This window comes from Lytechinus variegatus, chromosome 8 (assembly GCF_018143015.1).
Source record: "Lytechinus variegatus isolate NC3 chromosome 8, Lvar_3.0, whole genome shotgun sequence".
NCBI lineage: Eukaryota > Metazoa > Echinodermata > Echinoidea > Temnopleuroida > Toxopneustidae > Lytechinus > Lytechinus variegatus.
In genome coordinates this window covers 25,092,713-25,150,567 of record NC_054747.1, presented here as the reverse complement: position 1 = coordinate 25,150,567, position 57,855 = coordinate 25,092,713, and the positions used below count along the sequence as shown (strand labels likewise).

General features: G+C 35.9%; 1 protein-coding gene across 2 annotated transcripts; it reads right to left on the bottom strand.

Moving 5' to 3' along the window:
• Positions 1 to 4,304: 4,304 nt before the first annotated feature.
• LOC121420229 (limbic system-associated membrane protein-like) lies at positions 4,305 to 38,364 on the bottom strand. Of its 2 annotated transcripts, XM_041614791.1 has the most exons (13): positions 37,761 to 38,364; positions 33,500 to 33,582; positions 32,272 to 32,397; positions 30,898 to 31,104; positions 17,517 to 17,720; positions 15,773 to 15,895; positions 14,415 to 14,577; positions 11,506 to 11,538; positions 8,848 to 8,948; positions 8,305 to 8,468; positions 7,429 to 7,612; positions 6,394 to 6,447; positions 4,305 to 5,188 (listed from the first exon to the last, which is right to left on the bottom strand). In XM_041614791.1, exons 2-13 carry the CDS (start codon positions 33,570 to 33,572, stop codon positions 5,079 to 5,081), a joined length of 1,542 nt encoding a protein of 513 aa, XP_041470725.1. In that variant the 5' UTR covers positions 33,573 to 33,582; positions 37,761 to 38,364; the 3' UTR covers positions 4,305 to 5,078. The 2 variants fall into 2 exon arrangements, with proteins under 2 accessions (XP_041470725.1, XP_041470726.1); XM_041614792.1 differs by lacking the exon at positions 11,506 to 11,538 and having other exon boundaries at positions 37,761 to 38,363.
• Between the last annotated feature and the right edge of the window lie 19,491 nt (positions 38,365 to 57,855).

The window sequence follows — 57,855 nt, the reverse complement described above, 5'->3', positions numbered from 1 at the left end:
TGTATCGTGACTGTACTTCGGAGTGCTTATGTTTCTTAGTTTGAATTGGAATTACAATAATTATCATCACCCTGAAGTTCAGTCACTCTACAAGTTCTTTAGGTACTAAATTAGCAATTCAGTTTAGAGTTTGTACCATCGCCATTTTGTAGTTTTTTCGTATGTTATCATGAAAAAGAAGGATACAAAGTGGCCCGATTCGAGCTCAATATACAAAGTGGGACGTCACGGCTTATTTGACGAGAAATCGGAGTTGGGGGACAAACTTGCCGACTTTTTGACGATGACGGCTTATTTTCGTAATTCGGCACCGGCAGGAAAGCTTAAAGAATTCATGAGGTTTTGGCGAGAGTCCTGCTCAGAAGATGGAAATGGACGTTTCCAAACAAAACCCAGGGAGAAGCTTTTCTTCATCACTAAGTAGGTGATGTTTTAACCACATCGTTAAAACTAGATTCTTAAAGGGCAAATGCACCTCAACAAAAAGCTGGTTTGAATAAAAAGATGAAAAATCAAACAAGCATGACACTGACAATTTCATCAAAATCGGGTATTTATGATATTCCAAAGTTTCGCTCAAGTTCACAAACAAGAATTTTTTTTCATTAAAAAATGGCTCCCTTCAATGATCGCGTGACCCGTACTTTATCAATAGTCTTTCATCGGAATTTGATCGGAATGTGTATACACTTGAAAGTAGCTCCCTATGCTTTAACAGTGAGATATGCAGCAAAAGATAATTTGCTCACCCCCAAAACTCAGTCAGACCGACAATTTGAAACGCTTAGAAACAAAATCTAATTAGGTAATTTGACTTGGGGGAAAAACTTGCCATTTGAAATGAATCAATCACAACCTCTTTCAATTTCTGAACGAAACTGAAAGTTTGTCTTTACTTTTCCACTCCCTCTGTCTTTTCACTCCAAAAAATGAAGTGCTAATTCAGCTCTTAAAGAGCGTGTATAGTGACTGCACTTCGGAGTGCTGATTTTTCTCGTTCAAATTTGAACTAGACAAATCAGCACTCCGAAGTGCAGTCACTATACACGCTCTTTAAGAGCTGAATTAGCACTTCATTTTTTAGAGTGTTTACTGACCAATTCGTTTTAATTGTAAATGTAAATCACTGTTTTTTTAGTTGACAGAAAAAAGTACTATACAATGTCATTTTGAACTGAAGCTTTCTTGTTGCTTGATGAATTATAGTGAAGTCAATTATTTATGCAAGTCTACTTTATTTTTTTAAATGTGATTTTGTATTATTATTTATAGTTTGCATTTATATGAATGATGTCGTACAATGTATTGTACGACATTGTACAATGTACATCGCGGTAGGATGCGAAAGATAATGTATGTTTGATTTTGCCAGCGCCATAATGTGGCTGCGACGAATGCAAGGAATGCTCCCCAGGGAGTGGAAATTGTGCACTTTTCGTGCTTAATTAAAATGAATCCAATGACCGGGGTAATAATATGCTCTAAATCGCTTTGGGCCATTCTGGGAAAAGCACTTTATAAAAATTGGCTATTATTGCACTCTCAAAAATATTGGGTAAAAATGTTCCATGAGGGTAATTATGTATCCAACCAACATTGGGCATTTCTTTTAGGCATTGTTATTTATCCAATGTGATGGAAATTTTGCTCATTCTAAAGTAATTTCTGCTTTTATTTTAACCTTACTGGACAATATGCTTCCCGCATTGGGTAAAATACTGCCCAAAATTGGTTGGATACATAATTACCCTCGTGCAGGTTAAAATTTTGCCCAATATTTTTTACAGTGTGTAATTATTGATGTATTGTAATGCATTATTAAATGGAAAGCTAATTTACAGAGCTTGTATAGTGACTGCACTTCTGAGTGCTGATTTTTCTAGTTTAAATTACTATATCAGCACTTCGATGTGCAGTCACGATACAAGCTCTTTAGGTACTAAATTAGCAATTCCTTTCTAGAGTGTGTATAATCGCCTTTTGCAGTTTTGTCGTATGGTTTCACGAGATTAGTTTTTGTGTTAAAATGTTGTACATTTTTATATAGTTATTTTTTACTACGTTTATACATTTCATCATGTATTCCAGGGGCAAGATTCGTTCGTGAGAAATCGACGACCGTGCCTATTCGACTATTGGCTCATTAGCATTTATTTTGTATTATTTGTTAAGTTTCACTCACTGATTCCTGAACAAAAAATCGATTCAGATTCATACGTGAGTCTCTGCGGAAATCGTATCTGATATGCCGCAATGTAATTTGTTTGTAACATTTGCCATGCATGAACGATGCTAAGTTGTTGGTCTTAAATGAAAGATGAGATTCCATTCTCACTGTTAGTATCAAATCCATTGTAAAAACACAGTTAACAATAGTTGTGAAATCTATCTCTGAATACGGGTTACCTTTTTTGTGGTACGCACGTCATATCCAACTTCCATCTTGGGCGTTTGTGTCTGTATCTGACAATTTACCTGCAATCGAGGGGGGGGGGGATGCAAATATAATCCAAAATTTCCTTCAAATTGTTCCATTTGCAGCCAGTTGGGTAGCAGAGAGTTAGTTCCGAGGGAATGTTTAATGATCTTTTTTTATTCTTCTATATGCTTAATTAAAACAGCGAAAATTACTCTAATCCGAACGATATTAAATCATAATAGTCTGTGAATGTCTGAAGTAGTTTTCGCGGATGTGGTTGTGAGGTTACCGATGACATCAAGATACAAAGTTTCATTACGTTCTAGTACAAACAAACAAACACATAATGTACACAATCAGAAACAGTAATCTAATCATTTTCATATTGAATTCCTTTGAATTCAGAAATATATTCTTCAATGAATGACTATGACATCGATTCCCAGTTGGCACATAAAACAGTTAACGTCGGCTACGTTATGAGCCTATCCGTTAAGTATATTTATGACATAAATAGATTTTAACTGAAATATTAAAAACTTATACATTCTCGATATCAACAATCTACACTATTAAAATGACTACGTTCAATTTGATCATTCTTATACATAAAAAACATCCAATCGAATATGAAAACGAGGAAATAAAGAAAAGAGAAAGAAATGGATTATTTGAACAAAAGCAAATAAAAGAGGGAAAGAAGAGCAAAGAAGTAGAAAGAAAAAACAAATGAAAATAAAAGAAAATGGGAAGAATAAATACCAAATAAAGTAAAGCAGAGTAAAAATCAGGGGCGTGTTTCATAAAAGGCTTTGACAGTGATAAAAAATCCGCTAACATTCTGATTGACTGGGAGCAACCTGTGAGTAAAAATCACTAACGAAACTCTTCATCAATTGTTACCAAATGCTCCAAAGTTACAGGGGCCGCGGAACGGTTTTCAAAGTGCGGCGGGGGGGGGGGGGGGGCTGACCATGCACAAAATCACAATCATATGGTCATTTTTACGTTTTTGTACACGGTTTTGGAAAATAGTGGGGGGCTGAAGCCACCCCCAGCCCCCCGCTTCAGCGGCCCCTGAGTTACATGTAACTATTCCTTGACGGTAAACAAGTGTAATAGACCACAAATCCCTAGGTTACGAGGAAAAAGACAATTCAGAATATAATTACGCAATGATATTATACACCATAATATTCACATAAAGAATATAGCACGCATATTTCGTGTGAAATTTGTGTGATTCACGTCTATACAAAATTCCAGTAGATCTTTTCTATATTCACAAAATCCAGTAAGGCCTAAAATTTATTACAAAGGAACAATAAATATACACGTATTTACAATGACGTAGTTTCCATAGAATGTATTCTAAGGCAGTTGACATAATATCATATCATATATTTACACACTGCAGGTATATATTTTCTTCCAATATTGCTAGATTATTAGATCATTGTTTTTTTTTATATTTTCGGTATTGATAAAACTACTAGAAGCAGTTTAAAATGCAAAAAAGAAAAATATCTAAAAAGGCTTTATCTTGGAAAAAATGAATTAAAAATTTGTGGTGGGGGAAATTATGATATGCTATCTTTAATCAGATTTCTTACGCCTTTACGTTTGAAAAAAGTATAAAAAAGTATTAAAAAAAGTAAAAAAAAATAAAGGTAGGGGAATCATGCTACAAATGTACTACTACTGCTTCTACCACTTCTGCTACTTATGCTGCAGTTACTGCAACTACTGCTGCTGCTACCTTTACTTTTACTACTGCTAATACTACTGCTACTACTACTGCTACTACTACTACTACTACTACTACCGCTACTACTACTACTACTACTACTACTACTACATGTACTACAACTACTACTACTACTACTATTACTACTACTACTACTATTTCTACTACTATATTTCTACTTCTTTTTGGTCTACTATTACTTCTATAACTTCTTAATGCATCTGCTATTACCAGTGCTTCAACTTCAATTACGCTACTGCTTTCATCGTTTTCTTTTACGTACATGTAACCTTAGAGCGACGGCTTGTATATTTTATTCACAATCTCAAACGGTGCTTCGTACTTTTGTTTTGGATCATAGGAGCATTTGTCACTGAAAACTAGTATAAGCTATTGAAATCCTTGGATCTGACTAAAATGTTTCATGAAATGCTTTTTAGTCCACGGGCCATATGCGAATCTTCCAGTATTGTCGATGAATTTGGAGCACCACCATCCACGCGCTAATCTTTCTTGATGATTTTTTCATGCTCAATATATATATATATTTTTGTTCTCTTCCCCCATTCATGTCTTTACTATAAGATACATGGGTGCAAGTTCCAATTCTTTTCTAGGACACTATGTATTTGGAATTCGTAATTCAGTTTACATACCTACACTGTGGTCTCTGGCGTTAAAATGATTATCATTAATTAGAGCAAGGTATTACATGGTGAACTATATGCTACTCTTTACGATTTTTTCCATTTCGGGTAAAAGAACTATTTAAAATTATCCTTCCTTTATTCGTTAGTCTAAAACAGAAAAAAAGTCAGCCCCATGTGCTGAAAATTATATAATTCTCAACATAAACACCATATAGTATGTAGATCATGAAAATGAGTCTAATGAAAAAAAAAGTACAGATGATTATGACATCAAAAGACAGGACATGATTGTTGCTGTTGCCATGACAAGTATTGAAAATCTCTCAGCACTCGATGAGGAGGGTGTCCACGTCTCAATGCAGGAATCAGAATCTGAAGAAGAAATTGTATGAAGATTTCATTTCAAAAGTTATCTTTTAACAGTTTACTGATTGCTAGAAATTAACAGTTGTATGGGTGAAAAGCATATCAAGATTGTGACAATATATAAATATATATATATATATTTATCAAAGTGTATAAGCATGACACTGGGTTGCTTCATAAAACAGTTACTTTGACTTTACAGCATGCTCTCAGGGCTGGTGACCGATTTCGCACGCAGTGTTTTAAGGTAAAATAAGGTGCCTAAAAATAAATTAAAGTCATGACATTACAAGAAGTTTCAAACATTCCTGAATTCCCAAAAGATTTGCTGGGAGGACTGGTGACCGAAACAAGGGTTTCGTCCATCATCCATGATAATATAAGTTTCGGAGCTGAGGGAAAATGGCAAGTTTGACTTTTCTCCAAAGTCCAATTTCTGACAACTCTAAGAAATAAATTGCTAATTTAGTAGCTAAATAGCTTGTAGCGTGACTGCATCTCAGAGTGCTGATACATTCATTCAAATTTGAACAAGAAAAATCAGCACTCCGAAGTGCAGACACTGTACAAACTCCATAAGTGCTAAATTAGCTCTTCATTTTTTTAAGTGTAAAGACTTCCCCTGGTTGTTTTTTGTCATGAAGGGCATTCTACAAAGCATTTTCTGTATTCTTAAATGCGTCGTGGAGCGAAAACTAAGGGTGTGTTTATGCTTCCATTGCGAGGACACAATCAGCGATTTCAAACGTCGATTCAAAACGCTGATCGTAAACGTGGTTCTGGGAGTGCTGTTTATGCTTAACTTTTCAGAGCAAATCATGATCTCCAGCTGGCTTCGCATCGTAAAGCGAGGTCGAATTGGGCGCGCCTTTTTTCCTGATTGTTATTACGTGGAGATAACATGGAGCAATACGACTGTATTTGCCCGCGGATTTTCATCTTACCGGAAGCATGTACCAAATGACGTCATTTAAACACGTTTACGATCGTAGTTCTGTTTATACTTCCCCAGAAAGCCTGATTCTGGTCAAACGACGTTTACAAACGCACCTTTTTGTGAGTTTACGATCGGCGTTTTGAAACAGCGTTTAAATGAAAGTAAGCATGGACGCAACCGTGTTTTGGACTAATCACGTTTGGAAACGCTGATTCTGGCCTGAAAAGTGGAAGCATAAACACGGCCTAACTATTGTCTCTGTTTCGACACTTACCTGTGCAACTGACCGCATAGGCCGACTTAGGTGTAGCAGGGGATTTAAAGTCAACTGAAAAGTAACAGAATAAAGAACATATAAATTCAATCATGTCATTGCATATCTTAACTTATTGTTTGTTTACTTGTATGAATTGTCCGTTTGGTAATCATGGTAACAGAAATTGTATAGTGCAGGTGTTGATGTACACTACTACTACTACTACTACTACTACCACTACTACTGCTTCTACAACTACCATATATCTACTACTACATCCATGACAAGCACGACAATCACAAAATAAAACTAGTAATTGGTAAAAATGCAAATTGCGGTTCTTCTTTCTTTTCATATACACTCTAAAAACAAATCAGTCAAAAATGACTAGTTAATAGGATCAGCTGGGTGCAACTGTTATTCTAGTCCTATTGAACCGGACATGGTGGCTCAGTGGTAGAGCGCCCGCCTCATGGACGGGAGGTCGTGGGTTCGATTCCCGGCCGAGTCATACCAAAGACTGATAAAAATGGGACCTTCTGCCTTCTTGTCGGGCACTCGACATGTGAGAATTGAGAAGGGTAATAATAACTATATGTTTTGTAATAATTATGTTTTGCAGGGCTCACTGGAGGAACAGCTTATAGCTGAGACTGGCTACCCTGGGTAAATAAGAGTTATTATCATTTATATTTGACTATTTTCTAGTCATATTGTACTAGAAAAGAGCTATTTCAGTGATTGCCATATCAGTTGCTCCCAGTTGACTACTGGTCTAGTCAATTTGACTGATATGTTTTAAGAGTGTATATCTTTTAAATATCCACTTGAACAGCAAAATGAATACAGTTTATACATATCAACAATAATATATAAAATACAATTCAAATGCCTTTTGAAATAAAACAATGATACTTATGCCAATTTAGTCGAAAATATAGGATAGATCAACAGGCACGTGGAGATAACTTCGTAAGAGCTAGAAGTGAATTATGTTCCCTACTAAACAACACACGCACACACACCCACCCACACACACAGAGCGCAACTTACCCGAGGACGTTGTAAATGTGTACGATACGCAATCTCCCAGGCCATAGTCACTCTGAGGACACACGCGTCCTACGTATGAGCTATTCTCCTTCAAGTCACGGAGTATTATAAATTGTTTGCCTTGGACAGTCTCCGATAAGGCCTCGTTGGGCCATAGGACGGGAACCATTTTACCTGATCTATACTGAGGTAAAAACAAAATAATAAAAACATTTTAATGCATATGCCGAAAAAAGACAATTTTGATTTGTCACGAAACCTTTGAAATACGCTTTGATATCAAGAGTTGAAAATTCATCATGTTTATGATCATTCGCCTGTGCTAAACACCATATCTTCCAGTTCAGGGTCGTATTTCATAATCAAACAAGGTATATATAGTCCTCTGATGGTAACAATCATGGAAATCTATATTTTTATGTGGCTGCTGGGCCATGTCACCATAATAATTACAAAATTAATTGCGTACAGATGGGTGGCCTTGGGGCCGAGGACCACTATAATCTTCATGGCTAAGAAAAAGGGGGAAAATAAAGAAAAGGAAAAGCTAAAATATGTTTTAAGAATATTATGAAAACAATTGTCACAAAATTATTTGGTATTAAAAGGGTAAAAAATGTCGCTAGATTCGCTCGCTCGCAGCATTTTAGAAATTTTAAACTGCATGTCAGACTGATCCTATATTGGTTCGTTACGCTACTCGTAATTACCATAATGGCGACGGCGATGCTACCCTAACGAATTCGTTTTTTGAAACATGCCCCAGAGCGTCACAGAAGGGACGATTAATCATGAATACTCCTTTAGAAAAAGACTGTGGCAACTTAGACTTTCACGTTTAACAATAATAACCTTTTTCAAATGATATATTCTTACTTGAATGTCTTTTCTTTGATACTTGATGATATATCGAGCGACAGGGATATTGTCGATTCGGACACCATTCCGTCTCCTGGTAGAAGATTCCCATGTAAGATTGTAGGTGTGACGAAATTTACCCTGTGGATTAGTGTTGGTTATAATTGGCGCTAGAGGGCGCCCTGCAAATAAAGGATAAGAAAACACCTCTTACTTCCATGTAGGACTTTATACATCGGAACGACGCGAGATTTTTAGGCGTTTAATATGGATGTTACTGGATTCTGCCTTGCCCGCACACAATAGAAGCACTCTTCCCTTCGGAGCATACGATCAGATCTTTATAGAAGATAGGACCAACTATGAAATAAAAATCACCCCAGTTTTGCTTCTATCATTATTACACTAATAAAATACTGAAGTTCGATAAGCAATTGTATAAAAGTTCATTTCATTGTTACTAACTTTTAAGTAGGATCTGTAAATGTTGAATAGAAATCAAACGCAAGTTTTGTGCGTGTAACGCCCCATTAGTCATGTTGGTAAAAGGGATCAACTCACCGCTTACAACTATCGTGGCTGATGACGTTCCGACCTGATTTGTCACCACGCAGGTGTAATTTCCATAGTCTGTTTCTGGGTCTAGCTTCAGAATAACAAACCTATAAGGATATCAAAAATTATCATCACAATCACGCGCAGAGCAATTGTATTTTAATATGGGGGAGAGGCGCGAATTGAATGCGATGCTATTTTCTTTACTCAGATGAATAAAATAGCACAAGAAGGTTACACAACTTAGACCTCCACGTCTTATACTTTTCTTTCCCCTTTTCCCTTCTAAACGACATTTCTCCTTGTTTTTGCACTAACTGAAATTATAAAGGGGGTTCTACTGCCCCCTGTGGTACTCCCCGATGTTAATATAGAAATAGAGGGTACTTAGGAAGAGGCCTATATAAAATATATGAAATTGGACGACCGAATGGAACAGTCTTTCTTGAAGCATTTTATCAGTTATTTTCACTGACAAATTTGCCCTGGGCAAATCAGATGCAAGAATTTAAAAAGCTAATAGAAATAGTGAGCAAAGTTTATGGAAATGCTCCACTATAAGAGACATGAGCACACAATCCGTGAATGCTCGTGTTGTGCAAGAATTCGCACGAGCGAAGCGACCGAGATGATTTTGAGTTTGCTTTAGTAATATCAAATTAAAGTTAAATTGACTTTTTCCCCATCTGTCCTGCCCTAAAGGCATTAGCTTTTGGAATAAGCAGTTGTGGATCCTATAACATTTCCGATTTGGGACAACAAAACATGAGTATAACTGATATAATCAGGAGTATAGCAATAGTCTTAGCATTACATCATTTCTTTTTATTCATGTCACAATTCATTTTATCGGCTGTTATTATCGTTTGCTGCATTACCTCAAGAATCTCAAAAACATCTCCTTTGCAACTTCATAAAATAAAACATCTTGAACCTTGTAGAAGTCAAGCGTAACTTTACCATCAATCCCGTCAAGTTCATGTTCGAAATACATAACGGATGGTGACATATATGTAAATACATGTACATGTATACAATAATATTCCACTAAGAATCCGGCTCTCTCGCAAACTCACATCAGCATCTTTACACACACACATACCCACGCACATTGTAAACAATAATGTCTACATCTGTACATTAAAAGAGCTAGAATAAGAATGTGTACTGTAACGTAAGTGATATTTGCAGCAAATCAATTATAAGTAGCATCTGATAATATAATTTTGATGTTAATATGGCATTAGCTGGTACATGCTCTGTTTGGGGTTAATTTGTTTGTTGTATCACAGAAACAGTCACATATATTGTATATAAGTACGGAAGATAGATAAGCTTTGATCATAAATCATGTCAGTTGTATTATGCCTGCAAGGCAAGTTAGTCCTTTCACAAAGCGAAACAATATCTAGATACTGTACATTAAAGGTATTAATGGGTTTTCTACTTCTAGAAATGCTACTTCGAAATGTGATATGCATTCAACAGACAGATATTATGTAATTGTGACAAAGATTATAAAATGGAAAGAGGAAAAATGAGGAAAATAAATAAACAAAAAAAGTGAAAGGGGAAAAAGTGATTGGAAAGGAGGAAGACGAGGACATTAATCAGGATATAATCGAAAAAAATGTAAAGATAGTAGAAGAGAAAGATAAGAGAATTAAAGGAGAAGATGAAGAAAATGAGAAAGTAGAATAATATTAACAAGAGGGATGCCTGAGGAGAAGAAGAAAGATGGCGAAGACGAAGAATAAGTAAATTGATAAAAAAGGAGAAGAATCAGTAGACAAGAACAAATGGCAGAACAGAGAAGAAGAAAAGAAGAATGATATATTGGTTTAAAGAACTGCTACACATACACGACAGACTGGATAATTGTTACGGTAGTATATCACACGATACATAAACACAATTAGGAAACCAATTTCAATCAGAACTATTTGTTTATACTAAATATCAGATTGCAGAAAAGGTGTTAGATAAATGCCTATCATGCAAAAATGAATTTCACCCCCTCCAATAAAAAATCACGTACATACGGATTCATTAGCTTTCCACGCAATTTATAATGTGCGAAGAAAAAAAGACTTTACACCTATAAAAGATAAGATGTATAATAATCTACTGATTATAAATCATAAGTAATAAGCATCTAAATCATAAATAATAAGCATCTGTTCAGTTATTACATTCTTTGACTTACTAGTTCGAAAAATAAGAACAATGAATAAGGTTCTAAAGCCATGCTAATTCAGGTGCCTTCCGATATCTTATTTTTAAGAAAATCGTTTATGACTACATTAAATCAAATTAATTAAATTTATTAACTTAATACAATACAAATGTGATGATATCCGAAATAAACAAGAATCGTGTGTACAAATTCAATGTCTAAATCTGACAATACCTATTTTTGCCGAGATGTAATGAAAAATAAAAAAAGGGTACAATGAAAGGTTAGTGCTATTTTTATGCGAATAACACAAATTTGAATTGATATATGGATATAAATGTAGTTACAATGAAAAAAAAACATTGATTAAAAAAAGAAAATATGTAATATTAAAACAAACATTCTAACGATGCATACTACTAAGGCTAAGCAAAACTAAATATAAAAAAAAGATCTAAAGAGTGAACGACAAGCGAAATTAAACTTGCCTAGTGAAATTCGAGAAACACGTAAGGGGGATCCTGATGATATTAATACATAAAAAACAATAACAACATGAAAATACACCATTGGGGCAAATGGTCGGAATGGGAACACAAAAATCGATGATTAATATCGAGAATGTTATCTGAAATATTTCACGTTGCTGAAAGAGCTGTTCTAGTGTACGGGAAATCATCTTAAAATGGGTGATTGTGCGTGTGCGTGTATGTATATATTTGTGGGGGTGAGTAAGAATTTGTGTGTGTGTGTGTTGTGTGGGAGGGGTGATCATGCACATATCACAAATAAATGGTATTATTTTCCCGCATCTTTAATGTGTGTGTGTGTCTGGGGGGGGGGGGGGGGTGAAAAGGTTTGGGTGTGTGTGTGTGTGGGGTATGTGAAAGGTTTGTGTGGGTGTGTGTGTGTGTGTACGCCCGTGTGTACGTAGGGGAACGGGAGTGAACCATTAAAATTAAATTTTAAGTTCACCCCAAAAGTCTAATTCCATAGCCGTGCACAATTGTGTCCTTTTAGAACGTAACACGCAGAAACACATAAGTTAAAGTGTAAATCTGCTTAAACTGTTGTGATGTGCGAGAAATCATCTTCATGCTATCTTCTATTAAACTTAAAGTAAAATTTTGAAATTAAATATAGAATAAAGTAAAAGTGCAATAACGCTATCGACTCAATGATTCGAAAGAAAGGATGTTTCATATAGACCTACCAAAATAAACAACGTAAAATAATGTAATGTATTAGTGCCGTCTTTTGTTACATGTTCATCCGACCCCGTTAAGGTTTTCAATGGTAACACCTCTGTTACATGGTTTACACGTATCCCTATATCCTCCAAGGGAGGGCGCTAGGATGACCTTATATGCACAAGGTCTGTACATAAGAAAAAATGACAAGGCGCTGATCATGCCCAAACCTATATACATGCAGGTGTGCATTGACATACAGTACATGCCAGAGAAAAATTCATTGCAAACAATGGAAACTTGCGTGGATTACTTAAGAAAAAAAACCAAATATCATATTACAATATAGAATTGCGTCAAATGCATTTCACGCAAAGGGATTATAAATGGAAGACGGCCATGCTTTTTTTCAAATCAGAATCATTTTTATTCTGACGCACACTCCATGCAAGTAACTCAAATATGTGGTGCATAATGCTTGCGTTTGAAAAGTGATAGTTGATTTTGCTACACTCCCATATTGCTCAAAATAAACACTCGAGACCCTTCGCTTTAAAAGTTACTTTTATGCAAATTAACCATCTAACGGTGACTTCCATTGAAAGTGTTTATTTTTATTACCTATAAGCTGAGCAATCTTAGCATGTTAGCTGGCTAGCTGCAATTAGTTTGGGATGTTACTATAATCGTATTTTTATGCATCGAGTCCTCGGTGGGCGGGAAATTATCGGCACGTTTTTAATCAAGGAATTTGATCTATCGAGACATGAAGATGTCTCTAATTGTTTTCTAGATTGCTAATTGAATTTGCAGGCCATCACAGTATTCTTTGCCAAATTGTTCTGGTAAAATGGAATGTTAAATCATCAAAGTGAATATAAAGCAGGTGATTATTACATTAATTTACATCCCACAATGCTCCTTCCATAATGATAGTTGTTCACACATTTTAAATTCGGAGTCGCACTTCCCTTTAATAGAGAGTATGTCATGCGTATCGCATGATCAATGTGTGGATGGTTATCAACTTATTAACTAAAAATATATCAATTAGTTTATGATTTGTTTTCAAAAAGTATTTTCTTCTCTAAAATATCATTTTCATCCAATGTTCACCGGCGGTCATCTAGCAGTGATGGAAGTAGATAGAAGGAAAAATTACACGTATAAAGATGTACGATGGTTAGGTCGGAAAATCCCAAGACCGTTGGGTTCCGAGTGCGAGTCCCTGATAGTGTTTGGGTGTAATATATGGGTTTGTGTCATCACGTTGTGTTCACTCTAAAAAGAAATATTGGGTAAAAATGCTACATGAGGGTAAATATGTGTCCAACCAAATTTTGGCATTTCTTTTGGGCATTTTTATTTATCCAGTGTGATGAAAATTTGCTCATTCTAAAGTAATTGCTACTTATTTTTCTTACCTTACTGGACAATATGCTTCCCGCACTGGGTAAAGTACTGCCTCAAATTGGTTGGACACCTAATTACCCTCGTGCTGGTTTCAGGAATTTAGGTGGCCCTTTTTTCCCAAATGGTCGGGTAGACGCGATTGCCCCACCCGACGCAATAACCCGATGCGATAAAACAAGTCGAAATATATATCCACGTTCGCCACTCCTTAAATGGATACACATTACCCCGTGAATTTTTCATCATGTTCACAGTGCCAAAGTTCTTTGTTAAAAATCCCCAGGAAGTGTAGAATGTGAATTGAAGTAGGCAGGTCAGTACTCGCTGAGCACCAAAATTCGGTAGACACTGTCAATGTAGCATTCAACGTGCTACAAAGAACTCCTAAAAATACAACAACACTAAGCATGCTTAAATGAACAACATGACCAAGATGCTTACCAAAATGCTGGACGGGGGTGGGGTATTTGAAAAGGGATTTCATGCATAAACAGACACTTTTAATTGCCAAAAACATGCCAACTGATAACTGTAAAGACAACTTCATATCCGCAGCTAACAAGACTTATTCATGCATCACATCATGTGCATGGTACCACTGCACAGATGTAAAGAGGCTTTCAAGCATTTATGCATATTGAGTAAAAGAATCCCGTTTCAGCTATCACACTTACATGTTATCACCAAATTAGACCGTTTTATAATTCATATGAAATCAAAATGCAAATGGATATACAAATTAACCCCCGATATTTCCTATGAAAACTGTTTGTGATGTCAAATAAAATACGTACGTGTTAGGTGTGGGATCTGCATCGTCTTCACTTATCCTTGCGCCATCTTTGGTCCAAAAGAAATCAAATGGTTCAGGATTTGCGCTCACGTTACACCCGAAAGTGACCGATCTGCCTGGAGCAGCCCGAATGTCCGGTTGTACGACCTTCACCTCCGGTTCATCTAAACAATAAAAACATGTATTAAATCTTAATTATAAATGGTCGAAAAAAAATCACTGACGTCTGCGATCAGCTCCTGAAATCCTTGTATCTAATTGGATGAGAGGACTTTTGGCATCGAAAAATCACCTTCAAGATGCTTCATGCAACTGCTCCGTGGTCCTGAAATCCTTGTATCTGATTGGATGAGAGGACTTTTGGCATCGAAATATCACCTTCAAGATGCTTCATGCAACTGCTCCTTGGTCCTGAAATCCTTGTATCTGATTGGATGAGAGGACTTTTGGCATCGAAAAATCACCTTCAAGATGCTTCATGCAACTGCTCCGTGGTCCTGAAATCCTTGTATCTGATTGGATGAGAGGACTTTTGGCATCGAAAAATCACCTTCAAGATGCTTCATGCAACTGCTCCGTGGTCCTGAAATCCTTGTATCTGATTGGATGAGAGGACTTTTGGCATCGAAAAATCACCTTCAAGATACCTCATGCAACAGCTCCGTGGTCCTGTGACACCTTAATGAATGTTTAAAAAAGCATTTTATGGCACCAAAGGTAATGAATCAGAATATTTAACGAAAAATATGGTTTCCTAATGAAGTTTATGATTACAAGAATACAATTATCTTACATGCAAGAATTTTTTTTCTCACTGCCATGGATCCGCTCAAGACCGCAGTGTGGCAACAGTATGTGACACTGTGAAATGGTGTAAAATAATATTTGTATTCATACATTTGAGCATTTGAAAAGTGTAGTCGCATTTCATATAGTCCACCATGTGAACACACTGTGGAAACTCACCTTGTTGCTGTGTTCATAGTGTGAAATCATTTCCACACTGCTGAATTTGAACATTTCAAAAGTATGAACCATATTTTCACATTGCCCACTATGTGAACACACTGTGAACTGTCGCAATGTCGAGGTATCCACAGCGTGAATCGTCCCCACACTGCAGACTTTGAGCATGAATAGTTTCAATTATATTTTCACAGTGCCCCATATGTGAACACACTATGAACTGTTGCTGTGTCGAGGTATCAACAGTGTGAAATTGTCCCCACGCCGCTGGATTTGAGCATTGTGATAATGAGAAAAACATTTTCCAAGTTCGCTATGTGAACACACTGTGATCACTCATACAGTTGAGGTATATATCCACAATGTGAAATTATTTTCACACTGCACACTTACATTGCACGACCAATGCCACAGTTTCGAAGGTGTGGCCGATCCGATTCGTAGCCTGGCAGCGATAGTCTCCGCTCTGGAATCTTGACACATTATTGATTGTGAAGAATCCATGTTTTGTCTCTTCTGAAACGACATGAAAGAAGAACAGGCCGTAAAGGGAAGAACACGTTAGTATGTGAGTTAACAGGGCATTGGGACAGTCAATGGCCTATATTCACAAGGTCTACAAGCAGTTGGCTTATTCTCAGGTAGTTGGCTACACCCATCTAAACCCATTTGGTCTACGAAGTCTTTGGTCTAATCGTCCTTGAGTCCGATTTAATACACACTAAATCTAATTCCCAGATGGTCCAGCTACCACTTTGCTTACTTATATTTCTGATTTAAAGTATAAACTATAAACCCTCAAAAAAGTATATGAAATATAATACAATTTCATGTGATTGATACTGATATTGATACTAATACTGATATATTTCGATACAACCCCTGGTTGCCGCTATAGCTCATATTTCAACAATTCATATTCCTGTGGCTCGTGATGAGAACTGTAACGTAACAAACGTGAAGCTTGCTGAATTACTCCCCATATGCAAAGTTAATTTGACCGCTGATCCTTTCATCGTGTCTATTCTATTTCGTATTTTTGTTTTAGGGAAGGAGGGGGGGGGGGTCAAAATAGTTTCTGATATACATCTACAAACACTAAAGTGCTGAAACAAAAGTCGATCCAAATTTGGACAACGTATTTTGTGAGACGTGATCTCGTCACGAAATCTTCCGGATTCTGCATTTAATAGTATCGGTGGCAGCAGTGGAATTTCTTAATATTTCTTGCAAGGAAAGGAAAAGGCGACTGTGGGTGTGTGCGGGCAGCACGTGTATCAACCCCTTAGAGACCCATTTGCACTACGTGAACCTTACTAATACACTCTTCGGATTTAAAGGAAGACTTCACTCTGAAAATAAAAGAAAAATAAAAGGCGGATATCGAGACGAAACAGTTGAAAAAGTGAATAGTATATCTTAAGGTTGTCTTCAAGAAAATGATTATAATTTTTCTTGGTTTAAATCATATAATGTACTCTTCCTGATTAATATCAAGGGACCCCTGACCCAGCACTTTATTTATTGACAAAAGATAAATTCTTAATTTTTTTTTTACTTTATTTAGAACTGAGTGAAATTACTTAAGCTGTTTGGAATTTATTAATTCGTGAGAGATGCGGTTTTTTTTTTTTTTAAATAAACGTTACATAAAAACTGAATCACTTCATATTCATACTTTTTTTTTTCTTCCACATAGTTTCTTTTCAAGTTCAGTTATTTTTTCAAAAAACTGTTGTAATTCGCCATTGGTAACTTTTATCATGGAATCTTTACTTCTTTACCAATATTTTCTTTACAATAAAAAAGGCCTACCTTTAAATCCGCGTAAAGTTGTGTTTAAAAGTAACATAAACCATAGGTGTAAAGGCTGTATGGGGGGGGGGGGGCTTAGGGACCATAGACCCCAAGAATTTTCACGATCCCCTCAAGACAGAGAGAGATAGAGAGAGAGAAAGATAAGGAGAAGTTGTGAAATATGACACCGATTACTTCAAAATTGTTGACAAAATACTTTATATTTTTGTATAGAAAAAGTCACTTATGTTTGCTCGCTCACAGCTTTTTACAGGAATTTTGTCTGGCCCCCTCCCTCCCTGTCTCATTAGACTACTAAGAGGAACAATCGGCAATTCACCTGTTCCTGGTGACAGTTCAAGAGTATTTTCTCCATCTGGTAGGCCTGGTATCATTTTAACCCAGGTAATGAAGGCGGAGGGTCGAGCGCTGGTGTTGCATGTCAGAGTAATGTTGTCTGTTTCATTCACGTAGATTACTTCCGGTTTGTAGCTCACCCAATATGGCGGTTGACGGGGTCCAATGTGGCGAATTACCGGCTCATCTGCAGATGAAGGGGAGAAAACATAAACAAAAAAATCTGTATTTAAAGTGCAACTCGGGTCTGAGTATTGAGTAGCCTAATTAACTTTGATAAATGTTTATTTTGTTGGTGGAAATTGCTAAATAAAATGCATAATGTTTTTAATTGTTGTTTGCATGCATACATATATACATATATGCATATGCATATATATCCATTTCTTTACAATATTTAAATAAAAAAGAGTTGCCAAAAGCTGTTGTACATATAAAGCTTTACACATATATGCATATATATATATATATATATATATATATATATATATATATATATATATATATATATATATATATATATAAAAATAACAAGTGGAATGCCTCTGGCCGTCTCACCTGCATCACGATATTCAACATAGCAGCAGTGCTGACTTTGAAAACTACTATAACTCGCACAAGATGTTCAGTGATACTTGGTTACTCTTATTTCCACCTTTTATGAACTAGACCAATACACTTTACAGAGATAGGATGGTAATTCAACAAATACCCCCAATGTGGCCAAAGTTCATTGACCTCACATGACCTTTGACCTTGATCATGTGACCTGAAACTTGCACAGGATATTCAATGATTCTTGATTACTCTTATGTCCAAGTTTCAAAAGTCAGATCAATAAACTTGTGAAGTTATGATGGTAATTCAACAGATACCCCCATTATGGCCAAAGTTCATTGACCTTTGATCTTGGTCATGTGACCTAAAATGTGCACAGGATGTTCAGTGATACTTGATTACTCTTATGTCCAAGTTTTATGAACTAGACCAACATACTTTTAAAGTTATGATGGTAATTCAACAAATACCCCCAATTCGGCCAAAGTTCATTGACCCTAAATGACCTTTGACCTTGATCATGTGACCTGAAACTTGTACAGGATGTTCAGTGATACTTGATTACTATTATGTCCAAGTTTCATGAATCAGATCCAAAAACTTTTAAAGTTTTGATTGTAATTCAACAGATACCCCCAAATCGGCCAAAGTTCATTGACCCTAAATGACCTTTGACCTTGGTCATGTGACATGAAACTCTACTAGGATGTTCAGTAATACTTGATTAACCTTATGGCCAAGTTTTATGAACTAGGTCCATATACTTTCTAAGTTATGATGTCATTTCAAAAACTTAACCTCAGGTTAAGATTTGATGTTGACGCCGCCGCCGCCGTCAGAAAAGCGGCGCCTATAGTCTCACTCTGCTATGCAGGTGAGACAAAAATGAAGGTCCTGCGTCGGTTGTGGTAGTATAAAGCAAAATACAAGGTGAATAAAACAACCGTATAGAAAGAAAGCTTTTCTTTCTATACGGTTGTTTTATTCACCTATTCTATTTTGCTATATACACACATATATATATACAGTGCGTCCCACAAAAAACGAAACCGAGATTTATCGATGATTTATCATAACTTAATCACAAATACAATAGACAAATGACCTACCATTTTAAAGCTTAGAATCTCCTCTTTCATCTGAAATTACTTAAATTATTTCTCATTCACGCATGAGTGAGCAAAAACAATTTGAAAAGGAGATTCCAAAAAGTAACTTGGCGGGTCGTATCTGGGTTTAAAAAGAAAACCACATTTTTAAAAAGTTCAATATCTGCTCTTTAATTTGATACCTCAATTACAGAAAATGGTCAAGGAATAACAAAGTTCTGGTTATTTGAAATAAGGCTTGAATTTCACTAATTTCATAAAATGAAGAGGTTTTACAGGCTAGCGTTCAAACTCACTCGACACTCCGTTTTGTTGACGATCAGCCATGCATTAACTCTTTTGTTACCGTGCGATATCTTCTGTGGGAAACTGGTGAAAACACGTTCATTTAATGAAATTATGGAAATACAAGCATTGATCCGAGGGATCATAGCTTTTTTACTTCTTGACCATTTTTTGTGATTAAGGTATCAAATAAAAGAGCAGATATTGAACCTTTTAGTCATGTGACTTTCTTTTTGAAATTTAGATACACCCCGCCAAATGAGTTTTTGGCATCCTTTCTTTGAATTGTTTTTGCTCACTCATGCGTGAATGAGGAATAATCTAAGTAGTACCAGATGAAAGAAGAGATTCTAAGCTTTACGTTGGTAGGTCATTTGTCTATTTTATCTATGATTAAGTTATGATAAATCATCACTAAATCTCGGTTTCGTTTTTTCTGGGACGCACTGTATATATATATGCATAAATACATAAATACACACACACACACATCTATCTATCTATCTATATGTATATATATATATATATATATATATATATGTATATATATATATGTATGTGTATGGGTGGGTGTGTGTGTGCGTGTAGTTTTCTAAAGTCCCCAAGTTCATCATTAAACATTCGAAATGAAAATACTCCAAAATTTAGAATTCTAGAAACATATAGAAAAGTAGCTAAATATGCACAGTGGAAGCCAACATAACATTTTATAGATTGTGTGGTACATAGGATGCACGTCTTATAGTATGCGGGTTCGCAGGTGCTTTCTTTGCGCGTAAAATTCATCGAGTTAATCGAAGAATCTGTTTCGAGTAAGATGAAATTGTCTCCAGAAGAGTAGCTAAACTGTAATCATTATTCACCCTGCTTCTTGCTGGAAATGTCAGGCCATGTCCGCCATTTTGATTTCCCATCACGTGTCTGCCATCCCCACCGGGGCGTCATATAAACACGAGATGAAACGTGTCGAGAACACCCCCAGCGTCGAATAAGTCACCAGAACCTTAACTGATGGCATATATCAACCCCATTTGAGGGACTTAATGCATCAGTGCTTATGCAAGAAGACGGCATATCTAAGACGAAGCGTTCCCAATTGGTATAAAGAAAATCATCTCTTCATTGAATATTTCATTGAATATTTCATAGAAAGTTAATTAGGTATGTATTGCAAAATTGCTAGAATGGGAAGTTAACGAGTTTTAAATCAAGGAGAAACTGTCCAGAATATCAAAGCTTCTGGGGTTCGATACACCTTTCAGGAGAGGACAAACGCAATTCTGAGAAAAGTCGAAGGCTGTTTGATTCGTTATGAAGTTATTTAGAATCATCAATATATTAACAGTTCATTGCCCCTGTTATAGGAGAAATAAACTAGTTATGGATTGCAGAAAAACTTGTTAGATTATTAGGATCCTGGTTTTCAGTGTTTTTGGCAAACCTTCTTTACTAGAGAAGGAAGTGAAACAATTTCTGCATATGTGATTTCAAATCGATTTGTTGAGAAGTTATTTTGTCACTGTTTTAGTAATCACATTATCTGATTATAGGATGGAACAATTTCCAATGCAATGTGTAGTGTGATTCGTAATTGTTTGGTGATTAGATGATGCACTAATCCCAAATTAATTTATCGGGAAAAGTATTCATGATTTCGCAAAATAGAAAACACAAACAGGAACAAAAATAAACATAAATTCAAGAAATCACAACCAGGAAAATAATAAAACAATAGAAGTCTTGAATGTAGAACCACCATTTTAAGCCAGATACGTCTCCATGTAACCGATGAGAACCACCGCAAAAGAACGATTTTGATGTCATATTAAAATTCCAAAAATTATTATGTTGCTTTAAAAAATACATCGGGCCAGTGTGATGTTTCCCTTTTTTTGCAATTTCTGTTCAAGTTCCTTGGTGAATGAGAACTTGAATTTGAATATGAAGATCTTTGAACGATTTTGATATGTCATATTAAAATTCCAAAAATTATGATGTTGCTTTCAAAAATACATCAGGCCAGTGTGATGTTTCCCTTTTTCTGCATTTTCTGTTCAAGTTCTTTGGTGAATGAGAACTTGACTTTGAATTGGACTTGGAACTTAATTCGAATATGAATTTGAATTTAGTTTTGGAATTGAATTTGAATATGGATTCAACCGATGTGTTGGCTAAGTTGGTAAGCGCCCGTCTCACAATAGGGAGGTTGGGGGTTCAATCCACCTACCGCGTCAGACCCAAACGTTGAAAGAAAGGAGCTGTTGCTACCCTGTTCGTGTTCAACGATTTTAAGGGATAGAGCTACGTCGGTCTGGCGCTGCACAGTGGCTGCCGGGCCCGCGATCAATTGGGCAGAAAATATTTTCTGAGTATTTATATTTCACATTTCATTTCGAACCATAAAATGGATTATGATTTTCATTTGAACACGATCCTAATATCCTACTTTACCATTGATGGAAGGGAGTGGATAACAGATGCACAGAGGTCTGAAATTTATACACGAGTTGGGAAACAAGGTAAATATAACTTGACGATCGTTAAAGGACAAGTCCACCCCAACAAAAAGATGATTTGAATAGAAAGAGAAAAATCAAACAAGAATAACACTGCTAAATTTCACCAAACAGTTATAAGCACATCCTGGTCAGTATGCAAATGAGGGGACCGATGACACCACTCACTCACTGTCTTTTGTATTTTATTATATGAAATATGAAATATTTGAATTTTCCCCTCATCGTCATGTGAGCGCAGTTTCATTTCTCCCTTAAGATGTGGAATTTGATGGTTTTAACATTTTGTGGTTCAAACAAGATGGTCATACTTGTCATATCCGTAAAAACTGAAATATTGTTTAATTCAAACAATAAAAAAACAAAAGAAATAGTGAGTGAGTGACATCATCAACTCTCTTATTTGCATATCACTGAGTTGAGCATAGAATTATTTTGGGAAAAATAAGCGACACTTTAAAATGTCATAACTTTCTTTTTTTTTCATCCGATTTTGATGACGTTTTCAGCATTATTCTTGTTTTATTTTTCTCTATTTTTTCAAATCAACCGTTTTTCTGGGATGGACTTTACCTTTAAAGAACCAATTTATATTTACCCAAATGGACGTCTGGATACACACACAAACACACATCAATAATGATGTAGTTATCACATTTTATACCTTATTAAGAAGGTAGGCACCTTTCGGATTTCAATTATACGTGTTATCCTGCTCATCGATCGTTAAACTTTAAAGCACTTTCCTCTGTTGGGACACACCTGACGTCACAATGGTGTCCATTCGTAGCCAGCCATTTAAGTCAAAAGACTGACGTCATCACCAAGTTAGAAATATAATCACGTGGGATATCGAATGTAATGATGTAAACTGTGTCAATTGATATGTGGAGAGAATGACTACCCCTGTTATATCATGGATAGCTAATCAAGATAAAACCAAGCAATGTTTACAATTCATGTTTCGTTCTTTAAAAAAATCAGCCTCCTATTGTTTACTACATTTTTTCAATAAACTGAAGCAGAATCGTCCATATACATTATGTACATGTACAAATATACTTAGCTCACTTGTCTGTTCGTCACAATCATGACATAACAATATCATACATGTAAGTTTATATGTAAGCATGCATGATTATATTAAATGCCAATATACAAAAAGGGGAGATGAAGATTAATATATATTTGGTTGGTGTGAGGAATATACAATAAATATATTTAATTTAAACAACAAATTTCAAATTTAGAATCCCGCAAGATGTATTTTTTTTCATTTTCAAAATCAGCTTAATACACAAGTCTTAATACAACTGTAGACAGGTTCCTTTTAATTATACCCCCTTTTAAATTCCCCGATGCCGACATATATTACATCTGTCCTAAATCACACCCATGTCCGCAACTCGAGAAAATGAAATATGATGTTATGGCAGGTATCACATGGAAGAACTATCTGCTGAAATATTTATTGGGCGTGGCGAGGAGTCGTTCCATGTCTAACGGTATTCCCGAATGGTTACTCTAATATTTGGCATCCACACTGTCAAGAAAGTACAGGGTATTCAAAGAAGATTCCCGGAAAGGAAAGAGAACCGAGGGACATTTTAGTATGACGAAAATGTTAACGTGTGTACTTCTTTTCGCATACATTCGTAATTCCGAAGTTTCGTAATTCCGAAGTTTCGTAATTCCGAAGGTTCGGTTATTCCGAAGGTTCGTATTTCCGAAGGTTCGTAATTCTGAAGGTTCGTAATTCCGAAGGTTCGTCAATCCGAAAACGAAATAAGGTTCGTAATTCCGAAGGTTCGTTAATCCGAAAACGAAATAAGGTTCGTAATTCCGAAGGTTCGTTAATCCGAAAACAAAATGAGGTTCGTAATTCCGAAGGTTCGTCAATCCGAAAACGAAATAAGGTTCGTTAATCCGAAAATTAAATAAGGTTCGTATTTCCGAAAATGAAAATTATTCATTTTGGTAACAAAAACGGTGTTGTCATTACAAGATTACACGATATTATGCAATGATAGTAATAACGATCGATGATACATGCGTGTGTTGTGGCCAAAAGCATGTATTTCATTAAGAATAGGCGCCCTGATCAAGCATATATAGGCTAATTTCGATTTTATCTGAGCAATTGCTGCCTAAGCAAATGGTTTAAAGATGCAGGGGATCAAGTGTGTTGGTCGCGTGCGAGTAACCTCTAGATAATAGGATTTGTATTGGAGGGGATGTCATTTTTAATAACAGCTTCTGCTGGTAATAAAAATAAAATTAATACTAATAATGATCCTTGAAAGCGCGAATCGCAAGCTCAAACTAATGGACATTTCATGTAAAAAGACTTGAACTTAAACATTCTGAGCATTTTTTGTAATCGTGAGAAAGATGTGTATCTTTCTAAAGAATTAACTCGAGGGCAAGCTGTCAATTGTTTATATACTAACCTGGGGCCCGTTGCATAAAACGTTTTACCTGAGAAAACTCAGGTTGTTTTTACCGGAGTTTTTGGCTTGTGCTAAAGTCAATGGTGGAAATCAGACTAACCTTAGTTTTCAGTTTTTACCAGAGTTTTCTCAGGTAAAAAGTTTTATGCAACCGGCTTCTAAGTAATCTTTTAAGGACTGCATTTAGTGACTCATGAATAGAATATATATCTCACGAACTAAATAATGAGGGCGCGAACCGCAAGCTTAAAATTTGTGATATTCCACCTGAAAACTGGATATTTTATACTTTTTTGTAACCAGGAATGAGTTTCTCAATAAACAATACTTGATGCGAGCGAGAAACGTAAGCCAACATTTCCGATTTTTCAACCTGAAAACTGGACATTCTAAGTATTCTTGTAAAAAAATAATAATAGCTGGGAGAACAGTTTTCAAAACTGAAGTGGCTCCCCTGGGTAAATAATATCTATATCATTATTATCATTCTAGGCCTACATGAAATTTCCAAAAGTTTGAGCACGTGATTCGCTCGCAACATCTCACAAGGATACCCTTTTAACAGTAATTGACCAAAAAGGCGAAGTTTACATCTTCAGATTTGATTTTTTCCCCCACACCGCTTGCTCCCTACGCTCGCAGAAATGAAACGTAAATATATAATTTATCACTGATAATCTCATGGTGAAAATATACGTTTGCACCAAACTGCCCCTTTTGGCTCCTTTTTTGGCTTTGCCCCCCCCCAGGAAAATACGTTCCGCCGCCACTGGTTGAAACACGCATCGTCTTCATGGCTAACTGCAAAAAGTTCTTAAAATGTCCCCTTTAGATCAGGTCAGAGCTTATATATTTAAAATTTCTGTTTGCGCTTCTTGCTCGCAGTTATCATCTAAATTTAGTTACACAGGCATCTCGTTTTGAAGATCACAAACATATTGCCCATCATATAAGAAAAATATATAGCTCGCGCTCGCATTATTTAAAAAGGGTTTATCATGTTATTACATATTTACTTTATTTTATAAGTATAAAGCTAATTATTGACTGTTAGGACTACCCTTTCAAAGAAACAAACAAAAATCAACTTTAAGCTGCCGATCGAGGAAAATATGGCTGAAAAAATCCCCCCCCCCCTATTTGACGAAAGTTGGATCCGCCGGGAGGGAGGCAGGGGGCACTTGCACCCCAAAAATGAAATAAAAAACAGGGAAATGAATATTTTCCAAAATGGGAAAGTTCCTTTTTCAAAAATGAATATGCCGTTTTTCGTGTTTTTTTCGAAATAAAATACCCTTTTTAAAGTTTACAAGTTAAGTTAAGTTTTCAGGCTGGAATATTGCAAATTTTCAGCTTGCGCTTCGCACTCTATTCGATTGGTGAAATATGCATCCTAAAGAGGTCACTAAATGCTTTCTTTAACAGGTTCCTTTTCTGGTCAGTATGTTTAAGCTCGCGTTTTGCGCTCGTGTTAATTCTGTAGTAAGATGCGCATCTTTTTAATGACAACAGAAAATTTGCTCGGATATAAAAAAACTTATTTTCATTTTTTATTGAAATACCCTAAAGTTTGGGCTTGTGATTCACCCTCGCAATAATGCCATTTTAAGAATAATTGACCCCAAAAAACGTTTTACAACTTCACCTTTAAATTTGTTTTACCAAGCCGCTCGCTCATTATACTCTCCCGAAAAATAAAGCCTAAATATACGTTTTGCCATAATAAGAAATCATTTCAAAAAAGATTTTCTCTACTTAATCACTATCAAACACAATGACTTCAAGTATGACGTATGAGTTTCATTTTTTGGCTTTACCCCAAAACGAAAATTCGTTCGGCCGCCCTTGCCTTCCCATCCTCATAACAATTGAACGGCAACAGTGTCCCCCGCCCCCCCCCTTGCCTCTGCTTTCCCGGTTTTCATTTTTCGGATTAACTAACCTTATTTTTTCGGATTAACGAACCTTATTTCGTTTTCGGATTAACGAATCTTATTTCGTTTTCGGATTAACGAACCTTATTTCGTTTTCGGATTAACGAACCTTCGGAACAACGAACCTTATTTCGTTTTCGGATTATCGAACCTTCGGAACAACGAACCTTATTTCGTTTTCGGATTATCGAACCTTCGGAATAACGAACCGTCAGAATAACGCCACAAATGTTCGGATTAACGAACCCTTTTTCGTTTTCGGATTAACGAACATCGAGGTATAGGCAATTTACGTGTTTCGGAATTACGAACCTTCGGAATAAAGAACCTTCGGAATTACGAAGCTTACGAAGTGTAACCCTTTTTTTGAAGAGGTTGCAATTACATTCACAACATTATATATACATAAAATATATATAATAATAATATTGGTATATAAAACCAGGGAAGCCACTTCAGTTCTGAAAACTGTTCTCCCAGCGCGCCCTGCTATTATTATTACCCCGGCTTTAGCTGGGCTGCCTTGGCGTGACCACGTGAATATCCATTTCACCTTCATGGACATATCATCATAACTTTGTGATATATACCAATTTGGGGTAAGTTGATACATTAATTATGAATATAATAATAATAATAATAACAATAATAAAGTGTTTATTTAATTTGTTTGCTGGTGTCTCATAAAAATATGATTTTCAATTCTTTTGAGGTGATTAAAGTGTATGTGTAACACATGATGGCCCGTATTATCAAGGTCATGATGGCATTTAAAACATATATACAAGTGATATATTGCTGAAATCTCGAAATAGCAAGGGTATTCCTTGAAACGGGCTACCCAACTTTGGCAATAGGAAGGAAGTGACAAATCAATCAAATTTGAGTTATCGTTGTTTCTGAAACATACTTTGTATGTTTTACGTTAAGGCAAAATTTGGGGAAGAAATGATCGTTCTATAGAAAGATATTGTAAAGCTGTTAAATCGCATCGACGCCTATGTAAATGACGAACACACATGCTCATTTACAACAAATTATACTTTTGTAACTTCCCTCCTTATGCCCAAGTACGGCAGAATGATTGTTATGCGCTCTACTTCTTCAGGGATTTTACATATACCTGCATGCTTGTTAGTGCTTGTCAAACCGATTTTTTTCTGGGACACCATGTACACTCCTTCTCGCCCTAATCGGCTATTAATGGAGGGACAAACCGCGACCGATTGCTTGGGACGGTAGATTGAATTTCATTATTCATAGATGGCAAAATTAATTTCTGGCATCAATGCAATGACGAGCACACCTTTCATACGTCTATGGCTTGATAGGCGTGTAAGTCGAATATATTTTCAATATCGAATCGGGAAAGAAAATTGAAGACGGGGGTGTCGTGAAGATGGCGTCGTCGTGTTTCGAAGGTCGGGGTGCATTGTGGGACAATTAAGTCAATTAACTAACTCTCACACCGGCATCATTTTATTTGTGTGATTCTCCACTGGACATATGATTCACTCTCATAAATAATCAAATTTATTTAAAAGTGTGAAAAGTTTGCTACTACTTCACATCCAATTCATTACCTTACGTATTTTGTTATTTTGTCGTGTTTTTTTTTTACAATTGTAATTGTTGTTTTATTCTATTTCATTATGGAATCATTTTATCGATTTCATCTCGATGTATTGTATTTTTTTAGAGATGTGAGATAAATAAATTTGAATTTGAAGGATTCACACTTTTACGGAGTTGCTACAAAGTCAAGCTAGGCTTAAAGCGGCAACCTCGGCAACCTTCTTCAAACGTGTTATAGCAAATACAACCTAGTTCATATTTTATTGTTAGATATTTGTATTTGAATAGTTGCAGAAACAATATATAAATGAAATGAAAAATGACTTTCACAGTGTGGACACCTCGATACTGTGTGTTCACATGGTCACAAAATGGATTGGTTGAAGTTGCGATTTGTCCTGTTAAAATGTTCACATTTAAGTGTGAAGGAGTGTGTTCCACAGTGTGAACACAATATGAACATTCTGTTGAAAACTGTATACATTCCAGGAGGAGCTTTTGCACCAGTCTCACCTGGTTTAAAGGACAGCTCCACACAATATACAGTGGATTTGAATAAAAGGAGAAACATCCAACAAGCACAACACTGAAAATGTCATCAAAATCTGATGTAAAATTAAAAAAAGTTATGGCGTTTTTAAATGTCGCTGAATAAAAAAGTTCTATGTCCATCCTGGTCTGTATGCGTCCCAGAAAAAAAATGAAACCGAGAGTTAATGCATGGCTGATCGTCAACAAAACGGAGCGTCGAGTGAGTTTGAACGCTAGCCTGTAAAACCTCTTCATTTTATGAAATTATTGAAATTCAAGCCTTATTTCAAATAACCAGAACATTGTTATTCTTTGACCATTTTCTATAATTGAGGTATCAAATTAAAGAACAGATATTGGACTTTTTAAAAATGTGGTTTTCTTTTTAAAACCCAGATACGGCCCGCAAAGTGACTTTTTGGAATCCCATTTTCAAATTGTTTTTGCTCACTCATGCGTGAATGAGAAATGATTAAAGTAATTCCAAATGAAGGAGGAGATTCTAAGCTTTAAAATGGTAGGTCATTTGTCTATTGTATTTGTTATTAAGTTATGATAAATCATCGATAAATCTCAGTTTCGTTTTTTGTTGGACGCGCTGTATGAAATATTCGAATTTCATCCAGATTTTAGTGTGAAACGAAGATGTATTCCGTCCTAAACATGCGGAATTATAATTGACCTAACATTTTATGACTGTCAAGTTGGTCCTTATTATCAAGCCCGTTTATAGAAAATGAAATATTTTCTATTTTAAACAATAAAAAGAGACACCAGTGAATGAGAGACACCATGGACTCTCTCGTTTAGATGTCACTGAGTTGAGCATATAACTCCTTTGTGAAAAAAGTGAAAAGCAATGAGGAAAGAGCGCTATAGACATATGAAACATACAATGTGAACAACAATTGACATTTTCGGCTTCCCATAATTGTACACAATAGAACAGAGAGTAAAAGTTACCCAATATTTGGTAGAAAGGACAACATTGCGTAAAATTTACAAAATATTTGGTAACTTTTTACCCAACAAACATGCATGTTCCCATTTTACCCAATATTGGGTAAAATTTGTTTGAGAATGTAGCTTAGGGTTAGAACACGGCATAAGTTAAAATGAACCTCAGTTAAGCTGCTCATTATTATGTTTTTAAATCGTTTTGTATTGATCTGGGAAGCGTTTCATGAAAGGATTTTATCCGACAAGTCTTGTTTTATCCGACAATTACCATAGTAACAGTACCTGTCAGCCAATCAGAATCAGGGAAAGCTGCCAGATCTGACAACTTGTCGGACAAAAATGTTGATGAAACGCTCCCCAGGTCGCTCATTAGAATACAATTGTGCTCAGTCTTTGTATCATGTTCTATAAAGATGTTAAAAATGGTATAATATGATGATAATAATAATAATGATAAAAAACTACGTCCCGATTGATGCTTTGATAGAAAGATATTTATTTCAAGAGTAGACTTTCTCTTTAATATCTTTTTAAAGACAATATTACAGACTGAGGCACGTAATATCAATAGCGCCCGGTCTGTTAAGAATATATTGTAATTACCGAACTGTTACTGAATGACGTCGTTTACAAAGCGGCTGGTGATTAGGCTATCCCTCGGAGACACTTACCCCGCAGTCTCACCAAGTTCTGTCTATTACATATTTCATAACCAATCCGGATCAATTTAAGCTTGCAGGAGATATATAATGGAAAACACATGACATGGGGAGTGTGTTTATTTTCATCGTATAGATGTAGATTAAATATGTGACCAGTCACCCGAAATCCAACCACGAGTTGTAGGGAAAGGCTCTGTAAATAGCTAAGAAATAATTTTTTCTTCAAAAAGTAAACATTATGGGTTTTGCTTAACTGAAAGAATAACCCTTTTCCTTCAAATTTGAATTCTAAAGTTACACCCGCTTTTCCGGAAAATTTGGAAGATTCATAGAGGTTGCTCAAAAGGCACATATCATGCCTGAGAGTACTCCGAACTTCAAACATTTTGTTTTCTCCTTTGAACCACTCTCTAAATTTCTTTTACATTCAATCAAGTACATGTGTACGTGATTGCTATCAATTTTAAACATTGGATGCGCTTCATGAAGCTCAATAAAAATCTAGAAATTAATTTGGGGCGACTTCTTGATGTTTTTGGCGTGGTAGATAACATAGTGATACAAGTCCTCATTTTGCATTGATGACTTAATGCCTTGTAGAGGGGATCAAGAGAAAAGGGATGTGGAAGGGGGGGGGGGGGGGGGGAGGTGGTTGAAAGGGGATAGGATCGTGGGGATAAAGGGGCATGTGAGTGGTGGTAACTACTTTTTTTGGATACGGACCTTTTTAAGGACTACACGGTATCCGCCCCTGGACCTGGATACATGGGATATGCATACTCACAATTTACATTGACATTGAATTCGGCTTGGACCCTGCAAATCCTCTTGGATGAACTCGCCCGGCAAAGATAAGTCATCGAATCAGATGTGCTTAAACCTCTGATGGTCAAATTTGAACTTCTCGTTGAATTGGTTTTATTGTAGGCGATCGCGTAATTATCCGCAGCAGTCTGGGGGTTATTGTTCCAGAATATGTCTTCTTTTCCGGCTTAGGGATTTGAAAGGGGGTTAAAAAGGAGTGAGAAAAATAAAGAAAGAGGGAGAGAGAGAAGGGGGAGGGGAGTAGGGCAAAGAAAGGGGGTGGTAGAGGGAGGGTAAACCGAGAGGGTAGAGAACGAGTGCGTGTGTGTGTGTGTGTGGTTTGAGGGTGTGCGTGGGTATGTGAGATAGAGAAAGAGAGGGGGAGATAGGGTTGTTAGTGACAAGTTGGGGAAAAATTGAGAAAGTGGGACAGATTGAGAAAAAGAAGTATACAAAATGAGAAAGAACGATAAAAAACGGTCAAATAACTTCCAGAATATCGAGAAATAAAACAATTAAAATAACATTAAAACTTATATGTTGTCAGTTTAAGAAATACACTGTCTTATTCATTGTGAACGCGTACAAATTAGCGTTTATTAAGCCGAAATGTTGAAAACAACAAAGCCGCCATAATAATAGATGCACCTTGTATCCTCTGGAAAAGGCGCTATATAAATTAAATTATTACTTTTAAAAATATCATTCTTTTTATTGTTGTAGCTGATGTTGTATTATTTTTTTCTTCTTTTCCTCCTTTCCCTTCTTCTATTACTTCTTTCTTTCCTTCTTCTTTCTCTTCCTATTTTTCTTCTTCTTTCTTGTTCTTTTTTTCTTCTCCTTCTTCTTCCTTTCCTTCCTCTTCTCCTCCCTTTTAGTATCATTACTATTATTGCTATTATGAACTTCTCCAAAAGTATGTGCACTCAGTAGGCAGGCACTATTATTTTTATCACATCGTGTTTCCGATAAGTTGATTATTCAAAACTAAAGTGGGTACATATATATATATTAATGAATCAAAGTGGTAATGCATTGTACTTAGTTTCAACTGAGTTTATTTTGAACTCCAAATTTTCGACGTTTTAACATACGTCTTCTTCAGGGATCCATACAAGAAAGCACGTAATGACAAGAACGTATGAAGAAGACGTATGTTAAAACGTCGAAAATTTGGAGTTCAAAATAAACTCAGTTGGAACTAAGTACAATGTGTTACCACTTTGCTTCATTAATATCATCTATGTCCAACACGCGGAACGTAATATCGTCATATATATATATATATATGTGTGTGTGTGGGTGTGTGTGTGAGTGTGTGTACAATAAATTGTAAAGTGTTGCTTTAACTTACCATACCAGTAGATCTGGAAATCACTTGTAATATTATAGAATACACATGGTAAAGTCATTGTTGATCCCTCGTCAGCTTCGATTTCAAGTTCAGTAGACATGAAGACTGGTTTAGGGTTCTCTGCGCCTAGGGGAAACAAAATCTACTTTTACAATAATAATAGTAATAATTATAATAAAAAAAAATAATAACGCTAATAATATCAATAACAATAATAATATGCAACATTTATAGCGCTTAATACAGATGTTTCTAAGCGCTGCATACTATTTCCCCAGCTTTAGCACGGCTACCCTGAGCGGACGCATCGAGCATTCAAGGAATTCCTTCCTACCAGTTACCCATATACTACATCTGGGTGGAGAGTGGCAAATGTAGATAAATGCCTTGCCAAAGGACGCGAGTGTTTCGGTGGGATTTGAACCCCGGACCTTGTGGTTCAAAGTCCGAAGACACCTCTATTGTACTATACATCTACCGATGTTGCTATTTGGCCAGTTGCTACTACTACTACTACTACAACTATATACTGCCACCACTACCACTGCTACTACTACTACTACTACTACTAATACTGCCACCACCACCACTGCTACTACTACTATAACCATGATAACTACTATTCCTACTATTACAGCTATATACTTCTACTAATTCTACATTAGTACTTCTACTATTGCTACTTCTTCTTTTACTACTACTACTTCTACTACTACTACTACTACTACTACTACTACTACTACTACTACTGCTATTGCTACTTCTAAGTAAGTAATTGAAATAAGGAGTAAATTAATGAATACATAAATACATGAAAAATAAACAAATAAATGAATAAAGTTATTGATACGGCAAATCACTGTTGGCCCTCTGGATGATAATATGGTAGAAATGTCATCATAACCGTCATCATTTTCTTCATTATGATAACTAGTGCCATTGAAAAAAAAAACTTAATAGATTTAGGTTTTCTGGAGTTGTTTTGACCCGTGGGGCTGTTGCATAATTTCAGCAGCAAAACTGTTTGAAGTCTAAAGGCGATATCTTATCATTTTGCTATTCAACCAAATCTATAATTAACAACAATGGCTGAACTTTAGAAGATAATTTCGCATTCAACCAATACAATTGCTTTATGTCAGTATATTAGAAAAGTTGTATTTAAATTGCGAAGAGGAATGAACATGTAGGATATGATAGAAGTGGTAATTCTTATGATACTTCTTACAAGTAAGCTGTCCTGATATCACATCAACAAGGAGCGAGAAGGCAACACAGACGTAACAGAAGTAAGCCGCCATCTTAGAAAACCTGCGAACAAATACATACAGTATTTGATTATTTTTCTTTTAGAAAGAAAACCCCTTCTTTTGCATAGAGTGTACGGTATATACATGTGTAGCCAACGGGTAATGGGTGAAATTGAAAAGTTATTCATTTGAATACAAAGGAAACGCAATAGGGTGTACACAAGGAGGAAACGTAAAATAGTCTAAGATAGTAGGTTATAGTGATGACTAAATCAAGTAATAATCAATAACATGATAAGTTGGGAGATCGAAATACGAACAAACAATACAATAATTGTGTATGAAAATAATTCCAAATAAAAACGCTAAAACGTATTGAGAAATCTACTTTAAAGAAGTATTAATTAGAGCATATTACTTAAAATATATCGGTTTATGGGACGTAATATTGCAAGAATAAAATGGAAAACTATATATATATACATATACATATATATTATATATATATATATATATATATGCATATATACATATATGTCAAACATCTACTTCAATTTATGCGCGGAGATCAAACACTTTTATTGCAATCAAGAACGTAATGGTGAAAAAACGTTCTTCCTATTACACCTTTCACGCCTCTACTGCCATACCTAACACCTCGGATTCGAAATGTTCCGGTATTTAAAATGTATTATTCGTGAAAGGTGGTGGAAACAGAATTCCGGAAAGTGAAAAACGTAAAATTTTAATGGAATAAGGCAGAAGGTAGTCGAGAAGGGATCTAAGATTAAAGAATTAAGGTGCGTCAAGCATGTCAAGGATGTGGAAAGCTTTTTTGAATGATCGATATTCTTTGATTAATCGAGTATGTTGTAAAGGGATAACTGTGATAAGTAGACACGGGTATGTGCATGTGACAGATCGGGTATGTGCGTGTAAGGGATGTGTGGGTGTGTGTGTGTGTGAGAGGCTTATGGCTGATGCGTGCACGCACATGTGGGTGCTTTATGTGTTTTGGGGCGGTGGCATGTGCGAGGGTGTGTGTAAGTGGGTGTTCAGTGGTTTGAGTGTGGGTGAGGGTGCGTGCGTGTGTGTGTTACTGCGAGACGATTAAAAGGCAACAGAGAAAAAAATTAACGACAAAAGGAATTTCGCACTGTCTTAATTTCTTGAAGCTCCCTTTCCAGAAAGTGCAAAACGCTGTTTTTAAAGAAGGATTTATTACGTAAGTGTGTTCTCAAATGCTTTTGAAAATAGTTCATGTTTTTCATAAATGTTATTATTATTACCTTCCTGTCTATCAACATTATCAAAAACATTATTGCTATCTTCATCTTCATTAGATGACGACAATAAAGATGACAGTTATAATAATGATAATAATCACGATATTTATAATCCAAACAATTACGATGATAACGAATAATGCTAAAGTAATTGCCCTTTTAATAGTAAATTTCAGATTAAACTATAATACAATAGTATGACACATAAGCCCTATTCAAATTTTCTTGTAACATGTAATTGCGTTTGATAATTCTGAAGGAAAGAAAGCATTGAGATTTTAACCATCTCGATAAACTTCAGGGGCGGTATTCTGAAAATCGTGTTAACTTTGATGTTAAATATCTCTCTGATCTAACACTCCCCCAACAGACCCCCAAATCGGTATTCTGAAAACGGTGTTTTCTGCGAACTATCTCATTTCGTCGGGGAGGGGTGATGGTGGCAATTAAGAATGGATTATTTCAGACATAATGGGTACGAAATTATAGGAGACGGAGGCCCCGATCGATTGTGGTGGGGCCATGGGGCGATCACCTCAAGAAAATATGGGGGGGGGGGCAAACATAGCCAAGGAAAGGAAAAGGGATTTTTCACTATTGGCAACTTTCTTCGTATACTGATGCATGGGGGTCATGTTGCAGTCAGTTGCTAAAACTTGGAGTTCTCTCTAGCAGTGCCCGTGAATTATATACCCTCCCATGGGATTTGTACTGGGAACACCCAGTTCCAGTAAAGGTTGGTTAATATATTTCAACAATTCTTTTTATACATGATTAATGCTTACGTCACTCATTCATTCTTGCAGAAAATGTATGTTTATAAGGAAGACAATGAAATCATTTACTCCGCTTTTGGTCGAAAGGAGCAAATATCTGTGGTGGCATGAGCAATAGTTAGTACAAATGCTAATTAATTTGTAACTATTTAAGTTCATTCCAACTGGTTTCAACTGGAACCAATTGGAACCAGTTGTCTCCAATTGGTTTTAACTGGAACCAATTGAAACCAGTTGCCTCCAATTGGATTCAACTGGTATTAATAGGGGAATTGGAACAACCGAGATGTAGTTGCCTAATTGGTTTCAACTGGAACCAATTGAAACCAATTGCCAACTGGTTTCAGTTGCCCAATTGGTTTTAACTGGAACCAATTGGCCACTGGTTTCAATTGGAAACAGTTGTTCCAATATCCCTATGAAAACCAAATACAGGTATAATAACTTTTGTCAAACTAGATTTTGATTTTGCTGCTGTGACTGTGGCTTCAGATTGCAATATTGCTCCGAATGCCACAACGTTTGCATTTCCAGTCACTTAATTTCAATTCATTTCAATTTAATCAAATCAATTTCATTTTTTTTCATTTCATTCAATTTGTTTTCATAAATTTCATTCCATTTCAATTTGATCAAATCAATTTCCTTTTTTTGTTTCATTCCATTTGTTTTCATAAATTTCATTCCATTTCAACCCATTCTATTTCTTTTCGCTTCATTTCATTCCTATTCAAATAAATTCAGGTTATTCATATTCTAGATTAAAAAAGTATCAATTATGCATCATACCCAAAATATATAATCAGTGCAATTTCATAAAACAGACCAAATATGGAATTAATATGAAGGATAAAAAATTTAACAAGTATCCGTAACATAACTTTGATCCTAAAACTTAGAACATATTATATACATGTTAATTATCCAAAAACACATAATATTGGCAAAAACCCCGTTAATTACATACATTTAAGAAAGCGTACAAATAAAATTGTGGATCCAAATAAAGATGAAATATTGATTAAACAAACGTTAGTAAATATATTTACAAAACTTAAAAATAAATTTATGAATACAAGCTTAGAAGATACCGTCTATAGCTGCGTTTAAGTGAATGGAGAGATGGGCAGGCGTTAAATGGATAAGGAAGGCCTGCCAGTTCAACCGAACACCTTTGAATAAAAAGCATTCTTTGAACTCTCTATGATAGCTTCTCCTGACATTCATGAATGAATTATTAATCATGACCTTGAACTCATCAGAAAGGATGGTTAAATGGTCATCACATGAAGTAAAGGATAAATAGTACGTTCATCGATGATCAATTTATTTTTTCGTGACAAAGCTGGCGTTTCAACCCAGCATTCAAAATGACTACGCGTTCGTTTTTTTTTCTCAGCTAATGTTTTATTTTTCACTTATTGGGTAGAAGGACCATATTTAAGATGCTTTTCCTAGAGGGTGAAATTATGCCGGGGGGGGGGGGTGTGGGGGTCCAAAATCAAAACTTTTCCGTGTTTAGCTTTGTATCATAAAACGTCTTCTCATTTACCAAATTCTGATATTCAATGAAAAATGAAACCCAAACTCATGCAGTAAGAATTTCTACATCATTAAAAAGCCGCAGTCATATTCATAACAAATAATGACAGTACTTAACTGATATGCTTACCACCAATCATACAACGTTACAAAATGATGTCAAGGAAAAAAGAAATTTTGTTTCACAATCATAATCATTCTTTAAAAAGTTTTACAAAAGATAGTCCTCTGATTCGTGATGGAAAACGATAAAAACTTCAAAAATCACATGGAATCAACATAATTTAGTTCCTAGACGTCACAACTGGGCGTTGTGGCGTGCGCCTGTAATCCAAGCTGTGGGGAAGTTACAAACGGATGCAGAGGTTCGAGCTCTGGTCACGTTGAAGGTCGGTCCCAGACGTAAAAAATCATACCTGATTGATAGCCTGACAAAACTCAAACACACACACACTCACGGAATAAATAACATATAAGGAAAAGAAAACACACACACACACTGTATTTAAATCGTAATCCGTAACATATTTTAAAATGTTAAAATATTGATCCCTGATCATGAATAAAAAAAACACACATACGAACGAAACTAATCAACAGTTCTTGATTAAAACAAATTTAACAGGAATACTCACCTGATATCCCGAAGCGATTTAAAGCGACCAATATTATTGTTATTATACGTCACGAATTCCAGAAAAGGAATCTTTGCTTAACAATGGTAATCCGTAAGAAGTAAATGATTGTTCGTCAATCGTAGATGGTTACAATAACCACGGCGCTTCAACAAGTCCCCACCACCAAGCAGACATCAGACATTGAGATGATTTGATAGATGTCCAAGGCAGCATCCGAGTCAGACTTGAGTGAGATGTATTATTTAGTCACCCTTCAATCCCGGCGTGGGATCGTTACCAGGTACGCACGAAATAGAAGTATTACCCAACATCCGAACCGAGTCCGTAAGTCATGGGAAGACATGAATGATGTGTGTGCACCCGCAGAAAGACAGTTAGCCTACACATTGAGAGTGAGGTATTAAGTAGAACACGCTGATGAAGAATGAGCGTGCAGAGTATGCCAATGGCAGGTTTTGGCGCAGTTTTGTTGGTGGCATGGCATTCGCACGCTCTATGAAGTGTGGATCCGCCCCACTACACTATACTGGGCTACAGAGTTTGAAAAGGTCGTTATATGGAAGTTCGTTTAAACTAAGAAATCAAGGATAAGTTGTGTACCTTTACTGAAACAGTGGCTTTACTGGGATTTAATCATGCACCAGTTACTTATCAACGTAGGATTAGTCTATTGTTACTGGGGGTGCTGAGCCCGGGTGCTGAGCATTGTTACAGAACCCCCTGTAACAATAGATAATCCTCCGTGGCCAGGTCCATGTCATACATACACCCTTTATGACAAGACGGGCGAAATTTCACTTTTTGTTATTTAGTAGGCTTGTTAAGAGGTTGAACGCTGCATTTTTGAGTGCAAATGTCCCACTTGGCACAAATGTTCCTTGAGTCAAAAGAAAAAGATTCATCCAAAGAGACATGCTGTATCTATGCAAATAAGCAAGTAATTTGCATAAATTTGCATATTATGTCAATATAGTATAAACAAGTAATTCAGAATATATATTTCACCAGAACTGCCCTAAAATTGGAAATAAAGACTTAGGGTAAGACAGGGAAGAAAATTGTCATAAAATAATTGGGATATCCTTGTTTATTATTACCTAATTTACATAAATTATGCAAATTATAATTTAAAACAGAGTATTTTTTCAAGAATCCTGAACTGTTTTATAAATAACAGCAATTAATACAAAATGTCAACATTCTACATGAAAGAGAATATATTAGCGAAAACATCGATATGCTTCATGACAGTATTAGTGTCTTAATTTGCTTAGAAAGAGGGCAAATATGTCAAAATGTATGACGTGATATTGCGCTAAAACGAGACCAAACAACCTCTATGTCACAGTCACACTCACGAATCGGACAATAAAGCGATCAATGGTATGTCATTCGAGATAACACAATCTCAACACAATAGCTTCCATCGGCTTCTCGTATCGCTTTTGTTGGTGTGTCTGCCACACCGTAATCTATGATACATACGGGCAAAATGCATTTCGGTATCGGTAAAACACTATTAATTTTGTTTTATTTGTTTCTAATTTGTTTCTCTTGGAAAATTTACAGGAGACATTGCTTTGCAGGTTACTGCTTAAATGAAGCTCTGGCACATGAATCATGTATATCTTTTGGAGACCCCAAAGTGGCAAAACTGCATCTCCCCGGCATTCCCGCTACTTTACAAAACCAGTTTGACTTGTATTATCAACTTGGAAAACACAGATGTATGGGACATCAGACAACATGATTCCTGAAAAAAAAGTTTTTATTTTTGTTTATTTAAGCCCACGGGAGCCCTCCGAATTTACCCCATCCCCTCTCCGTATTTCGACTTTAAATAAAAAAATATCATGTTTTAAAGCCATCGGCAAGGCAAAATTGCGTTTTTTGTATAATAAAGCAACTTTTATAGGTATATTTTCATATTTACATTCATCATTATTGATATTATTATAATTATAATTACTATTATTATTATTATTATTGTTCTGCCGTTTGTAATAGTGCTCTAGCACAGTAAATGCTATAACCCAACAGGAGCATGCCTAGGATACCCTTTCCCTTTTTGGTTTTATGTATTAAAAATAGTTTATTGTCTTTAGAACTCTTAAAAGATTACTTTTGTTTGTATTGATACCTTGGAATAGATTGAGGAGAAAATACTCTTCAACTGACATGTAGAGGAGCTGTGGTAAATTGAAGGACAGCCACACGGCCCTTTATTGTTTCCACTCTATGTTGAGTTTAAATATTTTGAGAGCCCAATCGGAAAAAAGATACATTTATACTACACACAGTAAAGCCTCTTTGCGTTCTCCTCTTGAAAAAAAAACATAGAAGGCATTGTTTTATATCTCATAAAATAAGTTCGTGTACGTGACGGTGGCCTGTCGAAGTTGCCAAAACCGTTTATTTTGTTTTGACAATATATATTTAGAATATCGTCTAAATGAAGCCCTCATCTGGAAAAGGGCACTTATTAAAGGCAGCATCTACATTATACAGAGGAGGCCTTGGCACTGGGAAGAGGGGGCTGAAGCTTGTTTAATTTCTTGGGACCAAATTTTTACATTGAACCTTTTTTTATTTTCAAATTTACATCAATAAATTTTACAGGCAAATAAACAAAAAGGATTGCACTACAAAATGAAGTTTTTTGGGTAACGTTTCTTTTTTTTGTCACATCTGCCGGAATTCCAGGGGGTGCTATCTATCGAGAATAATACACGCAGCACCCCCCCCCCTCTTCCGGAAAATCTTGCGGGTGCTTCAGCCCCCGCTTCCAAGTACCAGGGCCTCCTCTATATAATGTAGATGCTGCCTTTAATAAGTGCCCTTTTCCAGATGAGGGCTTCATTTAGACGATATTGTAAATATATATTGTCAAAACAAAATAAAGGGTTGGGCAACTTCGACAGGCCACCGTCATGTACACGAACTTATTTTATGCGATATAAAACAATGCCTTCTATGTTTTTTTTTCAAGAGGAGAAAGTAAAGAGGCTTTACTGTGTGTAGTAGAAATGTATATTTCTTCCGAATGGGCTCTGAAAATATTTAAATTTAACATAGAGTGGAAGCAATAACGGGGTTTGAGTATTATAGAGCTTACGTGTGGCTTCTTTTTTCAATGTACTACAGCTCTTCTACATGTCAATTGTAGAGTATTTTCTCCTCAATCTATTCCAAGATATCAATACAAACAAAAGTAATCTTTTAAGAGTTCTAAAGACAATAAACTATTTTTGAATACATAAAACCAAAAGGGAAAAGGGTATCCTAGGCATGCTCCTGTTGGGTTATAGCCTTTACTGTGCTAGAGCATTATTACAAACTGCAGAACAACAATAATAATAATAATATTATTAATATAGATAAATATGAAATATAGATATAAAAGTTGCTTTATTATACCAAAAACACAATTTGCCTTGCCGGTATCTTTTAAACACGATATTTTTTTTTTTAGTGTCGAAATACACAGAGGGGATGGAATAAATTCGGAGGGCTCCCGTGGACGTAGGCTTAAATAAAAAAAATATCTTCAGGAAACATGTTAACTGATGTCTCATACATCTGTCTTTTCCAAGTCGATAATACAAGTCAAACTGGTTTCGTAAAGTAGCGGGAATGCCGCGGGGAATGCAGTTTTGCCACTTCGGGGTTTCCAAAAGACATATATTTTACACACTTTTAACATAAGTTAAAATATGGATTGAGGTGGGATACATTCGTCATGATTCATGTGCCAGAGCTTCATTTAAGTAGTAACCTGCAAAGCAATGTCTCCTGTAAATTTTCCAAGAGAAACAAATTAGAACAAGTAAAATAAATTAATAGTGTTTTACCGATACCGAAATGCATTTTGCCTGTATATAGCATAGATTACGGTGTGGCAGACACACCAACAAAAGCGATACGAGAAGCCGATGGAAGCTATTGTGTTGAGATTGTGTTATCTCGAATGACATACCATTGATCGCTTTATTGTCCGATTCGTGAGTGTGACTGTGACATAGAGGTTGCTTGGTCTCGTTTTAGCGCAATATCACGTCATACATTTTGACATATTTGCCCTCTTTCTAAGCAAATTAAGACACTAATACTGTCATGAAGCATATCGATGTTTTCGCTAATATATTCTCTTTCATGTAGAATGTTGACATTTTGTATTAATTGCTGTTATTTATAAAACAGTTCAGGATTCTTAAAAAAAACTTTTTTAAATTATTATTTGCATAATTTATGTAAATTAGGTAATAATAAGCAAGGATATCCCAATTATTTTATGGCAATTTTCTTCCCTGTCTTACCCTAAGTCTCTATTTCCAATTTTAGGGCAGTTCTGGTGAATATATATTCTGAATTACTTGTTTTTACATATCGACATAATATGCAAATTTATGCAAATTACTTGCTTATTTGCATAGATACAGCGTGTCTCTTTGGATGAATCTTTTTCTTTTGACTCAAGGAACATTTGTGCCAAGTGGGACATTTGTACTAAAAAATGCAGCGTTCACCCCTTTTATTGCAGTTAACAAGTCTACTAATTGTTTACACCCGGAACTCGATCGTTTGCAACCTAAAAGCTGCAACTTTGCACCGTCTATGGTGCATAATTGCGTTTTAGAATTCAAATGCGTATCTTCCTTTAAAGGTCAAAACCACCCCAGAATTTGAATTAAGAAAGAAAAATCCATATGCAAAACGTTGAGTTCTTTTTATTAAAATCGGATGTAAGGTAAGATGATTATGACATTTTATGAAACACTATTATATGTACAGTGACATGCAAATGAGAGAGAGAATGATGTTCATCACTCACTATTCCGTTTGTTTTTTATTGTTTGAATTATACAACATTTCAAATTTTACAAATTTTATATTAAAGACCAACTTACTGAACCACAAAATGTTAATAAAATGGCAAAATCACATGTTCGGGGAGGAATAAAATAAAGCTTTGTTTCACGGGATGATGGGGAGAAAATGGGAATATCTCTTACTTCAAATAATAAAATACAAAATAAACAGTGAGTGGATGACGTCATCAGTCTCCTTATTTCCATACCGCCCTAGATGTTGTTTTGTGTAATTAAGCAAAACTTTAAAACATCTTACCCTGTTTTTACAAAGTTTTCGATGTTATGCTTGTTGGATTTTTCTCTTTTTATTCAAATCAACTTCTGTTGGGGTGGACTTGTCCTTTAAAGGATTTTCTGTTATGCTTAAGGCGCAGAAATCTCATTTTTAGGATAATTTTTGTTTATGGAGGAGGGGGTGTTTTGAAGACTTCCAGCTTACATGTTTGAGACAAGATCGTAAGGCTTGTTATTTGCGTGCGCGAAGCGCGTGCTGAATATTTTTACTTTTATAATTTCAGAATGCTGCCTAACTCCCCAAAACTGGTCAAACGGGCAGGATATTTTGGATATACCTGTACATTCAAAATTTTAAAAACCTTTCTAACTCTACACAATGTTATATGTATCGTCCTTTGATTCTGTGTTAAACAGCTGTATGCCAATTGCGATCTGGAAAAAACTGTATTACTTCCTCATATAGGTTACACCAATCAAATATTCATTGGTACTCATATCACATCACGGCTAGGGCGGAGAGTTGCCATTATAATTGGGAAGGCCCGTAGGTGCGTGATTGAGACACGCTTGAACGGCATATCGGCAAGCAACTCCCCCTTAACTCCCCGGGCGGGTCTCTGGAGAGAGGCTCTCTGTAGTCCAACCGTATAACCCCCATAATTTGGTAATATCTATATTCAAGTGCAGTCTGTAGATTATATCGTCTGCATATTAGGCAATGCATCCTAGAAGAGCAAATGAAGCAACTGCTTATGCTAAATTAAGATCAGCATTTGGAGTCGATTCAATTCACCCATTGCCTTGACTCATATTCTAACATAAACATTACTGACAATTATGCTCCATTACTTGAGTGGCAGTGGCACTGCGCTGGGGGTCGATTAGGGACTCGAGCAGGAGGGGAGGTGTACTTCCCCATATTGTATTATTTTCCACAAAATTTGTATTTTGAAGTTCAATTCATGTATTCTTTTTATCAAAAACATTCAACGATATACAGCGCGTCCCAAAAAAAATGTCCCTCTGACATAGGACTGAATTAATTCTAAAATGTGGTAGGATTCTAAAATAAATGTTCATGAGTAGAAAGTTCATTTCATGTTCGAACTTCTATGAAAATTTCATTGGTCGCGCTTCAGCGGTTTTAAATACACACTCTGTTACGTAACAGTGGTGCATTTTAGCTGATTCCAAGTTTGCAGCAGTGATGCATTTCTTCATTGTCTATGGCATGTTAACCCCCATTCTTACATCCAGGATCTGAGCAGGGATAATTACCTAATCACATCTAGGCTCATGAAATAATAAACTTGAGCATGTTCAGAAGGACAAGAAGCATAAAAAATTTAAGTTTGTTTGATGATTGATAGGGGAATCAGTGCACCAACTTGAAAGAAAATGTGAATGATGGATGAGTAAAATAAGCTGAAAAAGGGGGAATCCACAAGTTAATCACCTTTTGCGAAAAGGAACTATACCAAAGAAAATTTTGACATTTTTCTTTTAAAAAGTTACACTAAATTATTGAACTTGACCTCAGTATCTAATTAAACTAAAAAAAGAAATGAAAACAAAAATACAGTATTGTTGGAATTATGCATGAAACAGACATGACCTGTTGTCTCAATCATTGTGCATCTCCCGTTTATCAAACATGAAATGAACTGTCAAATACTGTTTTTGCCCTTTTGAACAGGCTGAAGGTTATGATTTGATGAGCCTGGTTAGATCATGGAGATTTCCCTGGTCAGATCAGGGAATTCCTTGGTCAGAACAAGGAGATAGAGGTGATATCTCCTTGGTCAGAATGGTCAAGGGGGGTTGATATGCAAGAAAGTGCAGAACACAAAGCAGTGTTGCATGTATAAAAACTTGGAATGGGCTGAAATGCACCACTGTTACATAATAGGCTGTGTATTCAAAACCACTGAAGCGAGATCAATGAAATTTTTATAGAAGTTAGTACATGAGATGGGCTTCATATATCCATACATTTCATTAAGAATAATTTTTATTTTTGGAAGTTATTAAGCCGCATATCAGAGGGACATTTTTTTTGGGACGCGCTGTACATTAATGAAATAAACAGATCAAGGCCAAGTCTTACAAAGAGTTACGATTGATCAATCAATCGTAACTCTTTGGAAAGCCATCATTGTCAGAATTCTGTCTACAAGAAATTTGCGAGATGTCATTTGTAAACAAAACAGAATGCACCGAATTTCCAAGAAATTAATGAATGTATGGACATACATTCATATCTAGAAAAAAATTGAGCAGTCATGCATATTATACAATGTATATTGATTTTCCTTGCTTTCTATAGTTGCGGTTGCCCACCTATGAAAATATTGGGGGGCAAACATATCATTTTGCTCCCCCAATAATTCCGCATGCGCTAAAAATAAAATAAGATTGTATTGTTACACAGAAATCAGCAAGCGAGAATGAGATACACAACTCGTTCTTCGTCTAAAAAAGTGCTCAAAATGTCTACTTTTCAGATTGGAATATCAAAAAATTTCAGCTCCAATTTCAGCTCCATCATTTCTGTAACAAAAACCCATACTTTCCATGATTAAATAGGTGAATATGGTCCCGTTTTCAGTTCTTAACCTCAAAAGAACTCCCACTTCGATTTGCAATAATCTTTCATTGGATATATATAAATGTCCACTAAACTCAATTTTTTTTTTCAGATCGAAATATCAAAATTTTCAACTCGCGCTTCGCGCTCGCATTAATCTGGTGGTGAGATATGTATATATATATAAATATATATATATATATATAAATATATATATGTGTGTGCGTGTGTATTTATATATATATATATATATATATATGGATATATATATATGTACACATATATATAGGCATATGTGTGTGTGTGTGAGTTTGTTTGTTTTGTGTGATCGAGCGCCTTTGGAAAATTGATTGGTGGTCGTGACTGGTCGCATCTGAATTTGAACATGTTCATAATCCAAACGTGATCAAATACGATTGATTTACTCGTATCAGGTCGTACCATCGGTCGGGCGATCATCGTGTGTGTGTTGTTCAACGTTGTACGACTTGGTGCGAGAGGTGGCACAACTACGTATAGTCGCATTTAGTCGACTGGAGGTCGTACAACACTTGCACATGTGCTAGAGACGTACAGGAACCAATCTTGCGACTGGGTGCGATAATATAAGACTGTTGCAAGACCGATCGATCGACATTACGGCTTACAACATTCCGCTACAGTTGCATTCGTATGTATGCGACCGTTCAGCCCCTTTCACAATTGACGTCCGACCAGTTTACGACCGCCTGCAACAGTTTTTTCTTGTTGATGCAAGATCGACCTCTTGGTGTCTTGCGAGCACACGCAGTCTTTGTAGACGGTCGCACGAACTCGAGGTGGTCGTGACTGGTCGCATCTGAGCTTTGAACATGTTCAAAATCCGAACGCGATCAAAAAACGATCGATTTACTCGCATCAGGTCGTATCCGGGCGATCATCGTGCGAGTGTTGTTCAACGTTGTACGACTGGGTGCGAGAGATGGCACAATTAGGTAGTCGCATTTACTCGACTGGAGGTCGTACAACACTTGCACATGCGCTAGCGACCCACATGTAAAGAGACCTGTCTTGCGACTGGGTGTGATAGTATATGACCCATAAGACTGTTGCAAGACCGATCGCAAGTGCTTGCAACATTGCACTACCGTTTCATTGGCATGTATGCGACCGATCCCTTCGCAATCCCTCGCGCAACACTCGTATGTGATCGCACGAGCACAATAGGATCATAAGAGACTTACTCGTGCAATGGGTTTTACTGATTGTTTTTGTTGTACGACAGCTGTTGCAACTGAGAAAGCCTATGTGCGATCTTATGAGGTGACTGGCGATTGATGCCTGTTGCAGCCTGTCGCACGACCAAGAGGTCGCAAATGGTCGTACATCAATTGTGAAAGGGGCTTAAGCGACACTCTTGTTATAGGAATGTACACGATTGTACACTCTTTGTTGTTCAGTATAACAAGACACACCATTTGATCTATCACTGAACTCATTCGGACCATATTAAAAATGGTCCCTATTGACCTAATTCTGACCCCTAACATGATCAAGATGACCATTACAAATTTGTCACCAAGTTGAAAGTTGTTCCTTGTGAATATCACCAATCACATTAAAGTGAAAAAAAAACCCAGACTTGGCCAATTTTTCGAAGCAGAAGGCATGTGCTGCCTGACTATATTATGTAAGACCATGGTACAACAAACATCAACAATCATCGTTCGCGATTTTTTTTCTTTTACCTTTATAATGTAATCCAATCATTTTACCATGGACCTATCCACGGTGGATTTTTTCTATTGTTACTGGGGGTGCTGAGCATTGTCACAGCAACAATAGGGAATCCTCCGTGGGTAGGTCCATGATTTTAACCTGTCACCTTCGCCTGGGTAATTCCAGTGTTTGTTCATGTCTGCGTCATATATGTTAGCCTAAATGTTTGACCATATTTGGTATTACAAATATTGGAATAAGGAAACGAGGATGAATTTGTGCAACGTACGATATGCAAATACCGGGACAAATATATTGATTGCGACGCCCCATTTTATTCAGCTATGTAACAATAGCTGGAAAGCCTTCCTACCCTGTATCACTCCGCACAATTTGAAAAACATTAGTCTTCATTTTATTTAAAATAATCATCTTCTTTAAACAAAATAGTTGCAACGCAAAGACTTTTGAGTGGTAAATAGCTATTCATATGGAAACAATCGAATAAAAGTTTCAAATGACAGACACTTGATAAATGTGCAATGTCATCTTTTGAACTACTTTATTCTAAAGTGGAAGGATATATTTCCACCCCTATAAGTTTTGGCGCAGGGGACTTGATCCGCACACTCATAGCGAGAAATGCGTGGAGTGCAGGTTGATAGCAACGCAGTGGGTGTGCGATTAAAGTAAGTAAATGTATTTTTTTTTACATTTTCACATTCGGGTTCTATGCAGGACTACATACAGCAGGCCCGTGTGGTGTTTTATTATATTTACCCGGTAATTTGGTTCACATTTATTGGGTTCCATAGGCCTGATCAGTGATACATATCTCACTATTGGTCACTTGTTCACTGCTACCACCCTGCCTGTGGGGAATCCACAGGTAGGACTATGGTATGCCAATGTTGTCCAGAGCACACACTTTAAAAAGTCATTAAAATATCACTTTTGTGACCAAAATTACTAATTTCCGTACAGTTGCAATGTATTTTTCATTAGTAACTCGGGAATAATTTTTGTATTCACCAGAGCGCTGAAAAACTTGAATTTTGGGCATATTTTTGTGTACGCCCTCTATTGGTGGAAAGTAATATGGCAAGAAAATTTTCATTTTTTGATCTCTATTTTTAATTAAAAAAAAATGATTTAAAGTATCAAATTGAAATAAGAGCCAAGTTGTATGAATAATAGGTGTAATGGAAACTGTCAGTGTAAAAACATCAATCATTTGCCCCCCCTAAAAAAAAGGAGAAAATTAGCCAAACATTGCCACCTTTATTTTGCCACACATGGAGATATAACTGAGAACAAGGTTATATCATAACCTTGTTCATTGAATGAGTGCTATTGGTGGGGAAGGGTGATACCTGTACTGAAAATAAAGTCATGTGTTTTGTTTTCTGCTGGAAATCATTTCAAAACAAATTCCTAATGCGTTTATTTAGTTCAATTTCCTGTTTCGACTAAGTGCCCTTTCTCAGGGTAAAAAATCGTAATTTGAGTGATGATTCCAAGTGAAACATAAATTAATGACGAATTTTTAGCACGTGTGAAACCAAACTAGTTCATAAGTTCGTAAGTTCATTTTATTTGTCTTCCAACTTTGAGTTTGAATACATGACAAACATACAAGTGTGTATAAAACAATAATCAGAGTACATGATAAAACATACAAGTATATATAAAAACATTGTTTGTTATACATACATTATACAGCTCAAGACAGAACAGAAATAATTTTAAAGGAAGACGAGGATACCTAAGTGAAGAAATGTTTGTAAATTAAGGTTCCTCATTACGAATTGAAAGTAAACATAAGATAAACAACACAGAAATGGCAATATAATATTATAACTAAAGAGAGAGGTGGGGAGAGAAGAGGGACACATTTATGTACAAAAGGGACAAAAAGGGGACATGAGGATAGAGACCAGCCAGGCCCGGGAAAGGGGGAGGGGGTGAAACATTGATAATTTAGCATTAACTAATAAATAACACACGAAAAAATGGCTTTACGAATCACTTCCATAGTTACTCAGTAAATAAGATTTCAATTTTCGTTTAAACACTGTAGAACTGACAGCATGTGTAATGTCAGGGTCAAGTGCATTCCAAAACCTGGGTCCAGTGCAAACTAGGGTATATTCAAACAGAATAGGTATATAACTGAACAATTGATGCGAGCGCGAAATTCCGAGATTTAGACCTTCTCAACGAGACACTCTATTCAAGTTTTGTAAATCATGAAAAGGCTGAGTAATTGGAAATCTTGCTACATTAGTATTGCGAGTGCAAAGCGCAAGCAGAAATTTTTAATATAGGTTTTGATATACATGTAATAAAAAAGGAGCTGTTAACGGCAGCTTGCATGCAGTAAGCCCTGAAGACGTTACATATTTCAATAATCAAATACTGCGAGCGCGAAGCGCGAGCTGAAAATTTTGAAATTTCTACCTTAAGAATGGAAATTTAAAGCACTTTTCGTTTGTAATCGTGAAAAGGATAAGTATGTAACTAAACAATTGTTGCGAGCGCGAAGCGCGAGCGGAATAATTTAAGAATTAGACATAAAAATGGGACACTCTATTCATGTTTTGTAAATCATTAACAGGATGAGTAACAGGAAAGCTTCCTACATTAAAATTGCTAGCGAGTAGCGCGGGCGAATTTTTTTTTTATAGTGACAGGTACGATTTATTAATTATTTTTCTAGTTTTCCCCTCATTTTATCTTATTCACTCGTCTTCCTCTTTTTGTGTTTCCCCTTCTTTTTTATCCTTTCTTTTCCCTTCTTTTTCTTTTTTTTCTCTTTCTTCCCCCCTTTTCTTTTTTTTTGCTCCGAAAAATCAATATTATGGTCAATAGATCGTAAAAAGTCAGAGAAGTCGCATCGCAAAAACACTATGTATAAAAATACCCTCACAAAAATTTTGCGCAGCGAAAAACGAAAATACTTCACAAACCAATTAATTCATTTCAAGCATGATATAAGAAAAACATGGAAAACTATAAACAATGCCTTAAATAAGTATAGCGTAAAATCGAACATAAAAATAATAAAACACAATGATATCGAAATTCATGATTCTGCTCGGATAGCTGACATATTCAATCAATATTTTTAACAAATCGGATAAAAATTGCCGACAATATACCATTAACACAACAGAAATTTACCGATTTTACACACCGACCAAATCCTAATTCTCTTTTTTCTATTACCAGTACATTGGAATAAAATAATAGGTACAGTGAATAACTTAAAAAAAAACAGTTGTGGTCATGATGGTATTGATAATATTTCATTAAAGAATGTCATAGAATATATTGTAGATCCTTTAGTACACATATTTAATCTTTCCTTAATTAATGGCGTCATGCCCGACAATATGAAAATACCTAAGGTAATACCAGTGTACAAAAAGGAGACAAGAATAATGTATGTAACTATAGACCGATATCTTTGTTGCCTACTCTATCAAAGATTCTAGAAGAGTGAATTAATACAAGACTATTAGAATTTTTGAATAAATATAGCATAATTTCTGACTTTCAATTTGGATTCCACCAAAAGCATAGTACATCTCATGCCACTCTTTCATTTGTTGAAAAAATCACAAAAGCTATTGATAACTTTGAACATACAGTAGGTGTTTTTCTGGAACTCTCCAAGGCCTTTGACACTATAAATCATAAAATACTACTATACAAATTTGAAAATTACGGAATCTGTGGAAAGGCCTTGGAGTGGTTCAGGAATTACCTCATAAACCGTAAACAGTTGAAGGTCAATTGGGGTGTTCCTCAAGGCAGCATACTGGGCCCACTTTTATTTTCGATCTATATAAATGACATCCACAATTCTTCGACAATGTTATCTTATATTCTTTTTGCAGATGATTCGAATGTAATTTATTCTCATCCTTATCCCGATATTTTAGTCAATATGTTGAACATTGAACTAGAGAAGCTAGTACGATGGATAAGATCTAATGAATTGTCAATCAATGTACAAAAAACGAAATGTATGCGTTTCAGCAATTCTTTAGATAAATTACCATACCGTATTAAATTGGATAACGCTGACATTGAAGTGGTCGCTACAACACAATTTTCAGGTCTGATAGTAGACAACAATTTATCTTGGAAAACACACATTGATTTTATATGCCGTACAATTTCACGCAATATTGGTGATATAAATAAGGTCAAGTTTTTTCTTCCAACTTCCTCCCTAAAAAATGCTTTATTCAACATTAATTTTACTCTATCTAAACTACGGGATAATTGTCTGGGGAAATACACATACATCATATCTAGAACGAATATTACTTTTACAGAAAAAGGCATTGCGCGTTATTTTTTTATATCTCCTGGAGATCCCACACAGACCAATTGTTTATTGACAATAAAATCTTAAAAGTAAAAACATTATATTAATATAATTTGGGTCAATTTATGTATCAATTAAATAATTATATGCTACCATCAATCTTTGATTCTTTATTTAACAAAAACAAAACTATCCATAAATACCCTACACGTCAATCCGACGAATTTCATTTTTCCCTACCCCGGACAATTCTTGCCAAATCTATTTTTACTTTTGAAGGCCCTCGACTTTGGGGCACTCTTAATAATACTATCAAAGATTCCCCAAGCCTAAATTCTTTTAAATTTAAGTTGAAAAAGTTTCTCCAAGATACTCGTTAGTTTATTTAACTCTTCATCACTCATACTTTATATTTTTTATATATACTCAGCACTACGAACTGTGAAATATGATATTTTTCGTTTTTCTGTTGATCCGTAATATTCGCTGTGAGTGTCGGGGCAAGAATCTGGAGACCATTGATCTTGCTTTTTTTCTCTCATTCTCTATTTCTTTCTTTTTTTCTTTTAAACAATTCATTCAGATAGACTTAAGTTCAAATGTCTACCATGTTGTATTTGTGTTTTGTATACATTGTTCATACGAATATGTTATAGGAGGCTGCTCCTACAAGTATCGCTTTTTAGCAGCTTCCTCCGTTTCCGACCTGTTGTCTTGATTATTATACATAATAAGTTTCTTTGTTTTATTGATTATAATCATATCAAGATGTGTGTAACAAAACTTATTGTAAATGTAAATGATTGTTGGAAATGGAAAATAAATGAAATGAAATGAAACTTAGGATCATGGAACATCAAATCACAGCTTTCGAGTGAGCGTGTGAAAAGTCCAATGATTCTAAAGACGAATTGCAATCATCAATACAATGATGATTCCAGACTCACGTGTGAAATGTCCAAGCAATCTCCTATTCATTGTTTGTAGTGTGTTTCAATAATATATCTAACTACTTTATATCTTGCATAATTGAAATCTAGGGCGTTGAAGCCACACGTTTGTATCTTAAGTAAAAAAAAGCAGCATTCATCATTGATATAAATTCGTACTTCATTCAAAAGTCTATCAGGAAGCAGTAATAACAATTGTATAATTTTGTTTTTATTTGTTATCCAACTTCAGCTGCTACATGTCATCTTCTACGAGACAACATATAACAATGGAAACCAAACTTTCTAGGATGTGGGATGTATTCAAGGAGCGATATAAAGTCATTGAAATGTACTACAAACAAGGAGTATTAAAATGTAATGAACAAAATCAAAATGAGTTATTGGTGAGATATTTTAAGCATTTTAATGAAATATACCACAGAATGTTGTCACAGCGGATTAGTAGCGAAATAAGCATATGTTATTTTGTCAAGTTTGTCGAAAAAAGTCACATAAGGTTCAATTTGAGACTGCTGGTAGAGAGTCTAGAGTTATCTGAACTTAAATCTAAAAAGTTGAAACAAAATGTCTTATATAGTTCATGGAAAAGTGGAATGGAAAGTAGTAGCATACGTTATATTATATGGACACAAGAAGTGACTAACATGAAACATTTTTATGAACTGTTGATAGAGTTTGTAATTTCACACAAATATAATGGTAAAGATATGAAATATGAAATAAACAAATCCATTTTCATGAAATTAGTCAAGTGTAATTGGGGAAAAATATAGAAACTATTAAGATATTCAATAAAATAAAAATAGAGGACGAAGAAAGATATCGATTTAACGATAAATGTTTTAATCCTGACTATACCAAGACTGCAAATAAATACCAAAACCTCAGTAAGAATTTGAATTATCTTGTTTCAGAAACTGGAAATGAATTTTTTAAATACAGATAGTGGACGTAGAAAGATATCAATTTGAAGATAAACGTTTTAAGAATGACATGACTAAAAAAAGATACCCACACAGGGGCGGATCCAGGATTTTGGAATAGGGGGGGGGGGGGGGGGGGAGCGCCAGCGGCGAGGGAGCGAAGCGACCGAGGGGGGGGGAGGGTGTGGGAGGGGGGATACCCCCCTCCCACGGCAAGGACTTTTTCAAAATCATGTCCAAAAGTCGTATTTTGAGAGCACCTTTAGAAGAAAAATGCACACTTAAATCACTGTAACTTCATGAATAAAAGACACATACTGACTCATTTAGGAGCTGGTTTCCAGTCACACACCGTATAAGCGGTCATTCAAAACATACATTTGGCAAAGGCTCTTCACTTGCTTGCCTCGTGTGATTGAAACGTCAAATTTAAATGATACGAAACTGAGACTTGTAATCGATAAGTTCCGAATAATCCATTCTGTTTATTGTCATTTTTGTATTTACATTGTGTGTTTCAAACGAGAATTGTTTAGTCGTATGGCAACATGCATAAAATTTGGTTCTTTTTCCCCCAAAATGCACAGTAAATTGTTAGAAACTACAGAAAAAAACGACATCATCTTCTGGTAATCAACCTTTTCCCTCGTATTATTTTGAAATCATCTTCTATAATCCAGTCATTTCTTTACATTAAATACAAATATGTCTGACCTATACATTTCAGTGAAAACGTACATGACCAAGGCAGAATGATAATGCTGCGCACGTGGCGCCCGATATAGGGCTTCATCTTTGAGTGAAGAATAATCTCGGGGATAGAATATCATTCGCATCGTTGACACTTTCTCTCGCGATCTGTTACTTACAATTTACATGTATTTGCCATAAAGACGGACAAACGCATGTTACAAAAAACACAAAATTTCGGGAAAAAATGATATCCAATCCAACATCTTGACACTGGTCACTGCACTGCAACTCCCGATTACAAGTGGTGCAACTTTCCAACCAATCGACTTGCGCGCCCTGGAATTCCGGAATTTACATATTGCAATACAGTATGACAGAGGTGCATTTGTGCGAACACAAAGGCCATGAGCGTAAGTTAAAATATAGTTTTGACTAGATCTAGCCCTTGAAATTGACTACATTGTACCAATCCAGTAAATATAACCATCCAAAAAAAAAAAAAAAAAAATCCGGCGAAAGTAGGGGGGGGGGGCGCGCGCCCTCCAGCGAAAATAGGGGGGGGGGCGCCCCCCTCGGGATCCGCCACTGCCACACCTCAGTAAGAATTTGAATTATTTGGTTTTAGAAAATGAAAATGAATTTATTAAAATACAGATAGTGGACGTAGAAAGATATCAATTCGAAGATAAACGTTTTAAGAATGACAATGACATGACTAAAAGAAGATATGCAAACCTCAGTAAGAATTTGAATTATCTGGATTCAGGAAATGAAGATGAATTCACTAAAACAAAGACAGACGACATCGAACGATATCGAGTTAAGAATAAAATTTTGAAGTTTGACAATTCCTTGAATAAAAGAATATACGAAAATATTAGTACAAATTTGAATGATCTAAATTCAAAAACTGAAAACGAATTTACTAAAATCCATTTAGATGATCTTGTTTCTATGAACAAGCTTAATAACTGTGCAACTAAAAGAATAATATACAACAGCGATCAAAAAACATCTTGACAAAACTAGATATACAAAATGGATTTGTAAAGGATCCCATCCTAGGTATCACCGAGAAAGGGACGAAGAATACCTCCTTTAAAAACAATATCCTTGATAAAATAATTTGCAATCATTGAAGATGATCTGTAGCACACAGACTACTTTTATAGAGTGGTAACAACTGGACTGTTTCGAGTTATCAGAAAGCATGGTAAGAACGTTAGAGTGCTTGGGAATTGGTACCTTGCCTTTAGGGGTGAGGGATACAGCACGCTGTTCATACTGATATAACTGGAGCATAGATCAGATGCAAGTGTAACTAAGGTGTCATAGTGACGAAAAAAATGAGAAAAAATAAGTGCCATACTGGTTAAGTAAGTTAGACTATTATGTGTCATACTGGTTAAGTATGGTTATAGACGATTATGTGTCATACTGGTTAAGTATGGTTATAGACGATTATGTCAGATGTTGTTTGAAGGTTTGCATGGTGGCATGTACAATTGCTGATGTGGTTTACGGTACACCATGTGTGTTATAGAAACAGTGGATAGAAGAAGGGAAGAAATGGATAGGCGAGAAAGTGGAGATTCGGGAGTAGAGTATTCTTTCTTGAAAATAGTCCTAAAAAGGACTGTAAACCAGAGGGAATGTTGAGTGAGAACAGCTTGAGTAGAAGAGCTGATGAGGAGATGCTGGTTTGAGTCGGCGAGTAGAGATGATGAGTAGTAGAGAGACTCGACGTTTCGGACAAGTTGACTGTCCGTCTTCGGGAGTGAGTGTTCGTGTGTGTGTATTTGAGTTTTGTCAGACGTGTATCAATCAAAGATGATTATTTACGTCTGGGACCGACCTTTAACGTCACCATCCGAAAGACGTGACCAGGGCTCGAACCTCTGCATCAATTTGTAACTTCCACACAGCTTGGATTACAGGCGCACGCCACAACGCCCAGTTAACGCCCAGTGAGTGTTCGCTCGGGGTGCGGCGGTACTTGTGGCGTGCGAGCGGACGTGGGGGTGCCACGCGCGTAAAACATTCCCCATAGACTTGTGTGTTAAAATGGCACTTTTGAAAAATTCATAAAAAATAAATGTGAAATTAGAGGGTGGAATATTTACTACCATTGGATAGGATATATATCTGGCATTCCATATCTGACCAGGAAAGGGTAGCGTAGCCAGCTCATTTTAAAAATAAATTGCCATTTATGAAGATAACTATGAATGGATCAAATTTATCGACTCAAACGGTAAAATAGCCCTAATTAGTCCGCCAGTCAAAAAAATAGTTCCAAGTCACTTTTTTATCTTCTCAATTTGGTCGAAGGAAGTTCAGTAGTTACCATTTCTAGAATCAGTGTTAGATTTTGAATCATATTCATACAGTTTTGTCAATCAGCAACATCAAATTGAAAAAAATTTGAATGGGTTGGGTCGAACGAATATCTTGAGCCCTCCTGATGTAATTAGGCTCATGGCACCTATATTATATGACCTATGAATTTTATTTTATTGAATAGCTACTTTGTTATTCTTTCATATCAGTACACTCACACTAGCACAAAGAAATGCATTGGAAATGCCTATTTTCTATGCAATGACCCATTTTAATGTATTACTCATACATGTTATATTCACTATTTGGATGCATACATATCCTGCCTGCATACAGCCCAGCAGTGAATGTAATGACAATAGGTCCCTACTAATTGTAATATAAAGGTGTATTAAATTTTGTGTAGATATCAGGATACCAGAACTGCCTCAAACAAAATTACCAGATATACATGAGATTGAATGAGGAAACAATCAAAGTATAAGAACATACTACTTTAGTACATTTGCATTTGACCTATTATATCAAAATTTTCCTAGGGCTATTGCCTCTCAGATGTAAGAAGGAAGAGATACATAAAATTAGATAGAAGAGAGAGAGAAAAAAAAGAGAGAAAGAAAGAAAGATAATTTCATAGATGGCATGGCTTACAAAGAGGGGGGGGGGGTAGACTAAGATTGGAGCACACAGCCACCCCCCCCCATCCCTCCTTAGTTGAGCACTATTAGCCCTTAGATACCTTACCTTACTCTGTGCCTTTTTCTAAATACCTTCTTGAAGGTACCACTCTAGTTCTCTTCAGTAAAGTTCTCAAAGCTCCTCTCTACCCCCTTCCTTTTACATGAGCAATTTGTAAAGGTCTTTCTAATATTAAGTATGTGATGTACACTAACACAAACCAATGATGAATCAGAACAAAAAGAGGCATAGACGCTCTATACATTGACCAGTCTACATATAGGCTTACATATACACAGACCTACTAACTTTAGCTGATATGGCCTTGCTAGCCATTAAATCAATTCTTTGCACCTCTTGATGACTAAACATATTGATATCAGTGAGAAATTGTTTGCTACTGAAGAGTTTGGCCAGGAATTCCATCCACTACTAGGGATTTCCCATATAGGTGCCACGCGCGTAAAACATTCCCCATAGACTTGTGTGTTAAAATGGCACTTTTGAAAAATTCATAAAAAATAAATGTGAAATTAGAGGGTGGAATGTTTACTACCATTGGATAGGATATATATCTGGCATTCCATATCTGACCAGGAAAGGGTAGCGTAGCCAGCTCATTTTAAAAATAAATTGCCATTTATGAAGATAACTATGAATGGATCAAATTTATCGACTCAAACGGTAAAATAGCCCTAATTAGTCCGCCAGTCAAAAAAATAGTTCCAAGTCACTTTTTTATCTTCTCAATTTGGTCGAAGGAAGTTCAGTAG

Bases quoted from the DNA above. Each gene is read 5' to 3' on its own strand.
- LOC121420229 (XM_041614791.1), bottom strand. From the start codon at position 33,572: ATGGCGGCTTACTTCTGTTACGTCTGTGTTGCCTTCTCGCTCCTTGTT. The intron at 8,949-11,505 runs GCAAGTTTAATT...ATATCCTTATAG, and splicing joins TGTTTCTCGAATTTCACTAG to GTTTGTTATTCTGAAGCTAG. The intron at 5,189-6,393 runs GTAAGTGTCGAA...TTTCTTCTTCAG, and splicing joins CTATGCGGTCAGTTGCACAG to ATTCTGATTCCTGCATTGAG.